Source organism: Momordica charantia (assembly GCF_013281855.1).
Source record: "Momordica charantia cultivar OHB3-1 chromosome 2 unlocalized genomic scaffold, Mcharantia_2.0 BLBB01000002.1, whole genome shotgun sequence".
Classification (NCBI taxonomy): Eukaryota; Viridiplantae; Streptophyta; class Magnoliopsida; order Cucurbitales; family Cucurbitaceae; genus Momordica; species Momordica charantia.
In genome coordinates, this window is record NW_028275160.1 from 19,736,944 (window position 1) to 19,788,763 (window position 51,820).

Genomic DNA, 51,820 nt, shown 5'->3' on the forward strand with positions numbered 1-51,820 from the left:
AGAAGAGAAAGGTAAGAAAGCCAACAAAAGCAAGCTAGTAGTGGCTTGCACTACTCTGCAAGTAGGTAATATTAAGATTCCCTCGCCTCTCCCCCAAAGGTTAGTAAAAAATAATAAAGATATTTGAAATATTGAAATAATTGAATATAAATATCCATCTCATAAGAGGAAGAGTGCGTTAACCATAGTTGAACTTTTCTCTGTTCTCTCTCCTCCATGGCGGTGATTTCCGGCCGTCTGGGTGGGGTTTGCAGTCAGATTCTTCTTTTATTGGTGCTTCGATTATGGGTTTAGGAGTTCTTTGGCTTGTGGTGATCGAATTGCACCAACGAGTGGTGGTGGGTTCGGTGGGTTGGGGTTTGTGGTGGTGGACGATCGTGGTGGTATGCTTTCGCTTTGGCGTCAAAATTGGTGTGAATTAACAGGACGATCGGTTGATTTTTGGTGTGGCGGTGGGCTTTCGGTGAAACGGTGGTGTTTCGGTGGGTTTTGGATTTCGCGATTGTTTTTTGGTGGACGATCGATTGTTTCGGTGCTGGTGATTGGTGCGGGTTCTTGATCGTTGTCTATTGATCGAAGTCTTTCGTCTTCAGTACGGTTGATCAGTACGCCATCGATTTTGTCTATTGTGGCTGATTCAGTTGTTCCTCATCGCTTCTGGGTTTGGCTTCATTCAGCGGCGGGATTGACGTTCGTCTGTCTGTCGTTTCAGGCGACTATTTCTGATTCGGCGGTGAAGGCTAAAATCGTCAGTTTGTTCAGACGGTGCTTAGCACTATGAGGAAATCTAAGGGGAGGGGTGGTGTTTCAATTAGGCTGGTGTGGAAATCTTTGCCGGTGCCAGCTAGTCCCTTGGCGGCCATGGCGGAAGGTGGCTCCGGAGCTGGTGGTGTGATGGAAGGGATTGCAGACGCTAGGGTTTTTCATGGGCCGATTGCGAGTGCTAGTGGTGATGAAGGGTTGTGCCAGTCTGGGTTCGAGGGTGACGGTTTGGTCCGGTATATAATTGTGGAAGGTTCAATTCAGTCTGGGCGGCTCGGTCCTCAATTCTATTGTTGGGGTCTAGTTCGGTGGCTTCTCAATCCAGTTCGGCTTATTTGGCGTCGGTTCTGTTAGGTTTAGCTCCGATTCCGCCCGATTCTGCACCCGTTTTTTCCGATTCAACAGGTTATGCCTGGGTTAGCCATGGTTTCGACTGGTTCAACAGCTTTAGCCCTGGTTCCAACGGTTCTGCGCCGGTTCAGGCTATTTCAGCTTCAGTTCGCTCTAGTTCTTCTTCGTTCCCACTGGTTTTCACTCGGGTTCAGCTTGGTTTTGAGTTGGAGCAAGGTTTGGGGTCGATTGGGACCCGTTCCGTGGCCAACGAGGTCGGTTATTTCGGTTGTTCAGGTGGTTCGGCTCATTTCGGCCCAGATTATTGGCATGGCTTTTTTGGATCATCTTCTGGGGTGGCGTCTAGGCTTGAGTGTTTTCATAAAGTGGTTATGGATGGGGAGTTCGTTGCGGTTCCCTCTGATGAAATTGTTGAAGAGGGGGAGAAGCTATGGGATAATTCCTTGGTGGGGTCAGTTTCTGGACTGTTGGCCTCCTTATGCTGTTGTTTCTCGTCCAGTGGCTCGTATATGGGCGAGTGTGGAGGAGCCGGTTATTAATTATCTGGATGATGGGCTTATTGTTTAACGCCCGACTACAATGAACCGCTACCACATTCGAATGACAGGAATCCTGAGATCATAGAAAGTATGGTTAAGAAAGCTTAAAAGAAATAATAGTTACTACCTATACTAACAAGGTGCACCTTCCTCTTCAGTAACTCAATCGTATGAACTCCAAAGTTAAGCGTGCTTGACTTAGAGTAATCTTCGACTGGGTGACTTCCTAGTTGCTTTACTAGGAAGCATGTGAGTGAGGACAAAGGATGCTGAGAGGAATCCTGAGACCATAGAAAATATGGTTAAGAAAGCTTAAAAAAAATAATAGTTACTACCTATACTGACAAGGTGCATTTTCCTTTTCGGTAACTCAATCGTAAAAACTCCAAATTTAGGCGTGCTTGACCTTGAGCAATCTTCGGCTGGGTGACCTCCTAGTTAAGATGTGGTTCGGGGACGAACCAAAGTGGAAGCTGGTGGGCATGTAATGCCCGAGTAGAATGAACCGATAACACACCCGAATGCGAGAAATCCTGAGACCATAGAAAGTATGGTAAAGAAATATTAAAAGAAATAATAGTTACTACCTATACTAACAAGGTGCACCTTCCTTTTCGGTAACTCAATCGTAACAACTCCAAAGTTAAGCGTGCTTGACCCGGAGCAATCTTCGGCTGGGTGACCTCCTAGTTTCTTTACTAAGAAGCATGTGAGTGAGGACAAAGCATGCTGAAAGGACTCGTGTTGGTCTGTAGGGATAGTCTACACTCTTTTAAATAGCTCAGAACTAGACGGTGACGTGGTCGGGTCGCAGTAGATGCAAGGGGATGCTGGGGTAGAGAGGTGCCAAATTCGGATTTCGAATTCTGGTCTGAATCCTGGGCTTGGGGCTTTACATATTGTGTTTCAATTTCTGCATGCTTCTGTTCTAGTTTGGGTTAAATTGTCTAATATTCCGCTTGAGTTGTGGACTCCCCGAGGGCTTAGTGTTATTGCTAGTGTGCTGAGTGTCCCTTTATGTCTTGATATGTCTACTGAGGACCAGAGCTTCCTTTTTTTTGCCCGTACGTATGTGGAGATGAGGGTGCTTCATCTTTTCGGTCGTCAGTTAAGGTTAAGGTTCGTGATTCCTTGTTTATAGATGCTATTGAGTATGCTTTGAAACTGTGGTGGTGTTTGAAATGTTGTATGTTTGATCATTCTGATGCGACCCGTTCCGCTGAGCACGTATGGGTTCCTAAGGCGCTTCGGGGTCCGGCTCTCCAGGTGTCAGCTCCCACAATTTCGGTTTCCCCAATAGTGGTGTCTAAGGCTGTTAGAACCCTTGATACGCGACAACCCAAGCGTATTGAGCTACTCGAGCCACAAGCCACTTGAATCTAATCGTAGAGATGGTTCAACCCGAAAGACAAGGGTTAGAGGTATTACCTTTGCAGTCGTTAACTTGAGCAGACAGGTTACTCATTATGCTTGAGGCCGGAAACACTCCACGAGTTTGATGACCAATCAAACAAGCATGCTCCGTGGGGTTCAAACACGAAGGCCTAAGTTCAACCACACAAAGGGATTCGAAATTTGAGGGGGGGTTTGATCGAAGCAATTGAGAGAAACTCTCACTCTATTGTATTCAATTCGAAAATTGTAAGGTGTGTTACAAATGAGGGGATACAAGCCTATTTATAGGCCAATGCCCTTGGCCTTTTAAGGAAAATAACAAAATTACAAATGAAATTAAAATTGATAAACTCCTAAAAAGTCTAATACTTTCCTAAAAGTGAATTTTAACAATGATAAATAAATCAAAGATAAAATCCAACAAATCTCTCAAGAATAAATCCAAACGATAAAGAAATATTTTCCTTATTTAGGAGGAATGGGCGGCAAGGTGGCTAGGCGCACGTGGGGGATGGGCGGCATGTTGGGTGCTGGTATGGAGGCATGCGCACAGGCGCTGCCGCAAAGCACTGGCATGCGTGTGGGCACCGGGTAGAGGCACTCGCACGAGGGCGCTGGCGCTTAGTCGGCGACATGGCGCGGGCGACGTGGGCGCTAGGCAGCAGGGTGTCGGCGGCATGGGCGACAGGATCCTAGCAGGCGTGAGGCGCGAGGCCGTATGGGCACTGGTGGCGGCAGGGTGCACAGACGCTTGTGCACATAGGGGGCGTAGGCTCGCGGACGAATCTAGCTGGTACTGACGTGTGCGAAGGCGGCGCGCGCATGGTAAGGCGATTGTGAGGTTTCCGGCACTGCGTGCGCGGTAGAGGCGCTCTGTGAGGTTAACGACACGGTATGCGCAGTAGCGGCGCGCGCGCTCAGGGACGTTCGCTTGGTGCTTGCATGGGGGTGGCTCCTCCAATAGCTTGTCCTTGTAATGGGGCCACTTGCTTGATCTTTGTTCTTCTCCACACATCCTCTTGACCCTGGTGCGTTCTTCATTGGCTCTCAAAATAGTCAAAATTTGTTGTTGTTTCCAATGAAGTCTTCTTCGTTTGGGGGTTCTTTCCTCAAGCTCTTCTTTGTTGTTGGTGTAGGTGTCATCTAGGAGTGTTGGGCCAAATATTTGAAGGGATGTGAATCCCGGAGCGGAAACGGATTTTCGTTGCTGATTTTCGGGATACAAAATCGAATTTTAAAGAAGAAAAATACAGGGGAAAAACAAACCTTTGAAAAACGTTTCTTCAGTGAATTCCCCTCGAACACCACCACCGGATCTTCCTCGCTATCCTCTTGGGTCTCGGGATCGTGCTTGTGGTAGCACCTTGATTGAAGAGAGGGAGAGATTGAGAGAATTTGAGAGAAATCCTGGGAGTTTTTTTTCTTCTTTTCTGTGACAAACTTGTTTTACTACTTCTCCAACACTTGGAGAAGAAGAAGAAGGGTCACGTGGGGTAACTCCCCACGTCACAACACCTCCCACTCCCCTGCAATTTTGCTGGGGAGTTAATATTAATAATAATAATAAAATTAATATTAATATATATATATAATATATAATAATAGTTAAAAAATATATATAATAATTAATATATATACAATTAATTAATCAAATTAATTAATATAATTAATTATTAATTCAATTAATAATTAATAAATATATATATACATAAATAATTAACACTTAATTATTTATTATAAAATTAGAATCATATTCTAAAACATTTCTCTCGTATAACCTATAGTTTTAATGTACATCTTATGCACATTATTTTTAACCTATAGTTTTAATATGAATCTCATTCATATTAATTTTATTTGAATCTCATTCAAATAATATCTCTCATAATATATAGTTTCAATTTACAATTAACTATATATATTATAATGTATTAATATACATATAATCCCTTAAGTAATTTGAACAATTCAAATTCTTCCAAAAATTTGATTCTCGTTTTACCCGTTATGAGCTAGCAAGGGGACCTAATGGACCTATAGATCCGAAGCTCCAACGATGCAAGATTAATCGGTCAAACTCATTGACCGAGTTAATCTAGATTCGTTAACTACGGGTCATTCCACTAAAGACCCGCAGCTGCACTCTTCTCAATACAGAATGTTTTCGTGTCCATGGATATACGACCATTAATGACGAGTCAATCCTTGATTAGTGTTCATAAGTCAAGTTGGGTAAAATTACCGTTTTACCCCTGAGTTACATCTTACTCCTTAAACACCACTGCTCCTCTAATGAACAACCCGGTTATGGTCCAACCAATAACCGGAAGTCCCTATCGGTCAATGACAGGGTGGGGCCCCTTGTTCAAGTCTCGGAGTCAGCATTTAAGGGAACACTCACCTACTTCCCTAAAGTCGGGGAGGAGTTAATTTCATCTTGTGAAGTTATGTTCCCAGCTCCCCACTCGGTCTCGTCCCCAAAATGGTAGGAATGTTGAGTCAGCGACTCAGGCCACTCTCACCCATACTGATCAAAGAACGAGTCCTCAAGGGCAGGAGTCCATAACTCACTCAGGATTAAGAATGAGTTGCCTGGTCATTCTAAGAAATGGCAATCTATTACTTAACGGTGTTACATCTAAAAATTGCCTATTTCGCGGTCCGGTCTTATACAAACTCATTGTATTGGATACCCCTACTCGCATGTCTCCACACGAACGACCTGGATCGAGTCGTCTGTAACCTTTATAGAGCGGGTCGTATCCATAGTGTTGCCAGGATAAGGTACCCAGCCTTATCCATATACTATAGACCCTTTAGGTTATTCACGGGATATTATCCATTCTTATATCAGGGGTATATCAAATATATACCCCGTATATCAACTATATACCCAGTATATATACTGTCCCGACTACATCATAAATAACCTTGGATGTTTAGTTTATTGGATTTTTGACAATGCAAAGCTATGATTCAACAACAAATTTATTGAATAAAACTTTATTAAATAGACATTTGTTTTTACAAAATACAAACTTCGAGTTTAGGGCAACACAGCCAACAATATGATCACATCACCTGCCGTTGTGGCTCCTCCTAGGGAGTCAAATGATCGTGTTGTTTGTGGTAACCGTTTTGAGGCTTTGACTTTACCTGTTGAGATTGTTGCAAATGGTCTTGACCCAGGCCCCTCTGGTTGGGATGGTGGTGACGAGGTTTTTTCGCCAGTTTTTGGGGATGGTTTTTCTCAGGGGATGACCAGGACGGTTTCACTACGGTTGTCTCTCGCCCGAGTGGTTTGTCTCATGTTACCATGGCGGGTTCTTCCTCCCCTCCTGTGTCTTATGACTAGTTGGTGCTCGTGGAATGCGCGTGGCTTGAATGCTGCCGCAAAGGGTCGTGAGGTCCGCTCGTTTTTTAGTAGTATTCGTGTTGAGTTTTGTTGTCTTTTGAAGACTCGTGTTTTGCTTAGTAATTTTGCCTCTATCTTTCTTCTCTTCCAGGCACATTTGCAGTGTGTCAGTAGTTACTCTTCTTCTATAATTAGTAGGATTTGGGTGTTGTGGCACCCGGGCCGTTATGATTTTTCTCCGATTTCGATCTCATATCAGTTTGTGCATGTTGTCGTTTTTTATCGGGTATCTCAGATTCGGTGCAGGTTATTTGTGTTTATGATTCGAACTCCACCTCTTAGCAGGCACTATTGTGGGACTCTTTGGTGTCGATTTGTTCGGCATGGTATGGCTCTGATGTGGTTACGGATGACTTTAATGCTATTCGGCACTCAATGGAGGTGCTGGGTGGTAGTCCCAATCTGGCAGGAATGGTGCGGTTGGATGATGTTTTGTTGTAGCAGTTTGGTTGAGCCTCATGTTTCTGGTCCGTGGTTTACCTGGACAAACAAACATCTGGCAGTTAGTCTTATTCGTTGGTGTGTCCAATTAAGTCTTCTTCGTTTGGGGGGTCTTTCGTCTAGCTCTTCTTTCTTGTTGGTGTAGGTGTCATCTTGGAGTGTTGGGCCAAATATGATCACATCATCTCCTCTTTCTTGATTGGATTCGTCCTCGAATCAAGCTGTTTACCTGCATCCAAACGAAGCAAGTTAGTCCAATGATATGCATCTATAACAGGACTATTACCTTTTTAGAGTTGAAAAACTTCATTTTCTTCCTTCTTCTTGAAGATCTCCATTTGATTGTCATTTGTGCTCTCCTCGTGTGGCTCGGCCTCTTGAGGGTTTTGGGATCCTTGAGTGGGCGGCAGGAAGTTGCTTCCTTCTCCTTATTATTTTTCTATTTTTCCCTCCACATTTGGCATTGCTTCGGGCATTGTCTCCTCAATTTTCTGTAAAAACTCAACACGAGTGCTAGGCAAGGTATTTCTTTTTTCTTGAGTTAGGAGTTCATTACCTTCATTAAAATATAGAAGAAGCAATTGTCTAGCACATAGAGCTCGCTGTTAGGGTTGACTTTTTACTGCAGAAACATGTGTCGTAGCCCTGTTTGGCCACGTTTTTTACCTCTTTCCCATTATTATTTTCCAAAAATGACCACATATTCTTAAAGAAGGATATGCATAGATTATTTTTCCATAAAAGTCAAACAATGGTACTTTAAGAAAAATATGAGATAAATGCAGTCAAAGTTGGAAGAAAATAACAGAATTCTGTTTTTGCAGAATTGTGCTCGGCGCATTTTTGGAGGAAAAAATATCAAAACACACGTTTTGATTATGTAGGGCAAGGAGGACATTTCCCACGTGTTCAAAACCGTGAGTCAAAGTCCAAGTGTGGTGGTTAGGTGAATCTCAACCCTTTTCCACCTAAAATGGAGGGGAGTTTCAACCAACCTATGGTGCTATAAAAGGAAGCCATCCCTCCATCGGCAAATCATCCCTTCCAAGCTTCCTTTCATCTTCTTTTCATTTCTCTCTAGTTGTAGAACACGTTGTTAGGGTTGATTTTTATGTTCTAGTTGCTCATTTCTTTGTTTTTCACGCTTTTAGCTTCTGTATTGTTTTTAATTCACGTTCCTACTTCCATTCTTTGTTCATTGTGTTATTTTAAAGTTCTTTAGCAGGTTTCAACTCCCCTCACGCTCGAGAGAGAAGGGGGTCCAGCTAGAACTCCTTGTATGGCTTATTTCTTCATTTGAATTGAATGAAAAATTATTTCTTTATGTGTTCGTGCATTTACTTTCATTTATTTATGTTATAGATTAGTTATCAACCTTTTTGTGGAATGCCTTAGTCAAATGATTTGATTTTCATCACACTCATGATTTTGGCCAGATTGCACCTGGCACTTTTTTGGGTTGGTTTCTAAAAACTTATCTTTACGTCTTTTTTCCATTTGGCCAGTGGGAACTTCATTTATACACTAAAGCCCAACCTTGGGAAAGGTCAGTTAGGTAAAATAATAGGAAACCAATATGGGATGCGACTTAGGAATAAGCACATAAAACATGGTCCCAGTCACACACCCTCTGACCCATAATGCAAATCAGTTGGTAGATATTCTCTAGGATTGTAATCACACATAGGCATATGATTGTCGGTTACCCAAGTCTCTGCAGCAACCAAAAGCGGTAGTGAAAGAGTAGAACTCAAATCGAAGAAAAGTCAGGAATTGCGCTTGGTGCATTTTCCCAACATAGTGTGTTATCCATGTTTTGCATCAAAACAAAGGTGGGAGACAAGGAGGTTGAGTTTCATTAAACTGATTGTTAGTTAAAACCCCAAACAACAACATTTCACCATTATTTTCTTCATAAATCACTTGCATATTTGAACCATTCACTTGTTAAAAACTGTTTTAAAAATCAACAAGTCCTTGAGAATTCAACCTTAGATTACTACCAAGTATTACTTGTGACTGTGTGCGCTTGCATGAGTTTCTAATCTTTTGAAAGTAGAGAATGTCCCAACAAGTTTTTGGCGCCGTTGTCGGGGACTTAATTTTCAAAATCATATTATTTTTTTTCAAGTGAATTGCTTCATATTGTGATTGTTGCATGCCTCTGTTCCTTGAGATTAATTAATATATCTAACCTTAAAGGGAAATTATTTTATTTAACACAAAAGCTTTCTTGCAGAAGTCCCTAAGGAGGTTAAGGCGAGGATAGAGGTCAAGGAAAAAAAAGAGCGAAATGAAAAAAATAAGATGTTACTTGTAATGAACCAACAACCAGTATGACTGTTTGAAATGGAGTCCCAATTAAAGTATAATCTTCCAATGGGCAGTATCATGCCTATAGCTCCTGTTAATAAATTTTGTTTATATTGTGGTGATATTTGTCATTCAATGGAATATTGTCCATCTAATCCTTTGTCTTTTTATTATCTAGGTCCGCCAGGAAACCAGCAAGAATTCAGCCTTTATTCAACTCCATACAACCAAGATTGGAGGGATCATTCAAATTTATATTAGGGAGAGCATCAAGCTGAGAGTATCCATCCATACGAGCACGCATTTCCACCAAAATTCCCAACACAACCTCACCAGGAATGTGAACAACCACAGATGCCAGAGCAAATACAATCGATCATTTCTAGCCTTGATGAGACAATGATAAATTTTATGGTAAGAACTGATGAAGCTTTACGTAGGTTGCAGGACCAAATTGAGTAAGTGGCCGATAAGTTGAGGAATAGTCCAGCAGAAGCATTGCCTACCAATATGGAAGAGTAAGGTGAGGCATTCAATGAATGAAGTGAGCTTGAAGATGACGTACTTGAGCTCCCAATAGACAATGCTGATCCAGAAATCCCTTAAGTGATAAACGAGGTATGGAAGAATAAGGAAGTTGAACACGAGAAACCGATAGAGGTAATGGAGCATGAGGTTACAATTGACCTAAACCCATTACCTCTAAATATTGGACCACTTTTCCCTTTCCCTTAATGCTCTTTAGAGATAACCCAAGACATAAAGAAGGAACAGTTGACCAAACTTGTCAAGGATCAAGTAAATGGAGAAATATGAGAAGATGAGATAGGTTCACATGAAGGGTTCTACGTTAAGGTTTCACCCCAAATTCCAATTTTCAAAAACCAATGCATACAAGTAAGTCACCTACCCCTCGATCTAGAAGTTAAAGCATATTGTGCTCTGAAGGAGCGAAACTGTGACTTGGTAGTAGCAGAAGAGAGATCGAACGAGTTTGAGGAAATGTGTGAAAGTTGAAAGTCGCCAACGTTCTTTAAAGTAAAATCAGTAGGAAGGAAGTATGTACATTAGTGTCGTGTTTACTTTTCAGTTTTTTTGATTTTGTCCTTAACGTTTTAATCATTTCATTTTCTTAGTACAGGATTGGAGTTCCCAATAAAATAAGCAAGGCATAAGGCAAAGACCAGTGAGCATTATTCCAAAAGAAGGAACAAAACAAGACTTAAATATGGAATGCTAGAAAAAGAGCCACTTGGTGCCCTTTTTTTGTTCTTCTCATCGGATTAATCGAGGGAGTTTTCTAACCCTTGTTTCGTTGTTGACAGAATGTTGTTTTGTTCATATGTGCTAAGTCATGATATTTTCCAGGTGAAAGTATTTGCATCAGCTGGACAGCATGCTGAGACGTTTTGTTGATAACATATATCATGTTTAGTCTTACAAGTTAGGGTCATATAAGCATTTATATTCTATGAACCCTAGGCTCCGTATCATACTTCATGCCTTATTTGCTGCTGCTAAAACTACTATCTATTTGTTAAGCATGCCTAATCATAAAAAAAAAACAGTGAAAACAGTCCATCAGTCGCATTGAGGGCGTTTTTGTGTAAAATATTTTTGTCTTACTTTTTGCGAAATTTTAACAATTTCTTTAAGGTTTTTTTGTGTAGATTCCAAATCTAATTTTTGATTTTGCATTTTAATTTTGCAGGATCAAGCTTCGACCATCGTCAAAATTGTGCCAGGCGCAATTTAAGAGAAAAAATCGATTTTTTGAGTTATGGATTAGGGCTTTCGTGGACTTTATGTGGGTTATGTTTAAATGGGCTTGGTTTGTTTTTAAATCAAAAAGAGGCCCAATTTTAAATCGAATTATGTTTTTAATATATTTTAAAACATAAAACAAAAAGCCCTAGGATTTCAAAGCACCCCATTCACGATTTTCTCCAAGATTTTCTCACTTGTTTTCAAATCTTCTCTCAAGAAATCTTATAGAATCTCAAAGTCTCTTTCATCTCTCTCTTTTTCGGCACACTTAGGGTTTATTGGATGGATTTTTCGTTGTTGATCATGAAGCAAGCTCGAGCACAATGGAAGGTTCGTCTTCCACCAAGCCATACAACAAAGAGAAGGAAAAGAAGAAAGTGTTGTTGCCCTCACCAACTAAACCGAGTATGATTCCTCTTGAACCTCCTAGGATTTCTCATGAAAAGCTAGTTTTTTATCCTAGGCAAAAATAAAAAGAAAATATGAGGAAGCTATAAGAATGAACCCTAGGAGAAATCTATCCATAGGTGGTGCAAATTCTGAAAAAAAAAAATTAATATGGAATCGAATGATGCTAGGGTTAATAAATAGGGTCATAGTGAGAAGAAATTAAGAGTTAGTGAAGTCTATCTTCGAACAAATGAATCTTTAGAGGAGAAAGGTGATGTTTTAGATGAGAAAATTGCTAAACTTCACGAGAGAGCGGAGATGTTCAGTAAGAATAAAGAAATTAGGGATAAATCGAATGAAAGAGTTTATGTGAATTTTGAGGAATTAAACATAAAATGGCAAGGATTCATGGAAAACTCAAAGAAAGTGAGTGAGGTGATTCAACTTGAGTTAAATAGCATGAGTATACGTCGTAGGATGATTATTTCTCAAGATAACCTCGTTTCTGAGTCTGTAGGACTGTCTATCCCTCCCCTCTTTCCACTATTGTTGCTGTACATATTGAAGGTCATGAACAGGTTAGTGGGGACTCAGAACACGACACAGAGCCCTTGGAGCATTCAGATTCGGCCACGGTAGAAATTCAGTGCAAAATTGCGCCTGGCGCAATTTTGGATGAGACTCCACCAGCCACTCCACAATGTATTTTGTCTCCATCTTTTCCGGATCCTATCTTGACTAAAAAGCCCCTAGTTTTTTAAGATTCAAAATAGGAAAGGACAACGGTGAAAATTGCAGAAATTTTGGTGGCGTTGAATGAAACAGGGGGAGAACATCCATTAGAGGATGATGGAAACAGTGGGGCAGCACAAGGACAATTGAATGTTGATGGGGAGGATCAAGATCTTGTAGAATTGCCTCAATAAGTGCATGGAGATGAGTTTGAAGAGGAAGAAGACAATGAGGAGCCCTCTGCACAAGAACAAGAAGGAACATACGGTCCTGTGGATGTCCCTCGTGAGGTCATGGAGGAATCATCTTCCTCTTCTTCACAAGGTAAGACCCCTTCTTTGTCGAGTTTGATGTTTCTGACCCAGACTTTGTTGCTATTGTAAATACTTCCTATGAGGAGGTGAGCTTGACCGAAGTGGTGAAGAAAACACAAAAGAAGAAAAAATGGCAGAAATTGCGCCTAGCAAAATTTCTAGGCGTAGGACCCGAGCCGCTGTAGAACGTTTGGCCGCCCAAAAAGAAGTTGAGGCTGGTCCATCTAAAAAAGCCAACAGGGCTAGGATGCAAAGATGGGCAAAAGAACCACTTGAGGCGGCCAACGAAGAGGAGCCTGATTCTACTAAACAAACACCATCAAGAGTAAAAAGGGTGATATTGGAGGTGCGAAGGCCTGACTTCACAGTATGTGAAATGCTACTTGAGAGGGGCTTTGATGAAGCACAAGAGCCCGTGTCGGAATATGTTAGGAGAAGGCCTATGAAGAATGGTTTGGAGTCGTTGTTTGCCCCAACTACGCGTGTGTCTTAGTCCTTAGTCAAAGAGTTTTCACTGCCATCAACCCAAACCGAGGAGATATAGTGAGAGTACGAGGTAAAGTAGTAAAATTCTCGCCTTCCATTATTAATACTCACTATGGTTTGTTGGATGTTTTTAATGTCATAGGTAATGAAATTTCGGTGCATCCATCAGATGAGCAAGTGGAGGAGGCGCATAGGCTTATTTGTAGACAACACAAGACATAGATCGTCTCAACCACAGGGAAGCTTTCCTTGAAGCCCCTTTACATCAATGAGCAAGCGACGGTTAGGATGTATGTGGTGAAGAACCGACCGATACCCAGTTCTCACGATTTCTCCATTAAGCACAATAGGGCGATGATGTTATACATCCTTATGAAAGGCATTGAGTTCAACTTTGGGGAGCTCATAAGAAACGAAATTCAGAGTTGTTCGGAGAAAATGGAAGGTCCTCTTGTTTTTCCTAGACTAATAACTGAGTTATGCTCGCAGACGGGAGTGGATGCCGATGATGCCAATGTTGTGACGCTCAAGAGACCATTCACATCCCTTAGGATAGTTCGGGGGTATTCCATTGTTCGAGAGGAAGATTCCCCGATTACCTCCGCTGACCCCAAGACCCGAACGATGGTGACTAGGGAGAACTATGATGAGCTTAGGCACAAGTACGAGCTTCTTTTGGTGTCTCAACGTGCCACTTGTACTTTCCTCAAGAAGATATACGGTGATGAAGCACCTTCATTCCCCGAGGAGCTTGCGGCCGACTAACCATCTTCTTCCTGTTTTCCTACCGATTCTACCGACAATGAGTCTTCCGATGATGAATGGGGGAGTATCTCCCTTTCTTTGTTTTGATATTTGGATCTTGATTTTCTATGTTAGGTTGTGTAGTTTAGGTTGTTTACATTGGTTGGCATGTTAGGTTGTGTAGGTTGTTTTTGTTCTTTTAGTTTGCATGATAGGTCGTTTTAGCTTAGTTTTAGCTTTAGGTTCGTTGTTGGAATTTTGTGCTATTAGGAATGTTTATAAAGTGTGTTTTTGCATATGTTTAAAGTTCAAGCTTGCATGCTTCATTGTTTTAGCTACTAGCTTGTCTTTAGCTTTTTCTATGCATCTTTTCTAAACTCTCAACATGTTCATCTTTTTAATGAAATGCTTTCTGACTGGTGGTTATGCTGAACGCATGCACTAAGCGTGGTAAAAATTCTATAGATGCAAGCGCACACCTGTCAGAGTAATATAAAATGGATGGAGTATCCAAGTATCGATCCTCAAGGACTTCTAAATAATTTCCAAACTCTAAAGTTTTAAAGAATAGTGAATGTTGAAATGAGTGATTCTTGTAAAATGGGAAGTGGTCACAAATAATGGTTTTGGATTTGGGATTTTGACTTATAATGATAAAACCTAGCCCGAATTACTTCAAGTTAGCCAACAAAGAATCAAGGACATGCTAAGGACAATATGCATTTTACTTTAGAAACCAACGACTACGCTTCTCACTTGACTTATGTCTAAGCAAGTTCAAAGTCCTAAGACATTCCCTAATATGTCTATTACGAGAGATATCTTAGTTTTAGGATGGAAATAGTCGCAACCTCGGGTTAAGGTCCTATGTCTAGGCTACTTAAGCGGAACCCTTATGTCTAAGGCGCTCCTCTCCTCGGTTTAACCACTCAACAATGCAAATAACCAACCTTTTCAGTATTGACTTGTTAAGACTTACAGTGGCCTTCTCTAAATCCTAACTTTTTCGGAAAACATGTTGAGCAATGAATGGAAAGCAAAAACACTACTTCTTAGCAACCCTTATTAGAAATAAAAGGCTAACTATCCATAACCGGGCTAGAGACGGGAATTTAGAAAGACATATTGAAGAAAATACAGCAAGTAAAGTGATTGAAATTGAAATGCATGTGTGAAAAACAAAAGTTAACTAACAGAGAGTTTTGCTCGGGATTGAGAGCTTCGCCCTTTTCTTTCAAGCAAGGGGGAGTGTCACGTGCTCTTTCCTCCAAAAACACAACTCTCTTTACTAAAAATAAAGTAAAGGCAAAGGGAAGATAAGCAAAGTGCTGGATTTTTATATATTTGAATAAGTAGAAAATAACTAAGTACAAATGGATACAAAACAAAGCTCAATAAAGGAATGTAAAGTGCTCGGGATTTAAAAACTAAAAGCAAATAATGAAAGCAACTCAAAAGTACTTAGAAAGCAACAAAGAAACACTAAAAATGATCAAGAGAAGGAAGCAAGGCTTGATGAATTTGGTGTAGAAGCTGCTGGAATTTATAGCTGTGCAGAATTGGTTAGGTAGGTCCTAAAACGATGGTGGATCACGCATTTCCAACTCCTTTGACTGACTAAATCGTGCTCAAACTGATAGTGGAACACTTCTTCTACACGTATGCATCGGTTGGAACCACCAAAACGCATTGGAAGACGCGTTTCATTAAGGGCAAAGTTGGAAGAAAAACTGTTTTCTGCAGCCTTCCCAGGCGCCTGGCGCCTCCCATGATGTTTTTTCGTCTTTTTGCTTCTTTTGATTAATTTCCACTCCCAAATGGTCCTAAAATGTCATAAATACAATATAAGCCAACCACAAACCATCATATATGAATTTTGCATGAATTGGAACTCAAACGACCGAGAAAAAGTCCGAAACAAAATTAAAACATAGTAAAAATAGCATCTAAAACCTTATTTTTACGCATGTAAACAAGCGTAATCACTTTCCTTTGTTCTTCGTTTTTTGTATCATGTCGATGAGGATTCTTAAGAGTATGAATAGGATAGATTTCCTAGTTTTATGATCAAGCCATAAGTCATTTTCCATTCTTTTTGTTTAGAAACCTTAACTTTTTCATTGCTTTGGAAGTCCTTGTCCTTTTTGTGCAAAAATTTTGCATCTCGCAAAATTTCTTTCCCCAGTGAGGACACTTTTATGTTTTGGAAAACAAGTCAACAAGAAAATGCAAGCAATAAAAAAGAGTCATATGCAAGAAAATTGTTTGGAAAGAAAGAGTATGAAAAAGAGTACAAAAAAATAAAAGCAAGTCAAAAAATGAGTCTTGAGAGAAAATAAGAGTGGGGGAAAGAAAAATAAAAGTGAGAGTAAGAAAAGAGTGGTAAGAAACATGAGAAGAAAGAAAACACATTCATTTCCGCGAGTCCCACTATAGACATTTATTTTCTTTAAATTGGTGGCGTTAGCATCTGCGAGGGTAGTAGCCTACATATTAAGGTGACTTCGTGAAAACCATTGTCGACATCATTTTATGTCGGGTTGCTATTTAACAAGTTTCTATGAGTGGCTGTGGTTTGAAAACGATGTTAGTGTGTTGAGAACCTAAGGGGACTAGTAGTCGATCCACTTGATGTTAAAAATTTTTAATCAAAACGAAAGTGTGCATATTCCATAGTTTTGTAATAGAGTTTTGTGTTTTAGAAAATAAGAGGATTTAGAATCATTTTTATTTCCAAAACAACGGAAGCTTTATGGTTCCTTGGCTTGAAAGTAAAGTTAGGACGTTTAGCTTGTGCAGCCTTTCCTGAGACTTATATGACTCATTTACTTAGAACATGTGGATTGTTGATCATTCATATTTCTAGCATGTTGATTGTTTTAGATTTGTTGTTGTTGTTTTTGCTTGAGGACAAGCAAATGGCTAAGTTTGGGGGTGTGTTAGGGTTGACTTTTTACTGCAGAAACATGTGTCGGTAGCCCTGTTTGACCACGTTTTTTACCTCTTTCCCATTATTATTTGCCAAAAACTACCACATATTCTTAAAGTATAACATCCATAAATTATTTTTCCATAGAAGTCAAACTATAGTACCTTAGGAAAAATATAAGATAAATGCGGTCAAAGTTCGAAGAAAATAACAGAATTCTGTTTTTACATAATTGCGCCCGGCGCATTTTTGGAGGACAAAATATCAAAACGCATGTTTTGATTAATGAAGGGCAAGGAGGACATTTCCCACATGTTCAAAACCATGAGTCCAAGACCAAGTGAGGTGGTTAGATGGATCTCAACCCTTTTCCACCTAAAATGGAGGGGAGTTTCAACCAACCTATGGTGCTATAAAAGGAAGCTATCCCTCTATCAGCAAATCATCCCTTCCAACCTTTATTTCATCTTCTTTTCATTGCTCTCTAGTTGTAGAACACGTTTTCAGGGTTTACGTTTATGTTCTAGTTGTTAATTTATTTGTTTTTCACGCTTTTACCTTTTGTATTGCTTTTAATTTAAGTTCTTACTTCCGTTCTTTGTTAATTCTGTTATTTTAAAGTTCTTTAGCGACTTTCAACTCCCCTCACCCTCGAGAGAGAAGAGGGTAAAGCTAGAACTTCATGTACGGCTTATTTATTCATTTAAATTTAATGAAAAATACTTCCTTTATGTTTTTGTGCATTTACTTTCATTTAATTATGTTCTAGATTAGTTAGCAACCTCCTTGTAGAATGCCTCAGTCAAATGATTTGATTTTCAACACGCTCCGGATTTTGGCCAGATTGCGCCTCGCACTTTGTTGGGTTGGTTTCTAAAAACTTCTCTTTACGTCTTTTTTCCATTTGGCCAGTGGGAACTTGATTGATACACTAAAGCCCAACCTTGGGAAATGTTAGTTAGGTAAAATAATAGGAAACCAATATGAGATGTGACTTAAGAATGAGCACATAAAACATGGTCTTAAGCATAGGCCGTCTGACCCATAATGCAAATGAGTTGGTAGATATTCTCTACCAAGTATTACTTGTGACCATGTGCACTTCCACGAATCTCTAATATTTTTTAAGGTAGAGAAAGTCCCAACATTCGCTTTATTTCATCTCTTCTAGCCATGAGGTTCACGACTTTCTCTTTCTTTCTTGGAGACTTTTCTTTCTTTTTATTTTGAAGTTCAATAACTTCCTTTTTCTCGGCCTCCAACCTTTTTTCCTCCAATTTTAACTCATCAATGTGTACTTCCTTTTGAGAAAGAGGTACAAGTGTGATTCTCTTACCTTGATGCTCAAATGAATATTTATTAATAAAACCATCAAAACCGACTTTCTTATCAAATTGCCACAGTCTCCCTAGCAAGAAATGACTAGCATGCATAAGTACAACATCACAAGTAACCTCGTCCTTGTACCTACCTATGTGGAATGGAACTTGAACTTGCTTTTGGACCTTCACATCCGCACTATTATTCAAACATTATAGGCATAAGGTCGTGGGTGGGGTGTAGTGGCTAAATTCAACATTTCCACTATATCCTTACTAGCAACTTTAGTGCAACTCCCACTATCAATGATAACACTACATGAGGTGAAGTTCACTATGTACCTAGTATGGGATAGGTTCTCTCTTTCTGCCTCTAAGGGTTCTTCCCTAAATTGTACATTGAGGTTCCTCGTAGCCACTAAGGCTATGTATTTGGAATCCTATTCTACTTCCTCCTCTTGAATACTCTCATTTTTCCTCTCCTCAACCTCTACTTTTTCTTCCTCCTCATCATCCGTGACTAGCTCTCCCTCTTTAAGTATCATGGCTCTTTGGTTAGGGTAATTTTGGATTATGTGGCCTACTCCATGACACTTGAAACATTTAATGTCACTAGTCCTAGTCTTGGGAATTTGGGGTTGGGCTTTCGACTTGGATGACTTTCCCCTTTCATAGTTAACTTTTGGTTTTCACTATAGGGATTTGTTCTCCAGTTTGCTACTAGTGGTCTTAGGAGTAGATTTGACATACCTTTTAGCTTTCCTTTGGTTTTGCTCGTCTATTTTGACGGCGAGGTGTAGAAGTTCCTCTATGTCTTCATAGTGTTGCAAATCAAGCTTGTCGGCTATTTCCGGATTAAGGCCATCTAAGAAACGAGCCATAGTGGTCTCCTCATCTTCCTCTAGTTGCAATCGGCTCATCAACATGTCCATCTCCTTGTAGTAGTCTTCAACTCCCTTGGTGCCTTAATAGAGCTTAGTAAGTTTCCTTGAATTTGCTCTATGGTAGTGTGGTCGCACAAATCTTCTCTTCATGAGTTCCTTGAACTCTATCCAAGAAGCTATGGGTCCTTCATGGTTCCTCCTTCTATAAGCCATCACTTTATCCCACGAAGTTAGTGCATAACCTTTAAAATGAGTGATTGCGAGAATTACCTTCTTGCCATCATCATAATTGTGGCATTCAAATACTAACTCAATCTCCTTTTCCCATGATTCAAATTCTTCGGGTGTAGACTTTCCATGGAAGGTTGGGATTTTCAACTTGATGCTCCCAAGGTAGTTTTCTCTTATTGACCTCTCTCGGTGTTGTTGGAATCTTCCTCTTCCTTGGCCAATGTATCCTCTTCTTGGACCTATATCAAAAGGGTCTTCATTAGCAAAGCATTCATTCAAAGTACCTACCTCATCTTCTTGAGAACCGTCGGATATCTCTCTTGGGCTCATTGGTCTCCTTTGGTGTGGCATTCTTTGGGACCTCTCCAATACTTAACTCGTGTGTTCATCATTTGCAAGGATTCGGTTAGATCTTCAAGCCTTTGTGTAAATCTTGCAAAGATTTGGATTTGAGCTTCTTTAAGTCTTTCATCGTTCATGTTGGCCTTGTCTCTTTCTTCTTGTGAGTCATGAGACTTTCCTTTTGATGAAATCACTACACAAGTAAAAAGTTAGGATAAACAATATAAATGCACTTTCACTCCCTTACTTGTCCTCTCGGCTTCCTCTCCTTTGGTAGGGTGGATGTTGTTGTGATTACCCTTTGGAGATGCTTGCTTTAATGTTCGTGGCGAATCGGTCTTAGAACAAGTGAGTATAAGCCTACAAGCAATTTGCAAAAAAATATCCTTTTTTTTTAATAGGGGTCAATGGCATAGAAGACACCAAAGACAGACTCAAACGAATATCAAATGATAGTTACAATGATACCGAAGGTTGATACCAAATGATAGCGAACTAAAACAAAGGAAAGGATAACCTTGAGCCTAATGCTCTTGGTTCTAGGGACTTAACAACAATATGCAAATTGAAGTTAAAACTAAACAAAGAAAGAAATATGTAAATCAAATCAATGAAATAAAAAAATTAACTAAAAAGATGTACAAATCCAATTTGTAGTGCAAACACACACAAAAATAAACTTACCAACAAAACAGTGGACTTCACAGCAAATAGGGCGACTTTGGGTGAAGGGTGTGTCATGTATACAACTCGGATGAGACTCCAACTAGTGGTAAAAGGTAGAACAACAAGTGTAGTTGATGTACGTGGGCTGCCAAAAGGTCTGGAATTCGTTGGGGGGCGGGGGGGGGGGGGTGCTCTCTAAAAGAAAATTATGGGGCTGCACAAAAGAACTCTTTGGGGTAGCCTAGTGGGGTGGTGGCTGTCCTCCTTCTTTTGGGCTATCCAACTAGGTCAAAATAATCCAATAATAATTTTAAATCAAATTATATTCAGTGTTAGGATTACTTGCCAAAAAGAAATCGATTTGGACATTATTTGATAGACCAAATAATTTTCCCAAAAACGTCCAGCTTCAAATTTGGAAAGTTTTCTGCTTTGCCACCTTCTCTTCTTTCGTCGATAACTTCGGCTACAGACCTCGGTTGGCAAGGATCTATATTTCCCTGAAAAGCTCTTTCAAAGAACTTTAATTTGGTACCTGATTTGACAATATTCAGCGAAAAGGTTAGCAAGATATCATTTGTCGAAGTTTGGACACTGTTTCTTCATCGGCTGCAGGATTTCCAGATTACACAGTGTTTTCAAAAAAGCGATAACTTAAAAGCCTCTGATCGAAAATTATCGACTCTGGACTCTATTGAAAGCTAACACATTGATCTTTCGAATGGCACCAGTTTCACTAAATTTGGACTTCGGAGCAAAACGTTATGAATTTTTAAACTTGGATCCTGTTTTGTGCTCTCTGCATGTTTCTCTCAATTTATGAGGTTCGAAGAAAAGTTGATAACTTTGCCTATAGGGCTTGGATTAAAGTGAAACTTAGTTTGTTGGAAAGTTTTTGAGGTGCATAACACAAACAAACAAGTTTTGGACACTTTAAAGAAATTTTCGAAATCAGAAATTATGTTGCAAGAATGATAGAATGATGGCACACAGAAGACAATGAACAATGGAACTTTTTTTGAGATTTTTTAATAAAGGAATGTATAGACCATGACAATAATTTAAAGATAGAAAATTAACATATATCCTGGCCTAGAGCCTAAGCTCTTATACGAAATGATACGCGAGAACCCAAGCGTATTGAGCTACTCGAGCCATAAGCCACTTGAATCCAATCGTAGAGATGCTTCAACCTGAAAGGCCAGGGTTAGAGAGATTACCTTTGCAGTTATTACCTTAAGCAGACAGATTCCACACTATGCTCGAGGCCGGAAACACTCCACGAGTTTGATGACCAATCAAACAAGCATGTCCCGAGCGGTTCAAAGATGAAGGCCTAACTTCAACCACACAAAAGGGTACGAGATTTAGGGGGGGGGGGGGTTTGCACGAAGCAATTGAGAAAAACTCTCACTCAATTGTATTCAATTCGAAAATTCTAAGGTGTGTTGCAGATGAGGGGGTACAAGTCTATTTATAGGCTAGGGCCCTTGGCCTTTTAAGGAAAATAACAAAATAAAAAATATAACTAAAATTGACGAATTCCTAAAAAGTTTACTACTTGCTTGAAAGGGAATTTTTAAAATGACAATATAAAACAAATAAATCAAAAATAAAATCCAACAAATCTCCCAAGAATAAATCAAAATGATAAGGAAATATTTTCCTTATTTGGGAGGAATGGGCGGCAAGGTGGCTCGGCGCGCGTGGGGGCTGGGCAGACACGCTGCGCACGTGCGGGGCTGAGCGGCATGTTGGCGTTCGCGCATGGAGCTGGGCAGAGGCTGGCGCTGGCATGGAGGCATGCGCACAGGTGCTAGGGCAGGCGCTGACATGCGCATGGGCGCGAGGTAGGGAGCTCTTGTGCTTGGTGGGGACATGGCGCGGACGGCATGGGCGCTAGGCGGGAGGGTGTTGGCGGCATGGGCGGCAGGACGTTGGTGGGCGTGTGGCGCGCCCGTGTATGGGTGATGGTGGCGGCAGGGTGCACGGGCGCTTGTATGCGTAGAGGGCGTGGGCGCGCGGGCAGAAGCGGCGTGCACAGGCATGGGCGAGCGGCAGCACGCGCATAGTATGGCAGTTGTAAGGTTAGCGACAAGCGTCCGTGGCAGGGGCACTTTGTGAGGTTAGCGACACGGCGTGCGCGGTAGGGGCGCACGCGCACAGGGACGTGCGCTTGGTGCTTTCATGCGGGTGGCTCCTCGATGGGCTTGTTCTTGTAATGGGGCTACTTGTTTGACCTCTCTTCTTCTCCATGCTTCCTCTTAACCCTAGTGGGTTCTTTATTGGCTCTCAAAATAGTCAAAATTTGTTGGTGTGTCCAATGAAGTCTTCTTCGTTTGGGGCTTCTTTCCTCAAGTTCTTCTTTGTTGTTGGTGTACATGTCATCTTGGAGTGTTGGGCCAAATATGATCACATCACCTGTCGTTGTGGCTCTTGCTAGGGAGCCAGGTGAGCGTGCTGTTTATGGTAACCGTTTTGAGGCTTTGTCTTCACCTACTGAGATTGTTGCAAATAGTCTTGACCCAAGGCTCTCTGGTCGGGATGGTGGTGAGAAGGTGTTTTTGCCACTTTTTGGGGATGGTTTTTTCTCAGGGGATGACCAGGACGGCTTCACTACGTTTATCTCTCACCATAGTCGTTTGTCTCCTGTTACGAAGGGTTCTTCTTCCCATATTGTGTCTCATGACTAGTTGTTGCTTGTTGAATGAGCGGGGCTTGAATGCTGCCGCAAAAGGCCGTGAAGTCCGCTCTGAAGGGATGCGAATCCCAAAGGGAAACAAAATCACAATGTGCAAGAAGAAAAACAGAGGGAAACCATTACCTTTGAAGAACGTTTCTTCAACTTTTTCCCAACGAACACCACCAAAAAAATCTTCCTTGCTATCCTCTTCGGTTTCGAGAATCGTGCTTGTGGGAGCACCTCGTTTGGAATGAGAGGTAGTATGGTGAGAGCTTAAGAGAGATGGGAGTTCTCTTGTTTTTTCTTCTGTGACAATCGTTCTATTTTGCAGAACGTTTCTGCAAATATTTCCCAGAAAAATAGTGACGTGGGGTAACTCCCCACGTCACTTAACTCCCCACTCCCCTGCAATAATCCAGGGGAGTTAATAATTAATATTAATATAATTATTATATTAAATAATTATTTATCAAATTAATAATTGATTAATTAAATGTAATATTAAATAATTATTAATGAAATTAATAAATAATTAATATTAATAATTACTTAGTTAAATGTAATATTAAATAATTAACAATTAATTATTTAACATTTAATTAAATATCTCATATTTAATTAAACTATATTATCTCTTGTATAACCTATAGATTTAATGTACATCTTGTTTGCATTAATTTTTAACCTATAGTTTTAATATGAATCATATTCATATTAATTTTATTTGAATCTCATTCAAATAATTTCTCTCATAATATATAGTTTGAATTTAGAATTAACTATATATTATAATGTATCAATAAACATATAATCCGTTAAGAAATTTGAACAGTTCAAATTCTTCCAAAAACTTGATCCTCGTTTTACCCGTTATGAGCTAGCAAGGGGACCTAATGAACCTACAGATCCAAAGCTCCAACGATACGAGATTATAGGTCAAACTCATTGACCGAGTTAATCAACATTCGTTAACTACAGTCACTCTACTAAAGACCCGCAGTTACACTCTTCTCACTGTAGAATGTTTTCGTGTCCATGGATATAAGACCATTAATTACGAGTCAATCCTTCACGAGTGCTTGTAACTGAAGTTGGGTCAAATTACCGTTTTACCCCTGAGTTACATTTTTCTCCTTAAATACCACTGCTCCTCTAATGAACAACCCGGTTATGGTCCGACCTGTAACGCCCCGGGTTCTCTGACTCGTTTATTTTAAGAGATAAACAATGTCTTTGGATTTTTCCCTAAGCTGATAATTTTAATTCTTGGATTTTATAATTTTGAAATTCTAATTTTTGGCTAAATTACAATTAAGTTTAATTTCATTGGATTAAGATAATTTAAGTTCTCGACCTGTATAGGAGATTTTTTAGTTAAATCTTAAATTCACGGGTTTTAGGATTTTTTTTTCCTAAATTCTACTTTTTCTGTGGATTATTATTCTTGGGTTTTAGAGTTTCAGTTAACTATTTTATTTCGGGTTGTTGTGGGTTTTATTTGATTTCTAAAGTATAATTATTGGGCTTATTGTTTTGGGCCATTGTGTTATATAGTTGGGCCTCCTTTAAGAATAAGGGATTGGCTTTTAGTTTTTAAAACAAAAAGAATGTAAATTAAAACAAAAATAAAGGAAAGGAAACCCTAAGCTACCCCACATCTCTTTCTTCTCCATTTGTTTCAGCCGCCCCCCCCCCCTCTTTGTTTTCTCCGGCGAGGTAGCGGCGGCGATCGGCGTCACTGGCAATGGCCGCGGACGGCGTCACCGACAGAAGTGTTTTTTGGTAGTGTTTTCTTGATTCCGGTGATATTCGACACTTACCCACACGTATCCGAACTAGATCTAAGCTACCCACATATAAGTGAAGTCGTTTTGTGGTAGCGGACAGCAAAACAAAGTCGTTGGAAGTCTTTTCGGCGCGTTCCTCTGCTGCAAAACGTGGACAGCAGCAGTTTCGTGGTGTTTGGTGCTTAACCACACCTGTTCGAAGCCCGATTTACGTTACCCATCCTTACTCCAGTTAGATAAGAGTTACCCACACCAAAACGACGTCGTTTTGTAGTAACAGATAGCAAAACGAAGTCGTTGGAAGTTGTTTCGATGCGTTCCTCTGCTGCAAAACGTGGACAGCAGCAGTTTCATGGTGTTTAGTCCTTATCCACACCCGTTCGAAGCCCGATTTACGTTACCCATCCTTGCTCCAGTTAGATAAGAGTTACCCACACCTAAACGAAGTCGTTTTGTAGTAACAGATAGCAAAACGAAGTCGTTGGAAGTTGTTTTGATGCGTTCCTCTGCTGCAAAACGTGGACAACAGCAGTTTCATGGTGTTTGGTCCTTATCCACACCCGTTCGAAGCCCGATTTACATTACCCACCCTTGCTCGAGTTAGATAACAGTTACCCACACCTAAGCGAAATCGTTTTGTAGTAACGGATAGCAAAACGAAGTCGTTGGAAGTTGTTTCGACGCGTTCCTCTGCTGCAAAACGTGGACAGTAGCAGTTTCGTGGTGTTTGGCACTTACCCACACCCGTTTGAAGCCCGATCTACGTTACCCACCCTTGCTCGAGTTAGATATGAGTTACCCACACTCAAACGAAATCGTTTTTGTGGTAACGGACCTTTCGAACCCTCCTTATAACTGATTTTTATGACTGAAACTGTCTTCTTGACATGCTGTTTTTTTTATTTGAATGCCTAGGTGCCGAATCAACCGAAGAATTAGGAACATTGAGCGTGGGTAAGTAGTTTTTACTTGAATGATGTTTGTTGTATGAATATGTATGAATTGTTTGGTGCTTTCAGTGTGTTTGTTATTTATTAATATGTAAGTTGATTGTGTCTTAGTGAATATTGGCTAATGATTATGACTAGTTGAATGAAATCATGTTGGTTTTGGTTGTTTATAATTGATTTGCTTTGCGTTGTTGGATTTGATGCTTAGTGGGATTTCTGAAAGCATTATGGATTATGAATGGTTTTATCGTTGTATGGTTGTGTTCATAAAAGCATACTGAAATAATATGGGAGAAATTTGTTGTGTTGCGCATGCATGTAGACCTGTCATCTCATTTTTAGCTTACTGTTTTTGGTTCTGGAAGCATGCTGGTTTTATTGTGAGTTGAGTGATGCATGGGTCATGGCCTAGAAAGTATGTAGTAGGACTCAGGTGAGAGTTTTGGGATGTAATACAGTAAATGGAGAACTAACAGGGCCAAAAAAGGCTGGCACGTCACTAGTTGGGTATCGAGGCTCCAGGTGCAAAAGTCGGGGATCGATACCCCAACTTGGTAGACACGAGTGTCGAGGCTCCGGGTACAAAGGGTCGGGGGTTGGCACGGTGATTCTATTTTGTTGAATTAGTATTTCGTCTTGATGTGGTGGCGGTCAAGGACCAATACGTTGAGTAGTCGTCAATACCTTGGGATAAATGTCAAGGGTCGATGCACAGTTTGAAGCCTTGGGGATAAACGGCAAGGTCGAACGCCAAGCCTCTGTAGATGAGTGTCGGGCCTTGGGGATAAATGGCAAGGGCCGATACGATTCGAGGAGTTAGCCTTGGAGGACTAATATAATGTGATGCACAGTTTGAAGCCTTGGGGATAACTGGTAAGGTCAAATGCTAAGCCTCTGTAGATGAGTGTCGGGCCTTGGGGATAAATGGCAAGGGCCGATACGATTCGAGGAGTTAGACTTGGAGGACAAACATAGTGTGATAGGTTAGGAGTTGCTTGGAGGCTAAGGACCATTACGTTTGGTAGTAGTTGAGGCCTTGGGGATAAATGTCAAAGTCCAACGTCGAGCACCTTGGAGAAGTGTGGATGCCTTGGCTATGCGAGGTCAGGGGTCGATTCGACTTGAAGGAGAACTAGTGAGTTTAGATGTAAGGATGAGTTTGACATGCATGGTGCATGTTTAGTTAAACTTATGCATAAACTGCTTCTTTTAATATGTTTATTTTTACTTAAAGCTTGAAGATATTGATAAGCATGATGTGTGGATTGTTTGCATAGTATGCTGTTTGTGCGTGACCCTTCAAGTATGTAACGCTTATTGGGTACTGTGGGTGTACTCACCCCTTATTTTTCTCACTAGACTTTGTAGGTAACAGGGTTACTCTTTGGAATGGTGGTGGCGAGGAGGAGGCTTGATTGGAAAGACCATTAGCTATGCTGCGTGTATTTAATTCTTTTAGTTAGGATAGTTGCAATTATTTCATCTTGTAGTTGAGTTGTTAGTAGTTGGTTTTGTTTAGTGTTATGGTTTAAAGGATGTTTTAAGGTGGTCAATTCATTATTCTTTTTAGAACATTAATTTTGTTAGCTTCTTGAACTCCAGAACTGTAATCTTCTTAGGATACTTATGAATACATATGTTTAAGTTGATCGAACTTGAGTTAGCTTTTGCTTCGTTGCCATTCGAGATGTTAATTTTCATTTAGTGGATGGTTTATGATTAGTAAAGGTTTCCTTGAGGAATTTGGATAATGTGAAGTTGGTAATTAAATGGATTATCTGTAAAGGATTTGAGTTTCTCTTAAATCTTTAGTGTTGTTGTTTTGATTGTTCAAGCTCTCGTGAGTATTGAATCAGAGTAGCGCATAAGAAGCATGGTAGTTTTATTGTTTAGTCTTGTTGTGAAGATAATTCTCTTGTTTAAGTGAAAACTTTAGTTAGTCTTAGTAACGGTCCCCGTTTAGAAATGTTGAGAATTCTGCGGCGTTACACGACCAATAACCGAAAGTCCCTCTCGAACGAATGAGAGGGTGGGGCCCCTTGTTCAAGTCCCGAGTTAGCATTTAAGAGATCACTCATCTACTTCCCTAAAGTCGGGGATGAGTGAATTCCATCTTGTGAAGATATGTTCCCAGCTCCCCACTCGGGCTCGTCCCCAAAATGGTAGGAATATTGAGTCGGCAACTCGGGCCACTCTCACCCATACAGATCAAAGGACGAGCCCTCACGGGCAGGAGTCCATAACTCACTCAGGATTGAGAATGAGTTGCCTGGTCATCCTAAGAAACAGCAATCTACTATTTGACGGTGTTACAAACTCATTGTATAGGATACCCCGACTCGCATGTCTCCACACAAACGACCTGGATCGAGTCGTTTGTAACCTTTACAGAGTGGGCCGTATCCATAGTGTTGTAAGGATAAGGTACCCAACCTTATCCATATACTATAGACCCTTTAGGTTATTCACGGTACATTATCGACTTGTATATCAGGGTATATCAAATATATACCTCGTATATCAGGGGTATATCAAATATATACCCAGTATATCAAATATATACCGAGTACATATACTGTCCCAGTTACACTAAAATAACCTCGGATGTTTAGGGTTTTGGATTTTGGACAATGCAATTCTATGAATTCAACAACAAATTTATTGAATAAAACTTTATTGAATATATGTTTGTTTTTACACAAAATACAAACTATGAGTTTAGGGCAACACACCCAACAAACTCCCACTTGAACTAAACTCGAGTGGGGTGTACATTATCATAAACCAAAGGGAAAATACAATAAACTAGGGCATACGCTATACCCATTACATTTCTCCCACTTGCCCCAGACTAATCATACAAAGCTCGTAGACCTAGACTTTTTAGATGGCCCTCAAACACTTTAGCCGTGAGTGCCTTCGTAAAAGAATCAGCAATATTGTGCTCCGAAGCAATCTTTGTGATGCATCTCCTCGTTGCACTATCTCCTGTATAAGGTGGTACTTCCTTTCGATGTGTTTGCCTCTCTTGTGGCTTCGAGGTTCTTTAGAATTTGCCACAGCACCACTGTTATCACAATAAAGTGTGATGGGCAAGTTCATGTTTGGAACGACTTCCAAATCTGTCAAGAACTTTCTATACCAAACCGCCTCTTTTGCTGCTTCACAAGTTGCAACGTACTTGGCCTCCATGGTGGAGTCAGCGATGCATCCTTGTTTGATGCTTCGCCAAACTACCGTTGCTCCGTTAAGAGTGAATACTGACCCCGACGTGGATTTCCTTGAATCCTTGTCTATTTGGAAGTCAGAGTCAGTGTATCCTATAAGGATCAAATCCTTAGCGCCATACACGAGCTTGTAGTCCCTCATTCTCCTAAGATACTTGAGGATTCCCTTAACAGCAGTCCAGTGATCATATCTTGGGTTGGATTGGTACCTACTGACCATCCCTACCGCATAGCAAATGTCAGACCTCGTGCACAGCATAACGTACATCAAGCTGCACACTACTGAATCATAGGGTATAAGTCTCATATCCTCAACTTCTTGAGGTGTCTTAGGACATTGTTCCTTAGACAGATGAATTTCATTTCGAAGGGTAATAAACCTTGGAATTCTGCATCGAATATCGAACAAACATCTTGTCGATATAAGTTGCTTGAGACAGGGCCAACGTTCTGTTCTTGCGATCCCTTAGAATTTGGATGCCAAGAACATACTGAGCTTCTCCCAAATCTTTCATTTGGAACTCAGTCGCTAGCCACTTCTTTATGTCAGTTAGGTATCCTACATCATTCCCATTGAGTAAGATATCATCCACGTGCAACACTAAGAAGGCTACAGTGTTGTTGACAACCTTGTTGTATACACAAGGCTCATCAACGTTTTGGTCAAAACCATAAGATTTGATCGCAGTATCGAACCTTATGTTCCTAGATCGAGATGCTTGTTTCAGTCCATATATGGACCGTTTAAGCTTGCAAACCTGTTGCTCTTGACCTTGAGCTATAAACCCTTCGGGTTGAGACGTATAAATACTTTCTTCAAGATTGCCATTCAGAAAAGCAGTCTTGACGTCTATATGCCATATCTCATAGTCATAATATGTGGCAATAGACAAAAGTATTCTAATGGATTTAAGCATAGCTACAGGGGAGAAGGTTTATTCATAGTCCACCCCTTCCCTTTGTGTGTAGCCTTTTGCCACAAGTCTCGCCTTATAGGTCTGTACCTTTCCTTCGGCATCTCGTTTTCGCTTATAGATCCATTTGCACCCTATGGGTTTTACCCCGTCAGGTTGATCTACAAGTTCCCAAACGGAATTGAAGTACATCGACTCCATTTCCAGGTCCATTGCTTTGACCCATTTGTGCTTGTCAGTATCTTCCATTGCCTTTTTGTAGGTGAATGGATCCTCGATGCCGTCATCAGGTATGACAACTTGGGTTTCAATTAAAACCCACATAGCGGTCAGGTTGTGACACAATCCTCCTACTACGTCGAGACACTTTCAACACTTGAGGTGGATGTGACTGACGTGATGTACTGGCTTCATCAACAACTCTTGTTGTAGTGCCAGTTTGATCAACAACTCTTGTTGACGTATTTGTAACCTCTTCAGAAATCTCGTTAATCACTACCTTACTTCGTGGTTTATGATCTCGAACATGGTCTTCTTCCAAGAAAGTAGCATTTGTCGATACAAACACTCTGTTTTCTTGAGGATCGAAGAATATACCACCTCTCGTCTCTTTAGGGTAACCTACGAATAGGCATACTTTGGAACGAGGTTCCAGTTTCCTTGGGTTAGTCATGAGCACGTGTGCCGGGCATCCCCAAATGCAGAAGTGACGTAAACTAGCTTTACGACCCTTCCATAGTTCAAAAGATGTTTCGGAAACTCTTTTTGATGGAACTAAGTTCAAAATATAAACCACAGTCTCCACTGTATAACCCCAAAACAAGTTAGGCAACTGAGCATAACTAATCATTGATCGAACCATGTCCGACAGGGTTCTGTTTCTCCTTTCTGATACACCGTTTTGTTGAGGTGTACCAGGGGCTGAGAGTTGGGACGTGATTCCATGTTCTATGATATAGTCCTGGAATCTCAAGTCCATATACTCTTCACCCTGATCAGATCGAAGTGTTTTAATGGTTTTACCTAATTGATTTTCAACTTTAGTCTTGTACTCCTTGAACTTTTCAAGGGCTTCAGACTTATATTGCATTAGGTATAAATAACCATACCTTGAATAATCATCTATAAAAGAGACGAAGTATTCATACCCTCATCGAGCCTTAACATTCATCATACCACAAAGGTCTGAATGTATAAGTTCTAAGGGCTCTTTGGCTCTATAACCTTTTCCAGCAAAAGGTCTTTTAGTCATCTTGCCTTCAAGACAAGACTCACATGGTGGTAAAGAATCATCTTCTAACTCATTTAGAATGTCATTCTTAAGCAACCTCCCAATCCTATTGGGATTAATGTGACCTAATCTTAAGTGCCAAAGATAGGTATTTTCTTTTTGAGAAACTTTTTGCCTTTTATTTTGAGTTCTAGCATTTTGAAACAACTCGGTATTTAAAACTGCTTTAGTTATAGTTGGTCTTAGCACATACAAGTTGTTTTCAAGTAAAGCATAACAAATATTAACATCATTTCTCGAAATGAACGCTTCATTCAATTGAAATGAAATGGCTAGGTAATTTTGCCTCTATCTTTCGTCTCTTCCAGGCGCATTTGCAGTGTGTCAGTAGTTACTCTTTTGCTGGCATTGGTAGGATTTGGGTGTTGTGGTGCCTAGGCCGTTATGACTTTTCTCCAATTTCGATCTCATATCAGTTTGTGCATGTTGCCTCTTCTTATTGAGTATCTCAGATTCAGTGCAGGTTTTTTGTGTTTATGCTTCGAACTTCACTACTGGGCAGACACTGTTGTGGTACTCCTTGGTGTCGATTTGTTCGGCATGGTCTGGCTCTCGTGTGGTTACGAATGACTTTAATGCCATTCGACACTCGAAGGAGGTGCTGGGTCGTAGTCTCGATCTGGCAGGAATGGTGCAGTTGGATGATGTTTTGTTTCAGGCAGTTTAGTTGAGCCTCGTGTTTCTGGTACGTGGTTTACCTAGACGAACAAACATCTGGGGGCTGGTCTTATTCAAAGCGGCTTGATCGTGTTTTTGTTAATTTTGCTTGGTTTGATTCCATGCCTGTTTTTTAGGTTCAGGTTCGCGAGTGGGGTGTTTCTGATTATTGCCCTCTTGTTTTTCCTGTTGTTATGGTGCAGAGGCATCGTCCATCTTTTCAATTCTTTGATTATTAGGCTGCTTATCCTCTCTTCTTGTCAGGTATTCGGGATATGTGGAAGGTTTATCTTCGGGTTTTCCCTCTTGTGAGTTTTTGTATGAATCTCCGAACTTTGAAGCTGTTTTACGTCGTTTCAGTCATCATATTAACGTTATCCAGAAGAGTGTGTAGGAGGCATGCGCCCGTATGCTTGCTGCTCAGGCTTTACTTTTAAGTGACCCTTATTCGTCGGTTGCTTAGGAGAATGAGAGGGTAGCCACTGACGATTTTTGGGAGTGGGCTGGGATGGAGAAGGCTTCGCACGTCAGAAGTTCCGGGTTAGAGTGGTTGTCGTTGGGTGACCAGAACACTGCTTTTTCCACCGTAGTGTTCGAGGATAGGTTGCCCGTAATGATCTTGCCTCTTTGCCTGATGATGCAGGTCGAGTTGTTACTGATCGTGCTGAAATTGCTCGTTTGACGATTAGTTTTTATCGTCGGTTATTGGGTTCTGAGTGTGTGGGTTATCGAGATATTACTGACTGTCATGCTAATATTGTGGATTTTATGTGGCCTCTTGAGTGTGGTGTGGAGTTGTGCCGTCCTCTTACTTCTTTGGAGGTGCGAGAGGTGTTGTTTTCCATGAGTGGTGGGAAGGATCCTGGTCCTTATGGGTTCTCAGTGGCTTTCTTTAAGGCGGCTTGGAGTATTGTGCGCGATGACTTTTGTAAGGTGGTGTTGCATTTCTTTGATACTTCCTTTTTGCCTTCTGGGTTAATGCTACATCAATTACTTTGATCCCTAAGATCCCCAATCCTTCAGGGCTAGGGGATTTCCCCCTATCTCTTGCTGTAATGTGCTATATAAGTGCATTACGACGCTTTTAGCTAATAAGTTGAAAGTCTGCTTTTGTGCCTGGGCGATGTATTGTTGATAATATTTTGCTTTGGCAAGAGCTTGTTTCGGGGTATCATCTTAATAAGGGCATCCCTCGCTGTATGCTAAAAGTGGATCTTCAGAAGGCGTATGATTCGGTGAATTGGAATTTTCTGTTTGGTTTGTTACTGGCCATTGGGACTCCGTCTCGGTTTGTGAATGGGATCACGGCTTGTGTTACGTCGCCTGTGTTCTCCATTTCTCTGAATGGTTTGCTTTAGGGTTATTTTTCAGGTCAGCGTGGTTTACGTCAAGGGGATCTTCTTTCCCCTTATCTTTTTGTTAGGCTATGGAGGTGTTGTCACGTATGCTTAATCATCCTCCATCAGGGTTTCGGTATCATCCGAAGTGCGATCAGGTTGGCTTGAATCACACCTGTGTTTTGCTGATGACTTAATGATCTTTTTGCATGGGGATGTTGGTTCTCTTTCCTTTATCAGGGACTCCTTGGTTGCGTTTGAGGACTAGGTTGGTTTTGTTGCTAATACTCGTAAGAGTTCTTTTTTTGGGGCAAGTCTTCCTCTTGAAGAGGTGCAGGCATTGACTTCTTTCTTAGGTTTTTCGGTGGCTTCCCTCCCGATGAGGTACCTTGGAGTTCTGCTCCTTTCGCGTCGGTTGTCTGTTTGAGATTGTACACCTTTGTTGGAGAAGATTATTGCTCGTATTCGGAGTTGGTCGGCTCGTATGCTTTCTTTTTCTGGTCGTTTATAGCTAATCTGCTCGGTGCTTCAGACTTTTCAGGCTTATTGGGCCAGTGTTTTTGTTCTTCCAGCCCGGGTGGTTCATGAGGTGGAGCGCATTCTTTGCTCGTTCTTGTGGAAGGGCTGTGAGGGTGGGTCATCTAGGGCAAAGGTGGCTTGGTCTAAGGTCTCTCTTCCACTTCAGGAGGGGGGCTGACTGTTTGCCACTTGGCCTCGAGGAATTGTGTTGCTATTATGAAGCTGCTCTGGCTTCTTATCACGCGTGCTGATTCTTTGTGGGTCACTTGAGTGGAGGCTTATGCTTTGCGAGGAGCTTGTATCTGGTATGTACAGCCTTCGCCTCGGTTTTCCTGGTGTTGGCAGGATATTCTGAGTGTCTGTGATTCTTTCCGTCCTCTGATTTGTACTGTTATTGGTGATGGTCGGCTTAGTTTTGTGTGGCATGATTCCTAGCTATCGGGGGGTCTGATTCACCCTAGGTGTGGTGATAGGATCATTTATGATGCTGCTAGCTTCCCTATGGCTAGGTTGCTGACTTTTTGCTTCCTGATGGTTCTTGGCGGTGGCCTCGTGTTTCGGTGGATCTTCTTGAGCTTCTCACGGAGGTGATATCGGTGCGAGCCGTGGTTGGTCGGGAGGATAGACTTCTTTGGCTTCCCACATTGTCTGGCCTTTTTTCGGTCTCGAGTGCTTGGGGGATCCTTCGTCCTCGTGATCCTCCAGCTCCTTATTTTCCCTTGTTATGGTTTCGTGGGAATGTCCCCAAATGCTATTTTATTTCTTGGTTGTCAATTCATGATCGCCTATCTACGCGTGATCGTCTTCTCTAGTGGAATGTGTTGGTGCCTACTACTTGAGTTTTTTGTTTTGGTTTGGAGTCTAGGGATCATTTGTTCTTTTACTACCATTATAGTAGGGAGGTTTTGACTGGTATGATTTCGTGGGCTGGTTCGTCCCATCAGATTTCCTACTCGCCTACTGAGCTTACTTGGGTTCGTCATGTTAGTGCTGGGTCAACTTCTTGTCGTCGTGTGTGGCGGTTAGCTTGGACATTGACTGTTTCTCTAATTTAGAGGGAGAGGAATTTGAGGATTCATGGTGGTCGGGGTCGCTTGTCGTCTATGCTTCTCCAAGCCGTTAGGGCTGAGGTGTATTTTCATTGAAGGATCTCTTAGCCTATGCTTATCTCTACGTGGGACTTATTTTAGTGATTTTTGTTTGTTCTGTTTGCCTTTGTGGTTTTTTGGTGCCTTGATCTCGGGCTGTGAGATCATCCTTATGTTATTTCTTGTTTAATATATTTTACTTTACCTTTGCAAAAAAAAAAATATTCATCTCATAGATTCATTATAACAAATGATTAATTACAACAAGTTTTTAGCGATATCATTTATAGGCATAAGAAATTAGGTGAGCATGAGACGATAGCGTTAACAAAGTGTAGTAGTGATGCTTTAGAGAATCCATTCTCTGTCAAATGTAATAAACCATGTAGTTTCGCTATCCCTTGCTCGATATGTGGTAAGAATTTAGGAAGAGGATTATGAAACTTAGAAGCAAGCATTAACCTTATGCCTCTTTCAGTATTTAATGAGTTAGATATAGGAGAAGCTCGTCCCACTACTGTAACTTTGTAATTATCTGATAGGTCCATGAAGAAACCGGTAGTGAAAATAGAAGATGTTATCGTTAAAGTTGATAAGTTTATTTTTCCAAGAGATTTCATTATTTTGGATTGTGAAGCAAACGTTGAGGGGCCAATCATTATTAGGAGGTTGTTTTTAGCAGCTAGTGACGTTGTATTCAATGTTAGGAGAGGAGAGATCACGATGAATGTCAATGATGAGCAAGTCACATTCAACATCCTTGATGCGATGCATCTCCCAAATGAAGTCAAGGAGTGCTATACAATAGGGGCAACCATGGAGGAATTCCAGAAATGATTCTGGAAGACTTGGAAGCAGATTTGGAGGCCGCATAAAAAGAAGGTGACAAAGATGGAGAATTTATAGTTTTTAGAGCCAACGGTAGCTAATTTGAAAGCATTGCAACCTTCCATCATTGAACCTCCATAATTAGAGAATGAATCCCTACCCTCTCATTTATAATACGCATATATAGGTTTAAACGATATTTTGTCGGTTATCATTTCTTTGTATTTTATTAATGAACATGAATCTTTGTGTTAGGCACCGGGGTGATCTACCCCATTTGATGTGATCATAATGGATCCAAAGCTCTAAGACTCCACCTACACCAACAAGGAAGATATGCTAGAAGAAAGACCCACCAAATAAAGGAAACTCCATTCGACCCAACGACAAATTTGGACCATTTTGAAGGCCAATGAAGAACCTACTAGGGTCAAGAGGAAGCGAGGAATGGAGGAGCAGCCAAGCGAATGACAACCCATGAAGGGCAAACCCATCGAAAGGCCACTCGCACGCACGCCCAGCAAGGCGCACACCAACGTGCGCACACCCCTGCCACATGAGCCACACTACCACACCAACCTCCTAGCACGCCCCCTACAGCGCGCATCACTCCCGCGCTAAACTCACAGCGTGCCTCGCCTTCCCGTGCACGCCCTCGCTCCCACGCTGCCCAGTACCCTCGAGCGCCCCACACCTGCCAGCGCCCAGTGCCTCTCGTGCGCCCCTGAGGGAAATCGATGTCATTTGAAAGATCTCTGACTTAGTTTTACAGAGAGCTCGAAATCGGTAATTTTCAATATGTGGTTTGGGAGTGATCAAGTTTTTCGTCAGCACTGTTTTCTATAAAATCCTGCAGCCGCCGAGAGAACACAATCCAAAATTCGACGAGTTATATCTGTCTGACATTTTTGTTGTTTATAGTCAAATCATATGCCAGACTTAAGGTGTTTGAAAAAGCTTACTACAGACATAAAGATTGCAACCATCTGAGGTCTGCAGTGAAAGTTATCGGCATTAAAATAGAAGGTATCCACGCATAAAACTTTCCATATTTGAAGCTGAATAATTTTGGAGAAAATCTTTAGGCCATCAAATATTGTCCAAATCGATCTCTTTTTGGAAATTAATCCTAATATTGTTTATTCTTTGTTCTTAAAATGTTTTTGGATTATTTTTTCAACCATGGACAACCCAAAAGAAGGATGGCAGCCGCCTAGTCCATGAGGCCGCCCGAGAGAGGCCTTAGTGTAGCCACATAAATTCTTTTTGAGAGAGCAGCCCCCTCCAACGTTCTCAAAACCTTTTGGCAGCCTACACACGATAAGTACACCCCATGTACTTTATTTTGCCACTGGTTTGAGCCTAATCTGCACCGTATACAGCACGCACCCCTCACCCAAAGTCACCCCTCTTGCCCCAAAGGTCACTGTTTTATTGGTACAAATGTGTGTGTGTTTGCACTACGAGTGGGATTTTGTACATATTTTAAATTTTTTTTTCATTGATTTTTATTGTATAGCTTTTCTTTGTTGAGCTCTTACTTCAAGTTGTATATTATGGTCGAGTCCTTAGTACGAAGAGCATTAGGCTGAAGGTAGCATATATCTTTCCTTGTTTATATATTTTTACAATTATTCTTGTTATATCATTTGGTGTTTGTTTTCTACCATTTGATTCTTATTCTTGGTATCATCCATACCATTGACCCCCTAGTAAAAAAAAAAAAAAAGTATTAAGTTGCTTGTAGGCTTGTGCTTTCTTGTTCAAAGGCTGATTCCCAAGGAGCAATCAAGCTAGCATCTCCAAGATGGTATCCACACTAACATCCACCCTACCAAAAGGAGAGAAGCCGAGAGGTCAAGTAAGGGAGTGAGTGAGAATTTTCTTTATTATTTCTAAGCTTTACTTGTGTAGTGATGACAATACTAATAAATTCTCACCATTCTCAAGAAGAAAGAGACAAGGCCAACGTGAGCAAAGAAAGACTTAAGGAAGCTCAAATCCAAGCCTTTGCAAGATTCACACAACGACTTGAAAATCTTACCAAATCCTTACAAAAGATGAACACTCGTGTTCAAGGATTGGAAAGGCCACAAAGAATACCTCACCGAAGGAGACTAATGAGTCCAAGAGAGACATCGAACGACTCACAATAAGAAGAGGTAAGGACTTTAAATGAATAGTTTGTTAACGAAGACCCTTTGGAAGTAGGTCCTCCAGGAAGAGTGTACATTGGCCAAGGGAGAGGAAGATTCCAACCTAATCGATAAAGGCCAAAAAATGATAACTACCTACGGAGCATCAAGTTGACAATCCCAACCTTCCATGGAAAGTCTACACCCTATGAGTTTGAGTCATGGGGTAAGAAAATTGAGTTAGTGTTCGTATGCATAACTACGATGATGGCAACAAGGTAATTCTCGGAATCACTCACTTGAAGGATTATGCACTAACTTGGTGGGATAAAGTGATGTCTCGTAGAAGGAGGAACAACGACGGACCCGTAGATTCTTAGATCGAATTCAAGAACTCATGAAGAGGATATTTGTGCCACCTCAGTACCATAGAATGAATTCAAGGAAACTTAATAAGCTCTATCAAGGCCTCAAAGGAGTTGAAGACTACTACAAAGAGATGGATATGTTGATGAGTCGTTTTCAACTAGGAGAAGATGGGAGACCACCATGGCCCGATTCTTAGATGGTTTTAACATAGACATAGCCGACAAGATTGATTTACAACACTATGAAGACATGGAGAAACTTCTACACATCGTAGTCAAAATAAAGGAGCAAAACCAAATGAGGACGAAAAGGTATGTCAAATCTACCTCTAAGACCGCTAGTAGCAAAGTGGATAGTAAGATTCTAGAGTCAAAGCCAAAGGCTAGTTATGAAAAGGGAGAGTAATCCAAGTCTAAGACCCAAACCGAAATTCCCAAGACTATAACTACTGCGGTCAAATGTTTTAAGTGCCATAGAGTAGGCCACATAAGTCGAAATTGCCCTAATAAAGGAGCCATGATACTTAAGGAAGAAGACCTAGACACGGATGTTGAGGGTGAGAAAATAGAGGTTGAGGAGAGGAAAGAGGAAAGTAGTTAAGAAAAGGAAGTAGAAGTGGATTGCAATGATATAGCCTTTGTAGCTAGGAGGAACCTCAATCTGCAATATAGGGAAGAACCCTTAGAGGCACAAAGAGATAATATATTCCAGACTAGGTGCACAGTGAACTCCACCCCATGTTGTGTTATCATATATAGTGGAAGTTGTACTAATGTTGCTAGTAAGGATATAGTGGCGAGGTTGAAATTAGCCACCACACCCCATTACGATCTTATAGCCTACAATGGTTCAATGATAGTGGGGATGTGAAGGTCCAAAAGCAAGTTCAAGTTTCATTCAACATAGGTAGGTATAAAGCTGAGATTGTTGGGTGTGTTTCCCTAAACTCATGGTTTGTATTTATGTAAAAACAAATGTATATTCAATAAAGTTTTATTAAGTCAATTTGTTATTGGATTCATAGCATTGCATTGTCCAAAATCCAATAAACCACACATCCAAGGTTATTATCATGTAACCGGAATAGTATATCTATTCAGTATATATTTGATATACCCCTAATATAAAAGTGGATAATGTCCCGTAAATAACCTAAAGGGTCTATAGTATATGGATAAGGCTGGGTACCTTATCCTGGCAACATTATGGATTCGGCCCACTTTGTAAATGTTACAGACGACTCGATCCAGGTCGTTCGTGTAGAGACATGCGAGTGGGGGTATCCTATACAATGAGTTTGTATAAGACCGGACCGCGAAATAGTCAATCTTTAGATGTAACACCGTTGACCAATAGATTGCTATTTCATAGGATGACAAGACAACTCATTCTCAATCTTAAGTGAGTTATAGACTTCTGCCCGTGAGGGCTCGTCCTTTGATCTGTATGGGTGAGAGTGGCCCGAGTTGCCGATTCAATATTCCTACTATTTTGAGGACGAGACCAAGTGGGGAGCTGGGAACATAACTTCACAAGATGAAATTCACTCCTCCCCGACTTTAGGGAGTAGATGAGTGTTCTCTTAACTACTGACTCCGGGACTTGAACAAGGGGCCCCACCCTCTCACTAGCCTGAGAGAAACTTTTGGTTATTGGTCGGATCATAACCGCGTTGTTCATTAGAGGAGCAGTGGTATTTAAGGAGTAAGATGTAACCCAAGGGTAATACGGTAATTTGACCCTGCTTGAGTGACGAGCACTCGTGAAGGATTAACTTGTCGTTAATGGTCGTATATCCATGGACACGAAAACATGCTGCAATGAGAAGAGTACAACTGCAAGTCTTTACTGGAGTGACCCGTAGTTAATGAATGTTGATTAACTCGTTCAATGAGTTTGACCGATTATTCTCGCGTCGTTGGAGGTTCTGATCTGTAGGTCCAATAGGTCCCCTTGCTAGCTCATAACGGGTAAAACGAGGATCAAGTTTCTGGAAAATTTGAAATGTTCAAATTGCTCAAAGGAATATATGTATATTGATTTGATACATTAAAATATATAGTTAATTCTAAATTAAAACTATACATTGTGAGAGATATTATTTGAATAAGATTCAAATAAAATTAATATGAATAAGGTTCATATTAAAAATATAGGTTAAAAATAATGTGTATAAGATGTACATTACGACTATAGGTTATACCAGAGAAATGCTATAGAATATGATTCTATTTTTGTGATAAATAATTAAGTGTTAATTATTTATTTGATTTATATATATATACATATATTTATTAATTGATTATTAATTAGATTAATAATTAATTACTATTTATTAATTAATATGATTAATTAATTATATACATATATATGTATTAATTATTATATATTAATTATTAATATTAATATTAATTGAATTTAATATTAATTTTAATATTAACACTCGCTTGCTTAATTACAGGGGAATGGGGTGGCAATTATGACGTGAGGTGTTACTCCACGTCCTACTTTTGGGTTATGTAGAACAGTTCTGCAGCACGACCCAGGTGAATGAGAGCTTCCCCCTGCATATCTCTCAAGCAAAAACTCTATCAATTGTCCCTTGCGTTCCAAGACGATAGCACGGAAGGTGTATTGGCGGTGTTCGGGAAATCATTGAAGAACAGCTCTTCAAACGTAAGTTTTCCCCGGTATTTTATTTTGCACATTTGGTTTTGTTTCCCAAAACTTATGAACGATGATCATCGCTTCCGCTGTGGGATTCACATCCCATCAAAGGTAACTTGTGATGTTGAACTCATGCATGCTAGTGATTTCTTGCTAGGGAGATCGTGGAAATTTGACAATAGGGTAAGTTTTGATGGTTATCTTCATAAATATTCTTTGGAGCATCAAGGTAAGAAAACCACGCTTGTACACCTTACTCCAAAAGAAATACATATTGATGAATTTAAATTTGAAGAAAGAAGCTTGGAGGGCGAGAGAAATGAACTTGTTGAGCTTCAAACTAACAAGAAAAATAAGGCCCCTAAAAACAAAGAGAAAGTCATGACCCTCATGGCTAGAAGAGAAGAAATAGAGCCATCTCTATGTGGAACACAGTTGCTCATTCTACATCTACATGAAATTAATGATCTCCTAACTCAAGAAATAAGAAATACTTTACCTAATACTTGTGTTGAGCTTTTACATGATATTGAGGAGATAATACCCTAGGTCATGCCAAGGAGACTGCCATCTAGGGAGAGGAGAATTGAAGAAGAAGAAGAAGAGCAACAAGGATGTTCGTTTAAGCCGCCCACTCAAAGATCCCAAACACCTCAAGAGGTCGAGCCACATGAGGAGAGCCATCATGAAAATGAGATCTTTGAGAATAAGGAAGAAAATTAAGTTTTCAACTTCATCAAGGTAATAGTCCTACTATAGATGCTTATCATTGGACTAACTTGCTTCGTTTCGATGTAGGTAAACAACTTGATTCGAGGATGAATCCAAATCAAGAAGGATGAGATGATGTGATCATAATGGACTCAAAGATCCAAGACTCCACCTACAATAACAAGGAAAATAGGCTTGAAGAAAGACCAACCAAACGAAGGAAACTCCATTGGACCCAACAACAAATTTTGACCATTTCGAACGCCAATGAAGAACCTACTATGGTCAATAGGAAGCGAGGAATGGAGGAGAAGTCAAGCGAGTGGCCACCCATCAAGGACAAGCCCATCGAGAAGCCACACGCACGCACGCCCAGCCAGTCGTATGCCATCGCGAACGCGCCATCGCCAACATCCTAGCGCGCATCACTACTTGCTAACATCACAGCACGCCTCACCTGTCCCCACACGCTCGCGCGCCCATGCAACCCAACACCTTTGTGACCCTCTGCCTTGCCACGCGTCAGTCTCACTGCCAGCGCCCCCTTGCCTTGTCATCCATGCGCGCATCCACCCAGTGCCATCAACACCCCTACACTGTGCCATTGTCTATGCCAGCGTGCCCCACTAGTTGCCGCATGCTAGCGTGCGTCCTTCTAAGCCCAAACCCGCCAGCACATCGCCTGCTTTGAGGGCGCGTCTGCCCCTTCATGCGCCCCAGCCCCCATGACGATCTCGAAACTGGTTTCTTTTGGTTGTCCCTATTTCGATATGTACACATAATCTCTCAAAGCTTTTATTGGTGCTAGAGACCAGGTAACATGACACGAAAACATGAGATGCCTCTAAACCCAATATTAGAAGTTGAGTTGTTCGATGTTTGAGACGTCAACTTCATGGGTCCGTTTCTGCCATCGTTCAGTAACAGTTACATTCTTCTAGCGGTTGACTACGTTTCGAAATGGGTTGAGGCTTTGGCCACCTGATTTACTCAATCATACCACAAGTGGCTTAGGCAACCCTTGTAAGAACAAGCACCTCCTAAACACACACGACAACACAAAGAATCACGAAAGGGGAAGAAGAATGGACTTACCTTGAAGGTCAAGGTTTTGGATAGAAAGAACTTTTTCTAGATCTAAAGTGAAACACTCATAAGTTTGATGACCAACCTAAACTTGCATGTTTCAAATGGTTTTAGGCAACTAGATCAATATGCACCAATGCTCACGGTTTTGGGAGCAAAGGGGAAAGGTCATGGCTATTTCATTTATCAACAATCCAACCTCTCAAATGTACAAGAATAAACCTATTTATACGCATCTTGAATTTCCCTAAAATAAATGGAAAAATACTTTAAATAAGCCTATACTAAAATAGTTACAAATGGACTTAACTAAGTTATATAATCCTAAAGTTGGATCTAAGATCTATTACATAAATGTTACATTAAATCCAAATGAAAGTTATAATTCTAATTACATGAAAACACTAATTTAATGATAAAACTCTAAATAACCCCTAAAGGTTAGAGATCTCATGTTTTGTGTTTTCATGTTCCCTTGAAGTTTCTTTCTCCAGTTGTTCTCCTTCCTCGTGAAGCTTTTGATAATACACATGTGGAAGTGGAGATCCCCTTCTTCATCGGTTGACCATCATGGCATGTTGTGTGTTGTTTGAAGCATATCACCATCCCTACTAACGATGCCAATGTAGTCTCTCTCTTCTTGCAGAAGTTTATTTTTAGTATATACGGTACACCTAGATGCTTGATTAGTGATGAGGGCATGCAGTTTTTAAATAATCTAGGGAGTAATTTCTCAACAAAGTATAACATCCATCATAAGATTGTCACTGCCTATCACCCTCAAACTAATTGATTAGCAGAGATATCAAATAGTGGTAAAAATAAATTTTAGAAAAGTCTATGAATGTGAATAGGGAGGACTCTCCTATTAAACTTGATGATGTATTATGGGCATATATAACTGCATATAAACTTCCAGTAGGTATGTCCCCATATCGCATTGTTTTTTGGTAAAGCTTGTCATCTTCCACTCGATTTAGAGCATAGAGTATTTTGGGCGACGTGAAAACTTAATTTAATTACTTTGCTGCAGGTGAAACAAGGTTTCTACAGTTAAATGAATTGGATGAGTTACATCAATTTTCTTATGAGCATGCTAAGATGTATAAAGAACAAACTGAAAGATGCACGATAAGAAAACAATGGATTAAAACTTGGAACCTGAAGATTCAGTGTTGTTCAATCGTAGATTAAGGTTGTTTCTAGTTGCACGTGTTTATTCACATGGAGCTGTGGATATGAGAGATTCTAACTGTAATATTTTCAAAGTAAATGGGCATCGAGTAAAGAAATACTTGGGTGAGGATATTGACATAGGCAAAACCTCTGTGGTACTGAAATATACATGAGAAAACAGTGAGAACAGTCCCTCTGTCGGTATTGGGGGCGTTTTTATGTAAAATATTTGTTGTCTTGTTTTTGCGAAATTTTTATACCTTTTGTTATGCTTTTTTATGTAGATTTCAATTCTAGTTTTTGTTTTTGCATTTGAATGTTGGAAGATCAAGATTTTGGCTATTTCAAAATTACGCAAAGCGTAATTTAAGAACAAATGGAGGTTTTCGAAATTTCAATTAAGGATTTTAGTGGGCTTATTTTAGGTTTGTTTTAGATAGACTTTAGGATACTTGAAAATATAAAGGCCCTATTGTTAGAACCCTAAGGTGATTCAAATGAGAAACAAAAGGAAAAGCCCTAATCCTCTTCCCCATTTGCGTTTTTTTATCTCACAAAATCCCGAACTTGTTTTCAAATTTCTCTGATCAAATATTCAAGAATCCCAAAAATCTCTCCCATCCCTCTTATTTTTTGCAAGATTAGGTTGAGTTTTTGGGTGTCTTTCGTGTTGATTGTGAAGCAAATGCCAATGTTCCATGGAAGGCCCCTCATCCTCCAAGCCATGTGACAAAGAGAATGGAAAAAGGGAGGCGATGCTACCACCACCTATTCCACCTGGTTTGATCCCTCTTGAGCCCCCTCTTATCTCTAATGAAAGTATAATTTTTTATCCTAGAGCACAAAGAAAGAAACGAAAGGAAGCTTTGAGAATGAATCCTAGAAATAACCTATCAATAACTTTAGAAACGCATGTTGCTAGGGTTAATGAAGGAGACCATAGTGAAAATAAATTAGAAAAGTTTAGCAAGGTCTACCTTAGAAAAAATCAATATGTTGGTGATAAAGGTTCTGATTTAGATGCTAAAATGGCTAGGATTAATGCGAGAATTGATGCTGAAAATAAGAAAAGAGAGATTAGGGACAATGACCATGTGGGTATTTGTGCGAAGATAGTCGAATTAAAAATGATAAATGGCAAATATTTATGGAAAATTTAAGACAATTGAGTGAATAAATATACAAATTGAATTAGACGGTATGAATAATCCCCATAGGTTACGTTGGATTTCCCTCTAAACAAATTGAATTATATGGTGTGAATAATCACCACTGGAGCATTCGAATTCGGCCACTGTCGAAGTTCATTGTGAAGTTGTGCCTAAGGCAATTTTGGAGAGCACTCCACCGGCCACTCTAAGGTATTTCGCCTCCCAAGATTCGAGATCTTATTTTGACTATAAAACTATAGTTTTGTATGCTTTGAAGAATAAAAAGACGACGTAAAAATCACCGAAATTTTGGTGGCTTTGAATGAAGCAATGGGAGAATATCCATTGCATAATGATCGAAAAAATTCATGAGGAAGAAGAAGTAAACGACGATATCGACAAGTTTGAAGTGCGTATGCGCACTATGATGCATGAGTCACAGCACAATGAGGAGGAAGCCCCTCTTCAAGTGGAAGAAGGAACATTCGATCCCGAGGATGTCCCAAACGAGGCCATGAATGAATCACCTTTCTCTTCTTCAATAGATATGACCCTTTGTTTTAGTATGAATTTTTCTGACTCAAATTTCATTGCTGCTTCAGATAACTCAGAGTAAGAAATGTGTTTGACCAAAGTAGCCTACAATGTCGGTTACTCTACAATATCGGTTGTGAACCGACATCTAAACAACCATCTATGATGATGGTTATTTATGATTGCAGTTCTAAACTGACATTGTTTTTACAAAAACCTAACAAAAAATAAAGTAATAATAATAAAATATTATTTACAGCAAACAAAATAATAGAATAATATTTAGAGATATACAAATTCAACCATAAAAGAAATTATACACAAGTTTTAAACTATTATACTTCATTATGTTAAAAAATATTTTATTACGAATTTAAACGAGCAAATGATAAGTAGATCATTGATACAACCATACATGTTTCCAACTGATATCTCTCCTTAAAGCCAAATCCAAGTATCCCATCGAAGAAGATCATCCTTGTCCCAAGCTTGCAAAACAACTATAGAATAAGCAAGTTATTAAAGAAATGATATGTGAAAATTATGATCATTAAGATGTTCAAATGATCATTAGGTTTATGTTCTCTGTGCAAGCTTTGGCTTTTGTAATAGTTCAAGTGGTCATTAGGATGTTTTAATCGATTCATTATTTAGTTTGGATTTTTATTCAAGGTTGGATTATTGGTTTCGTTTGAGAATGTTTAATGAAGTAGTAATTGTTGTTTAGCTTTATCGCCTTTTGGATGAGACGAAGATTAGTTATTTGCTTAGCTTTGTTTGGCGTTTGAATGTTCTTGCTTAATTTATTGTGTTGTGTTTTAAGTGTTAGTATAAGAGTAGCGCAGCGGATGCATGGTGGTAGGATTTGCTTAACCTGAGTTGTTAGTGTTGGGTGTGTTGCCCTAAACTCGTAGTTTGTATTTATGTAAAAACAAATTTATATTCAATAAAGTTCTATTCAATAAATTTGTTGTTAAATTCATTGCAATTGTCTAAATCCAATAAACTAAACATACAAGGCGGTTATCATAGAACCGGGATATATATATACTGGGTATATATTTGATATACTCTCAATATACAAGTGAATAATGTCCCGGGAATAACCTAAAGAGTCTATAGTATATGGGTAAGGCTGGGTACCTTATCCTAGTAACACTATGGATACGGTTCACTTTGTAAATGTTACAGACGACCCAATCCAAGACGTTCGTGTGGAGACATGCGAGTGAGGGTATCTTATAGAATGAGTTTGTATAAGACCGGACCATGAAATGGTCGATCTTTAGATGTAATGCTGTTGACTAACAGATTGCTATTTCATAGGATGACCAGGCAAGTCATTCTCAATCCTAAGTGAGTTATGGACTATTGCCGGTGATGGCTCGTCTTTTGATTTGTATGGGTGAGAGTGAGATAGAACATAACTTCACGAGATGGAATTCACACATTCCCGACTCTCGGGGAGTATACTAGTGCTCTCATAAATGCTAACTCCCGGACTTGAACAAGGGACCCCACCCTCTCACTGGCCCGAGAGGGACTTTCAGTTATTGGTTGGACTATAACTGGGTTGTTCATTAGAAGAGCAGTGGTAGTTAAGGAGTAAGATGTAACTCAGGGGTATAAAGGTAATTTGACCCAACTTGAGTTACAAGCACTCGTGAAGGATTGACTTGCCATTAATGGTTATATATTCGTAGACACGAACATATTCTGCAGTGAGAAAAGTGCAACTGTGAGACTTTAGTGGAGTGACCCGTAGTTAACGAATGTTGATTCACTCGGTTAATGAATTTGAACAATTAATCTCATATCGTTGGATCTTCTGATCTGTAGATCCCCTTCCTAGCTCACAACGGGTAAAACAACGATCCAAAATTATGAAATAATTTGAAATGTTCAAATTATACCAGGGAATATATATAATGTAGATTGATATATTATATATATAAGTATATATATTAATTTTGGATAAAGATTGAAAATCAATACTATATATTATGAGAGAAATGTTTGAATATGATTCAAATATTTAATATGAATTGGATTCATACTAAACTATAGGTTATACAAGAGAGAGTCATTTGAATATGATTCAAATATGTAGTTTTAATTTGTGATATTTAATTAAAAGATAAATAATTAATTATTGTTTATGTATTTATTTAATTAATATTTGAATTTGATTAATTAATTTTTAATTATATTAATAATTATTAATCAAATTAATAATTTATTAATTAATAATTAATTAAATGTTAATTAATTTATATTAATTATAATTAATTAGTTAAATTAATATGTTAATTTGATTAATGAGTTAAATTAAATAAATAAATAAAAAAGAAAAACCAAAACCACCCCGAAAACGTAGGGGAGTGGTGATGTGGTTTTGCCCACATCACCCATTTGGTTAAAAAATTCATAATTGTTCTGTTGCTTCTTGCTCATACCGGGAAAAAAAAACCACTCTCTCAATTCCCTTGTTTTTGGAATTCATAACCCAATGCTCCCACAAGCAATACTCGGTACCCAAAGAATAGTAAGGAAGATTCTTTTGGTGGTGTTTACAGTTGATCAAAGAAAAATCTCGAAGAACAGTTCTTCGAAAGTAAGTAAATTATTCCCTTGTATTTTCCACTTTTGTTTTGTGGTTTTGTTCCTCAAAATTCAAGAACAAAGATCTTTGTTTCAGCCGCGGGATTTACGTCCTTTCAGTTAGTGATTTATTTCTCTAATTCGAGTGGGACTTTTAGAGTCGTTTAGTAACAATCCTGGTTCAAGATGTTGAAAATCCTGGGGCGTTACAACTAGTATCTCAACCGAAGAACTGCCCCTGTCTATCCCAATCTCGAGGGCCAGGCAAGACATGGTCGTGGCTGCACTGGTCGATGCGGCACTCCAGCCGGTGCCACCGCCGCAAAGACGCATACCTTATCCTTAAGATATGGCAAGCAACCGACCCATATGAAGAGGCGAATAGTGGCCTCATCAAGCATGCTTCAAAGAGTCAACAACAAGAAGACGATCAACCCGCCCAAAACGATTAAGAGAAAAGATGTGAGCAGCCTTACTTGTCGAACCACTGACAAGATTAGGAAGGTCGTCGCTACCCCGAGTCGGCCCGTCGAGATCCTTGATGAAGCGATGGTGTCCTAGTCACTCGTCCGTGACAATGGACGTTGGAACCCTATTGGCAAATGCAATATCCTGAATCTTTCATATCACCTTTATCAATTCAAATGAGTGGGGGAGCACCCCGCTAGGTAGCGCTGCGAAAACACCCCGCTAGGTAGCACTGCGAAAAGAATAGCCATGACTTTAGACAAAAAAAAAAGAAAAAACGAAAGCCGCGACTAAAAATTGTGGAATGAGGGAATTCTCACCGTTCTCCCTGAAGCGGCTGGGCATGCGCCCACATATAGGCCCATCGCCGACCAACCACTGGCCCCCCACAAAGAACCAGTGGTTCTTCAAATGTTTAATTGATATCAGTGAGTTGAAGAGTGTCCCATAACAAGCACAAGACTGTAAAATCCAGGGAAGCCCGAAATCGACGTCATCAAGTTCAGCGTAGTCAGCAAGGTTAGAGTGACCTTTTTGCCATTACCAACCTTCAACCAGAGAATGGCTAGCGCCATTATGGTCTCGCAAGTGTTGGGAGCAAGCTGTGCCGGCGCAACCCTGGTGAGAGATAAGAAGGATTGGGCGAAGAGGGAAAGCAGAAGCTTAACCCCATTCCAAAACATCTGGGGATAGAAACTCACACATCCCGGGAGAGGGGTGTTGTTAGGGTTGACTTTTTACTGTAGAAACATGTGTCAGTAGTCCTGTTTGACCACGTCTTTTACCCCTTTCCCATAATTATTTGCTAAAAAGGACTACATATTCTTAAAGTAGAACATGCATAGAACATTTCTGCATAAGAGTCAAACTATGGTACTTTATGAAAAATATGAGAAAAATGCGGTCAAAGTTGGAAGAAAACAACATAAATTTGTTTTTTGCAGAATTGCGCCCGGTGCATTTTTGGAGAACAAAATGGCAATACACATGTTTTGATTAATGAAGGGCAGGGAGGACATTTCCCACATGTTGAAACACATCCCAAACCGTGAGTTCAAGTCGATGTGAGGTGATTAGGTGAATCTCAACCCATTTCTACCAAAAAACGGTGGGGAGTTGTAACCTAACTATGGTGTTATAAAAGGAAGTCATCCTTCCAGTAGAATTCTATCCCTTCCAAGCTTCATTTCATCTTCTTTTAGTTGCTCTCTAGTTGTAGAACACGTTTTTAGGGTTTATGTTTATGTTCTAGTTGTTCATTTATTTGTTTTTCACGCTTTTACCTTTTATATTGCTTTTAATTCAAGTTCTTACTTTCGTTCTTTATTCATTGTGTTCTTTTAAAGTTCTTTAGCGAGTTTCAACTCCCCTCACGCTCGAGAGAGAAGAGGGTCAAGCTAGAACTCACTGTACGACTTATTTATTTATTTAAATTCAATGAAAAAATATTTTCTTTGTGTTTTCGTGCATTTACTTCCCTTTAATTATGTTCTAAATTAGTTATCAACCTCTTTATGGAATTCCTTAGTCAAAATGATTTGATTTTCAACATGCTCGGGATTTTGGCTAGATTGCGCCTGGCACTTTTTTGAGTTGATTTCTAAAAACTTCTCTTTACATCTTTTTTCCATTCGGCCGGTGGTAACTTGATTTATACACCAAAACCCAACCTTGGGAAAGGTTAGTCAGGTAAAATAATAGGAAACCAATATGGGATGTGACTTAGGCATAAGCGCATAAAACATGGTTCTAGACATAGGCTCTCTAACCCATAATGCAAGTGAGTTGGTAGATATTCTCTAGGATTGTAATCACACATAGGCATATGAGTATAGGTTACCCTAGCCTCTGCAGCAACCAGAAGCGGTAGTGAAAGAGTAGAACTCGAATCCCAAGAAAAGTCAGGAATTGCGTCTGGCGCAATTTCCCCAACATAGTGTGTTTTCCATGTTTTGCATCAAGACTAAGGTAGGAAGCAAAGAGGTTGAGTTTTATTAAATTGCTTGTTAGTTAAAACCCCAAATAACAACATTTTACCACTATTTTCATCATAAACCACAATTGCATATTTGATCTGTTCACTCTTTAAAATTGTTTTGAAAGCAACAAGTCCCTAATGATTCGACCTTGGATTACTACCAAGTATTACTTTTGACCGTATGCACTTGCACGTGTCTCTAATATTTTTGAAGGTAGAGAAAGTCCCAACAGGTGTCAATCCTCTCGTCCTCAATCAGAAGGCACATAAGAACGTAATCTGGTACCCAGTACAAAGAACGAATATCTATGAAGTCATTCTTCGTCTCCTGAGTTGGAACATGGTTCACACTAGACGATTAGCCATGATGGATGTAGAGATATGAAACAGTTGATAATACAAGAAGTTTGGAAGTCAAAGAGAGTAATCAGCCCCCCCCCCTCCCGCCACCACCACCGGGCGAATTTAATTCCTTCCTAAGTGTCGTTCCGAATCCCAACGACGTTGGGAATCGCGACCACCGACTCCTTCGCTTCACGCATTGCGGGAGGGACGCGACCACCTGAAAAATGATGACGGGCACGTTTCCTCTCATAAATGCGATTGTATGAGCTGATGTCAAATCATTATAGTTTCTACCCAACATGGGCCCCACCTCTTGATTGGAAGTAGATCCCTCATCAAATGGGCCTGGGCCACGCGCACCATAATTCACTTTAATGCTTTCAGGCCCGGCCCACTTTTGCCTGACCAGCCCAACTCTGAAAGAGGGCTGACTGTTGAAGTTAAATCCAAGCAGGACGCGTATCCCCTCGAGAGAGGCACGAGATCATAGGTACGCATTGTACGTTGCGATGGCAAGGGAGACGCGTCTCCACTCCCACGGTACACGGAGCATACTAAGCCCGGAGCCTACCACCGGTGGGCGACCGGCTTACAGACTGCTGGCGGAGGCACCACATGTCTATTGTTGATAACGTACAGCCTTGACAAGCACCATACCCTGTGGCACGCCCCTACCATCCGAATCGTTGGCCTCCCTGGTCGGCCATTCGAGCCTATATAAGGGAGGATCCTCACCTTCACCGAGTAAGTGAAAAACCTGTCACTTATACCGGAGGTGTCTTCTTCTATTTCTACTTCGATTACTGACTTAAGTGGCGTTGAGTTTTCTGGTTGCAGGCTCATTTGTCTTCTGGTGAAGTCACCCGTTCGAAGGACACATGGACCTCTATGAAATTTGCCTTAAAAGATGTGTTTGTAGCTTTATAAGAAATCTCATTTATCACAACCTTGCTTCGTGGTTTATGATCTCTCATGTGGTGTTCTTTCAAGAATGTAGCATTTGTCGATACGAACACTCTATTTTCTTGTGGATCGAAGAAGATTCTACCTTTCTTTTCTTGGGGTAACCTATGAATAGGCACACTTTTGAACAAGATTCCAATTTCTTTGGGTTTGTCACTAACACATGTGCTGGACATCCCCAAATTATGAAGTGACGTAAAGTAGTTCTACGTCCTATCCATAGTTCAAAAGGTTTTTCAAAACACTTTTTGATGGAACTGTGTTCAAAATTTATAATGCAGTCTCTACTGCATAACCCTAAAACGAGGCAGGCAGTTGAGCATAGCTCATCATTG

General features: G+C 40.2%; 1 long non-coding RNA gene across 1 annotated transcript; it reads left to right on the plus strand.

Moving 5' to 3' along the window:
* The first annotated feature begins 24,344 nt into the window (after positions 1–24,344).
* Positions 24,345–27,076, plus strand: LOC111022471 (uncharacterized). Its single transcript, XR_002602972.2, has 3 exons — positions 24,345–25,316; positions 25,406–25,444; positions 26,800–27,076. It is a non-coding gene; the product is annotated as an uncharacterized LOC111022471 (long non-coding RNA).
* The last annotated feature ends 24,744 nt before the right edge of the window (positions 27,077–51,820 follow it).